The sequence below is a fragment of the Grampus griseus genome (genome assembly GCF_964374135.1).
Source record: "Grampus griseus genome assembly, chromosome: 16".
Lineage (NCBI taxonomy): Eukaryota > Metazoa > Chordata > Mammalia > Artiodactyla > Delphinidae > Grampus > Grampus griseus.
In genome coordinates this window covers 14,552,341-14,624,429 of record NC_139010.1, presented here as the reverse complement: position 1 = coordinate 14,624,429, position 72,089 = coordinate 14,552,341, and the positions used below count along the sequence as shown (strand labels likewise).

Genomic DNA, 72,089 nt, shown 5'->3' with positions numbered 1-72,089 from the left:
AGCATATTTCTCTGTTGAAAGAGCACTGCCCTTCGCTATGGGGAGAGCCAACCTGCTTATGCCACCCCCTCCCCAAAAGCAGCCTGTCCTTGGTTTCTTGTCTCGGCTCTCCCTCCCTGTTCTACTGCCAAGTAGCTGTGCTCTCAGGCCCACCTTCCCTCTCTCTATTCCCAGTCCAGGTGTTGGCTCTCCACCTCAGGTGAGTAGCCAGGCAGAGGGGTGAAAGCCAGCTACAGAGGAGAGGGTAATAAAAGACCATCCCAAGCCTAGTGAATCGTAATTTCTGAGAGTGAGGCCTAGGGATCTGAATTTAACAAGGCACTCCAGGGGATTCTGATGCAAATTAATGTTTCAGAACCATAGATGAGTTTGGCAAGATGGTTATAATACTGCATGGCCCAGGCTGGCCAAGGACTATAGTATGAAGAGTGTATTAGGTGAGCTTCACACAGGTTAGACTGGCTTCTTGGGCTGAGTTTTTTGCAGCCCCTTTCAGTGTTGCACGCCAGGGGAGTCCCTCACTTGCTTCACCGTAGTCCTGACCCTGTTTGGAATCTGTGTACTTCCACAGAAGGCAGGATCAAACACTGGTTAAGAGCAGGGAACCATTGGCACTGCCACTTAGCTGTATAATCTTAGGCAAGTTATTTATACACTTGTACCCCAGTTTTTCCCTTAGGAAAACAGGAGTAATAATCGCACCAACTTTACAGAATGTGCTGTGAGGAATAAATGGAGTAACCCACCTGAGGAGCTTGGTACGGTGCCCATCAGAGAACAGGGCACAGGTACCACTGGCTGTCGCACTGCTTGTCCTGTGGACCACTTCTGTTTTCCTCTATGGGAAAGCTTGGCCTGACTTTCACAGGACAAATTCACAAGTTTCCAGAACACAACCGGTTCATAACTTGGGGATGTCCAACCTAAAAGGGTTTGGCTTTGCCATTGTTTGGAGGAGTTAATCAGAGGCCACAGTTATTCTAATGCTAATTAAAAGAATAAAGCCCCAGGCGGCAAACCAGCCCCAGCTGCTTCTGGATGCTCTTACATCAGCCAGCATCTTTCTTTAGAGGTGCCCTAAAAAACTCGATTGATACTGTCCACTTAACAACCTTCACAAAGTCTCTCTGAGGAAGATGTATGATTAAAATGGGAGTGTTTAAAACAAAGCCTCTTTTCAAATAGGGTAAAATGTAAAAACTTCAAAAAATACACTAAAGAAGGAAAGCCAAATCAAAGAAAATTGGAGAGTATAGGCTCAGTGAGAGAAAAACAGAACCTAGTTTCTCTGTTACTTTATTGTCACAGGTAGAAAGATCAGTGGGAAATTGCAGATAATTTTAGAGGCACATGGTGGGGGGGAATTGTGGGTTTCCTATTTCTTTTTTCTTTTTTTTTTTTTTGCGGTACGCGGGCCCCCCACTGCCGTGGCCTCTCCCGTTGCGGGGCACAGGCTCCGGACGCGCAGGCCCAGCTGCTCCGTGGCATGCGGGATCCTCCCGGACCGGGGCACGAACCCGTGTCCCCTGCATCGATCGGCAGGCGGACCCTCAACCACTGCGCCACCAGGGAAGCCCCCTATTTCTTTTTGTTGGCATCTAAAGTGGTCCTTTATTTTATATTCCCACAGGCCATCCCTGTGTGGCAGATACCTGGATCTGCCTCACTTAACCAGGGAGCATTTACCCAAACTCTCCCTGTCTCACAGCTCGCTAGAGAGCGTCCTGAATATACTCAGTATAAATCCCACTCCAGGATCTTACCTTAGGGGCATCCTCTCTGAATTCTGCCTTTCATGCCTTTGCTGCCTCCTGTCCCAGCCTATCTCCTGTAACACCTTTTATCTGGAGTGAATGCTAATATACATTGTTATTTTTCTCTCTATTGAAGCCCCTTCAGAGCAGGGCCTCAGGCTTCTTTGTATTCCCAGCAGGCTGGGTCCTGGATGCTCAATAAACATTTGTTGATGGTGATGATAATGATGTTGACTAAAACTTGGATTGATTCTCAAGGCTCTTCTTGTGATTAAATTCTGAATTAATTTCAGGTCTATTACAGCAATGAATAAAACCCAAATTGCTCCCTACTTGGGAGAGCAGGGCTGTGATGAGGACGAGTAACTCCTAAAGAAGTTCTAGGTTAGTTACTCCCTTCTCCCTGATGCTAGTGTGCACCAGGATTTTGAGAAAAAGTATGGGCAGGACCTGGAACCTGCCACAAGAAGGTTTTTACTGTTTACTACCGTGTGCTTCCAAAAGATGATTAAACACTAGATGTTTTTTGTTTTTTTTTGCGATACGCGGGCCTCTCACTTTTGTGGCCTCTCCTGTTGCGGAGCACAGGCTCCGGACGCACAGGCTCAGCGGCCATGGCTCACAGAGACCAGCCGCCCCGCGGCATGTGGGATCTTCCCGGACCGGGGCACGAACCCGTGTCCCCTGCAGACTCTCAACCACTGCGCCACCAGGGAAGCCCACTAGATGTATTTTTAAAGTTCTCCCAAGGATTCCAGATTCCTTTCTTTCCCTCAGCTGCAGCAGGACACCAGGTTTAATTTGCAGCTTTCCCCCATTGCTCCCTGATTCACGAGGATAAATTTAAGAAGGGAGCTGGCAGGGAGTGATTTGTACAAGTCATCAAAGGCATGTTATTAAAAGTTAATGTATTTCCCTAGCCAGGTTGGGGACTAATGCAGGAATAAATTGAATGACGATGGCACAGACAGTTTCCATAATGAGAAACAGCTAATATGGAACTAGAGAACCTTTTGTTTTACTAGGGGGGAAGGCCAGGAGCTGAGCAGTGTTCAACGTTTGCTTACAAAGCATCCACGTTAGCACGAGAATCCAAGAGAAAGGCACATTGCCTTTGTAGTCAGGCTATCCCAAATTCAGTCTCTCCTGCTGGGTTCGGGGCCAGTGTGGTCGTGTTATAGCCGACATTCCCAGGCACCTATGGAAGTTTGTGATGCAGGGAGAGAAAGTCCCTGGTTCCTGTTGCGTCAGGGTGAAGAGTGCAGGCTTCCCAGCCAGGGTTTGAATCTCGGTCCTTTCACTGACTCTGGTAATCGTTCAACCACTAGGTCTCACTTTCCTCCTTTTGGGGCAGTGAAGAGTACCCCATTAGAGCAGTCAGGATGAAATAAACTCAGAGCGTAACAAGCAAGGGCTCCTGTGCCCGTGGCGCAGAAAGCCCAGTTCTGACAGCAGGTGTTTGCAGCAAAGTAAGGATTTATTTGCAGCCACCAAGCAAGGGTGCGAGAGACAAGTCTCAGGTCCAGTCCAGCTTGGTCTTTGAGTTTGGGTTTTTTTTTTTTTCTTTTTTCGGTACGCGGGCCTCTCACTGTTGTGGCCTCTCCCGTTGTGGAGCACAGGCTCCGGACGCGCAGGCTCAGCGGCCATGGCTCACGGGCCCAGCCGCTCCGCAGCATGTGGGATCTTCCCGGACCGGAGCACGAACCCGTGTCCCCTGCATCGGCAGGCGGACTCCCAACCACTGTGTCACCAGGGAAGCCCTGAGTTTGGGGTTTTTAGAAGAGGAAGAACAAAGAAGCTGGGGTTAATCATCATTGTGTGACATATCTGTGACATTTCTTAATTATAGTTTTGGGAGTCGGGAGGTCTCTGGTTTAGGATTCTCTGGCCAGGTGGTCCACGGCTCGGGGGTCTGTTGTACTCATCTTGCCATGAACGAACTCATCTGAGTTTGTTCGTTAATGATGATATCTGTAATAGCAGTTTTAGTACATTAACGATGTTATCAACAACAGCAATTTCGGTCATCTGACTCTGATTAGTGTTCATTTAGCACAGGTTTGGGGACAAGAAGGAATAAAGTTTTGGATAGAGAGGTTAATCATAAACTCAGTAAGGGAACTCGGTTTTAAAGGGCTTGGTTTCAATAGCTGAAGAATGCATAAGAGTGCCAAATTCATAGTATATTCACAGTAAATGGTAGCTCTTTTTGCTGTTACTATTGAGGAATTTTAATCAGCTCCACTCCTTTTGAATTGGCGAAAACTGATTCAAGATTCTTTCTGTATTTTCTCCTTCCTTCTTCCCATCTTTCTGTTTCTCCCTCTTCCACTTCATTTCCTCTTTCAGCCTTTATCATTCTACTAGGCTTCCTAGAGAAATAGGACATGTTTCTGTTTTGTTGTTATTGTTATTGTTGAGTGTAATAATAAGTGATGATAATGTTGCAGGGTATAACAGATGTTAAGATGTTAAAAAAAAAAGACGTAGGGCAGCTGTTACATGACAAAAAAGGAAATGGACTTCCCCTTTCTGGGCCTTGCAATACCCCCTGTGAAATGAAAGACTGAGCTAGGTACCATGCATGAACAGAGAAGAGCGTCACCCAGAAATACAGCGTTAAGTCACACCCCACTGCAGTTGCCCACCACCAGTGCAGCCTGAGAGGAACTCAGAATGAAAAGCAGGATGAGACGCTTTGTGCTTTGGATATAGGGACCCCTAGATAGTTAGATGCCTATTTCAGGAAGAATTTCCATGAACTCAGATTCTTGCATCTTCCCATATGTAAGAGCACTAAAATCATTAACTTGAGATATCTTTGTGATGAGCAGTAATCTTTCACCAAGATGTAGTCTTGACTGCATGTATTTCCTAGCCCCCCAAATCATATATATATTGGCCCCTTCCCTACCTCTTCAGAGCAGTTCCTCAGCAGTAACTGAGCGGCTGTTTCTTGGTCTATAGTGCTCAGGAAGACCCTGAACAAAACTTAAACGCACAACTCTTAATGCTGTGTGTTTTTCTTTAAGTTAACACATGTAACAAGGCTTCAAATGTGTCAGTATTTTCCCCTCATTAGGAGTGGGTCAGATGTAGTGATAAATGGACTGTCTGTTTCAATAAGAAACTAGGAGCGTCCTGGGGTCTGAAAAGGTGTTGGGAAAGGGCACGCCCCTTCCCAGGGAGTGTTCCGGGGAGGCAGGGTCTTGACCTGTGGAGGAGCAGGTGTGATCGGTTGAGAGCTGGGTGTGGTGAAGCTCTCGGGGGAGCAGGATGCCAGTCGGCTACTCAGAGGCTGCCGGTCAGCGGTCGGCAGAGCCTGGGGCCTCACAGGGGTCGGAAAACGGCTGTGCGCAGGCAGGTGAGGAGCTGAGAGCAAGGGGTTCTTTGGAGTTGACTGGAGGAAGGTCACGGAATGCTGCGGGTTAACATGCGCTTAGAGGAAGCCACGGAGGAAGGCGGCTGCGGGGCAGGAGTTGAAGGAGCCCTGAGATCGATCGTCTGAGACAGCGACACGGTGGGAGGAGTAGAGATGGCCTTCTAGGCGCAGGGAAGGTCTGCATCCTGGCTTGACCTCTTTTTTTTTTTAACATCTTTATTGGAGTATAATTGTTGTACAGTGGAGTGTTAGTTTCTGCTTTATAACAAAGTGAATCAGTTATACATATGTTCCCATATCTCCTCCGTCTTGCGTCTCCCTCCCTCCCTCCCTATCCCACCCCTCTAGGTGGTCACAAAGCACCGAGCTGATCTCCCTGTGCTGTGCGGCTGCTTCCTACTAGCTATCTATTTTATATTTGGTAGTGTATATATGTCCATGCCACTCTCTCACTTCATCCCAGCTTACCCTTCCCCCTCCCCATATCCTCAAGTCCATTCTCTAGTAGGTCTGTGTCTTTATTCCCGTCTTACCCCTAGGTTCTTCATGACCTTTTTTTTTTTCCCCTTAGATTCCATATATATGTGTTAGCATACGGTATTTGTTTTTCTCTTTCTGACTAACTTCACTCTGTATGACAGACTCTGGGTCCATCCGCCTCACTATAAATAACTCAATTTTGTTTCTTTTTATGGTTGAGTAATATTCCATTGTATATATGTGCCACATCTTCTTTATCCATTCATCTGATGATGGACACTTAGGTTGCTTCCATCTCCTGGCTATTGTAAATAGAGCTGCAATGAACACTGTGGTACATGACTCTTTTTGAATTATGGTTTTCTCAGGATATATGCCCAGTAGTGGGATTGCTGGATCATATGGTAGTTCTATTTGTAGTTTTTTAAGGAACCTCCATACTGTTTTCCGTAGTGGCTAAAACAATTTACATTCCCACCAGCAGTGCAAGAGGGTTCCCTTTTCTCCACACCCTCTCCAGCATCTATTGTTTGTAGATTGTTTGATGCTGGCCATTCTGACCGTGTGAGATGATACATCACTGTAGTTTTGATCTGCATGACTTCTTAGTAACTGAGCCAATGGGGACGCTGTTTTACTGCTTTGGCCTTGGTTTCTTGATTTGTAAATTGGGGATCTGAAAACCAGCCTTTCAGAGCTGTCATGAGGGTGAGCGGCAGCCCGTGCACAGCGATGTGCTCATGAAGCACAGGTGATTATTTGTAAGTCCCTCGTTTTTTCAGGTAAGAAAATCAGTGCTGAGGACGGGACATGATTGAGCTATCAGTGTGAGCTACATCAGTGTTCTCCAACTGGAAAGTGCACAGAAATCGCCCGGGGAGCTTGCTAAGTAGGCACAACCTGGCTTAGTAGGTCTGGGTGGGGCTGAAGGTTGCACCTCTAACCAGCTCCCAGGGGAGGCCCATGCTGCCTCAGGCCACATTTTGGGTAGTAACAACCTACACACCACCACCTGCAACGGCTGTGCTGAGATTTAAGCGCTTAGCTGATAGCCTTTTTAGGTAGGCCTCCACGAATTTGTTTGGGGAGCTGTGTGCCTTTAAGTCTGAGCAGGGCAGGGAGGAAGGTGCTGCAAAGTATCAACAGAAGGAAATTGGTGGAGACCCTCCCAGGCAGGGTCCCCAGGCTCTTTCTAGCTGTTAGTTATCTGGGGGAAGGGTTACTTAATAGGTCTGTCTTTAGCAGCTCCAGCTGCTAGGGGACAAGCCCGGTGTGGGCAGCCGGTGCTGATGCAGAGTGTTTCCTGAAGGTGGCCTCCAAGAGGCCAAGGATGAGGAAGGCCACGCAACCGAACGACCGGCCCTTCTTACTGGCCCTCCACCTAGGCAAGTTTATGGCCCAGAAAAGTGCAGACTGTTCTCTGTGGGCCCAGCAAGCACAAATTTTCAAGTTTTATGAGGACATTCCAGCAGTTACAGTGATATCAAAAATTTAATGCCTGTGCTTTGCTCAGCGAATAGTGTTCCTTTAGAAATGGAACTAGGTACCAGGCCAAGCTGCTCAGACATCTGCTTGTTTGGGGCCCTGTTGAAGCCCTTCTTGCACGGAGCTGTCACAGACCTCTTAGAGCAGACACTCATTTGATATGGCCTTGACTCTGCAGGTGTGTCAGAGCACTAGGCAGTTCCTTTCAAGGGCCAGCTTATGGAATAATCTCCTGTCATCAGTCTTCTATCTCAGTGTCTTAATGGAATTCTTACTGTGCTGTTCCGGCTTTCTGTTAGAGTCACAGCAGGATTAAGGAAAGTTCTGTATATACTTCGCATTGATAAGATCAGGTCCCAAGGACATCTCTGACATAAATAGGAGAGACCATTGCTTTTCAAGACAATTGACAAGCTTTTAGACAAAGGCACTGATTATACAAAAATAGATTAATCGCTGACCCAAAGGCAAGACAACATTATAAAGTCAGTAAAACTCAAGTTCTGTGTTTTGTACTCCTATTTTCAATAAAACCAACCTTAAGAATTAAATTCTTTTACATTTATTAGAATACCCTAGATCCATGTTTCTCAAAGAGTGGTCTGAGGAGCCCCTAAGTCAGAATCATCTGGGTAGTTTATAAACAACGTATATCACCTGGGCCTACCCCAAGCCATCTGAAGTTGTGGAATTAGGGCCCTCCAGACCTGTTTTTTAATTTTTTTTGTGTGGTACACGTGCCTCTCACTGTTGTGGCCTCTCCCGCTGCAGAGCACAGGCTCCGGACGTGCAGGCTCAGCGGCCACGGCTCACAGGCCCAGCTGCTCTGCGGCATGTGGGATCTTCCTGGACCGGGGCACGAACCCGTGTCCCCCGCATCGGCAGGCAAACTCTCAACCACTGTACCACCAGAGAAGCTCCCAGACCTGTATTTTTAACCCCCATGGTTTGAGAACCACTGAGTTATTTATTTTTTTTAGTTTTTATTGGAGTATAGTTGATTTACAAGAATCACTGACTTCTTTAAGGGCAGTAGCGGGGCTGGCTAAGAGGAGACGGTGTGAGTGGGCTTCTAGCTGTAATTTACCTCTTTATCTACATAAAATTTTATAAGCAGGAAATGTTTCCATGACCGAAAGAATTAGAAAATCTCTGGTGTAGTGTATAGAGAATGGGTTTTCTGGGGTTCAGATCCTGACTGCCAGTGTTTTGCCACGTAATCTTAGGCCAGGGGTTGGTAAATGACTGCTGATTGCCAAGGGCCAGCCAGCCTGTTTTGGTAAATAAAGTTTTATTGAAACACAGCCCTGCCCATTTATTTACCATCATCTATGGCTATTTTCAGCTATAATGGCTGAGTTGAGTAGTTGTGACAGAGACTGTAAGGCGTGCCAAGCCTAAAATGTTTACTAGCTGGCCCTTTAAGAAAAAGTTAGCAACCCTTGACTTAGGTGAATTAAAGTCTCTCTCTTAGCCTCAGATTTTTTCATCGATAATATGGGATTAATAGCACCTATCTTGTGTGGTGTTGAAATAATTAAATGATATAATCAATGCAAAATTTCTAGTCTGGCTTCTAATAATAATATTGGCTAAAATTGATTGATTGCTTGTTGTGTGCTAGGCACCGATTTAAACACTTTACATGGATTTTCTCATTTGTTCTTTATTGTAATTCTGTGAAGTCTCATTATTATTTCCATTTTTCAGATGAGAAAATGGAGGCCAAGGGAGTGAGTTGTCTGTCCAAGGTGACACAAACTACAGTTGGCTGAGTCAGGATTTGATCCCAGAGCCTGTGTTCTTTATCGCTGTGCTGAATTTCTTCCAATAAGGTTAGTTTCCTACCTTTCCTCCCTCTCCTGAGGTTGGTCCTGCTTGTACCTTTCCTCACAAATCTTAATCCTGAGAGTATTCTGAAGTGGGAAAGCGACTGCAGAGTTTACCCAATAAAACTCATCATTTTAAAGTTGTGGAACGTAAGACCTTGCATCCAAAGCCCCATAGTCAGATATGTGCAAAGCCGGGACTGGTACCCAGGGGAGCCCTCACTCACCAGTCAGCTGACAGCACTGAACGATGGACTAGTTCCCCTCTGTGTAGGAAAGCAAGAATTGTTCTTTGGGGAGCTGAATAAGAACTAAACACTTAGGTACTTGCTACCCTCAAGGTCCCTAACACTTTGAAATACATACATAAGAATTGGACAGGCTTGGCTTTAAATGCCTGTTAAACCCAGACCACCTGCATATTGTGTATCTCATGTCTCTGCCCTTCCCCACCCACAGGGATTCAGAGTTTTCAGCAGTATCTATCAGTACAGCCATACTGGTTACTAAAATATTGAAATATTTCTGCATCCATTGGAAATCATGGCTTTCCTGAGCCTGCCTAGCACCCTTCAACTGACCTGACTGTCTTTATTACCCTCTCTCTTCTCAACTTCCCACAAACCAGCAATTTAAGAGTTAAGTCCTAGCAGGCCAACGGGCTTAGAGGACCCTGCTTCTCTTCAGTTGTGCAGTGCAAGTTCGGAGCTAATTACTAAATTCAGTCCTTTGAATGTCACCCCAGCCTGGCGGTGGCTTCTTTGGTTCAGTAGGATGAGCTGAGCCAATCATACTCTCTCTCATTCAAGAATTTGTGCCTAGAAGACAGGGCAGTGGGACCTTTAAGTGGGAGTTGGAACAGCAAGAGGATTGTGAAGGGGACTCCTCTGGCGGTCCAGTGGTTATCCAGTAGTTAAGACTCCGAGCTTCCACCTCAGGGGGCGTGGGTTTGATCCCTGGTCGGGGAACTCAGATCCCACATGCCGCACAGCTAAAAAAAAAAAAGAGGATTGTTACCAGGGTGGGCTCCGGGCAAGACTGGGGTCTGAGGAAGCCGACCTCAGTGAGCTGGAGAGTGTGGAGGCAAAGCCCGTAGAGAGAGAGACGGTGATAGCGTGAAAGAGAGCAGGTGGCCCAGGAGAGGGACGCCAAGCGGTCGGTCCCAGAATCCACTTTGATTGTTGAATACTTTCTAGGTCCATTAAGACTCTCTACAGGTGCCCAAACCAAACCCCTTTTTCCTGAATGAATCTGTTCTTGAAATAAAAGAGCCAGACAAATCAGTAGGGTTTCAAGCCAATCATCATTCATTCCATGAAAATTAAACCACAACAGGAGACCCATTTAAATTATAAGATCTGGGGATTTCCCAGGTGGCGCAGTGGTTAAGAATCTGCCCGCCAATGCAGGGGACACAGGTTCAAGGCCTGGTCCGGGAAGATCCCACATGCTGCGGAGCAGCTAAGCCCGTGCACCACAACTACTGAGCCTGTGCTCTAGAGGCCGCGAGCCACAACTACTGAGCCCACGTGCCTCAACTACTGAGCCCACGCGCCTAGAGCTCGTGCTCCACAACAAGAGAAGCCACCGCAATGAGAAGCCTGCGCACTGCAATGAAGAGCAGCCCCCGCTGGCCGCAAGTAGAGAAAGCCCGCGTGCAGCAACGAAGACCCAATGCAGCCAAAAATAAATAAATAAAGTTAAAATAAGTAAATAAATAAAGTATAAGATCTATTGCAAGCAGCACCACAGATATCTTTGATAGCATCTGCGTGACTGGCCTGGGCTCTGAGCAGATAGACCCTCACTGTGACGAGGTTAGGGGAGGTTAGCAGCTGGAGCCTAGCAGCCTGAAGAATGCTCTCCTCTCTCAAATTGGCTTTGATTCAGCACTGCTGCCCATGAGCATGAATGATCACGTTTAATAACCAAATGGACATTGAAATGGTAATGAGAATATTATGGTTTTCCAAATGAAAAGCCTCAATCTAATACATTTTCCTTTTAGAACACTAATTTGAAAATAAAATCATAGTTAATTTAAGCTGAGTTAATTACAGGGAAGCATGGAGAATAACCAACCAATGCCACTTATACCACTGCTTTCATACAGGTGCCCATGTACCTATAGAGTCTATCTATAATTTCTTACTTCCTGGGAAACTGTGAGAGTTCTGTCTTAACTAAATTTTTTCAGATGATTATAAAATGTGCTGGAACTACTGAAGAAACGGATGAGAAGATTTTAAGTAGGAATGTGGATCATAGGCAAGACCAGAAATGGAGTTGCAAGGTGATGCAACACTCAGGAGAGGAAAAGAATCCCTTAACCTGATACTCAAAGCCCAAAATTCTTCCTCACCCTCTCTGCCCTCTTCCTTCACACCCTCTGGGCCCCCACCTCACGGAGCGTCCTGGGGTTTGTCTGTCTCTATCTCTGCTTGTCCTTTTCCTTCTGTTCAGAAAGCTGAAATCGCTGATGGAAATTCTTTGAGTCCTTCAAACCCTCACACTTTCCTAATCCCTATTCTGACTCTAAATTTTTATTGCATTCTGCACAGCCTCCTGCCCCGTGACATTTAGAACGTATTATCTCCCTTTCCAGTGTTTAAGGCACATGCTGTGCGTTTATTATAAGCCCCCTCGAGCTTTGGTACATTGTTTGTGCCCTGTATGCCTGAAATACCTATGTCCTCGTGCCGCACCTCCACCATTTCTAATTAGCTCGTTCACCTGCAGGGGACTGTTCAAAAGACACTTCTCTGGGGAGCCTTCCTGGATTTCTCAGACTAAGTCAGGTACCCACATGGCTTCTTGTTCTCTTTTGGTTGATATTTATATAATTATCTAGTAAATGTCTGTCTCCCACTCTAGACCATCTGGGGCAATGTGAAACATACAGACTCCCAGGCCCTGGAGATTCTGGTTCCGTGGGTCTGGGATAGGCCCTGTGGGTGGAGGGGGAGCGCTGGGAATTTCTACATCTAACACGTAAGATGCTGGTGATTCTTATTCTCAAGAAACTGTGGCAGATGCTGCTGTAGGTCCCCAGAGACTCATACTCAGTTGGTCTGGAGCAAGGCCTTGGCAGACTGTGAGAAGAGACGATATTTTCCATGTCTAGTTTCTGTTTTAGTTTCATGCTGTTTTGTAGGAAGTCTTGCCCTTCCCCCCCCGCCCCCCCCCCAATATATTGCTTTTATAATCCAGACTGATGAGAATATCTAGCTCCCGGGTGAGAAGGAGACTCAGAGCAGTGACCTTTTTTCATTAAGGGCCTGGATCACACCTGTTCTAGGCAGTATTCCTTTCCTGTCTCTGCACATATGCTGGTAAACATCCTCTTCATTTGTAGAGTTGGTTATGGCTGAGATCACCCCCAGTCCTTTCCATGTTGTGCACTCAGGGAGCCCTGGGGTAAGAAATCAGACAGGGCTTTTGGTCAAAAGAATTTGGGGAGAGTTTATTGGCTGTAGAGTATTTCACAAGAAATGGGCACCAAAGCAGTAGGCTGGGCTAAATCTGACGCAAAGAGATAGCTTTCAGAGTGATTTTAAAAGGTTATGCGATCACTTTCCAAATCTACCGTTTCCGTCCCCCTCTTAACACACAGGAGTCAGTGCATACATCTGAGTGACCCATAGAGAACGGAGAAGCTGAGGCAGGCTTGCAGCCCTCATCTGCCTTGGCAGTACCTGAGTTCACCTTCCCCTTTAGGGTACTTATATTTTCTGCCCTTGGGCATGTACCGTAAACACTGAACCCAGAAATGAGTTTCAAAATTTTAAGAAACCAGTTACAAAACTTCCTTTGAGATATTTTGATGAAAAAATTTGCTTTGTTTCCATTTTGAGCACCTCAGAGTCTTTATTTCTTTCATTTTATTTCTTTCATTTTGAGAGTCCTCAGAATTTTTGTTTTTCAGAAAAAATTCAGATCATAACCTAAACTTCGGATTAGTAACCTTAACTATATACACTGATAGTTGGAAACTTATGTGCGTGATGACCTTATAAGACATTTATCGGAAAGCAAATATTCTCCCATGAATCATCACTATCTTTTATATCAAAACGTATTACAGATAAAGAACTCAACATGTTTGTTTCTTCCAAGCATCTTTAAAGCAGAGCAGGTTTGTCTTGAATGGCGTTTCTTTTCTGTCAGAACCTGGGGCTCTCATCTGTGCAGGGAAGTTAAGTGCCATTTCGGTTTCATTCCACTTGGGGTCAGTATTGTGCTCCTGATCGTCGCTGTGTTCTTGTTTTTGTAACTTAAAAATGTGAAATTGGGGATTTCAGAGGAGATATCCATATAGTAACAAAATTGGAAGATGCCAGGGCACTCCAGCCCTGCCTACTGCCACCTCCTTGATGGCCAGGTGCAGGCTTACTTTGTGACAGATGTGGCCAACTCATTATGACTCCTTTGTCTCAACATCTTATTTTAATAATTCTGAACCTTTCAATCCCTATGAATGCTTTAGAGACCCCACCTGCAGTGACAGCTTATCATCACACAATAGTGACAAAGGCTTAGCAACACGGGGGCTGAGAAGGCAATATTACCTACAGCTCTTTCTCCTTGTTGCTCTTAGCAAAATCCACTGGATTTTTCCTTAAAAGAGAGAGATTACAGTTACTTGTTTGAGGTAGAAATTAGACATGAAAGCAGGGGTTCTCATTGTTGGCTGCACATTACAGTCACCTGGGGAGATTAAGTAAAATCCTGATGCCATAACCTAGAGCAGAGGTGGAAATTTCCGGGGGGAGAAAGGAACTCGGGAATTAGCATTTTTTAAAGCTCTCCAGATAACTTCAATGTGTAGCCAGATCGAGAACCACTAACCCAAAGCAAAATTTGGAGTGCTGGAGCTAACTGTAAATACAGAAGAATTCCAGAGTTACAATAGGCCAAAATGGAGCCCCAAATCAGAAAATCTGGTTTCTACTCCTCTGAAAGGTGGAGAGAAGCTGGTGGACTGTTTAGGGACCCCAAGATTCAAGGAATGACATGACAGTGATGGGTTTTCTTTTTCCCTCTTATATATCCCAGACTTCTTGCTAGAAAAGCCCACAAGCTAGGAACTTCAGTGGGTACAAAGTCCCAAGAAAAGTTTTCTCTCTCTTGTCAAAAGACTGGGAAAGGCAGCCCAGCAAGACAGAAACTTTTTGACAATGGAGGCCCTACTCCAGGGAAACACCAGGCAAGGAACTGTGTCACACCCTTACCTTGTCAAAAGCATAGCAAACGCTGGGTGCAGGACCTAGACTTCCGTCCGGGACTGGAGTAGTGGGTACTCCCCCCGCCCCCCGTGCTGAAGCGGTGCTCAAGGAAGCCAGGTAGGGAGCCTGGATTCCTACCCATCCTGCAGTGATGAGGCAACCTTCTCTATACCCCTACCACACTGTTCAGTGGAGGCCGCCCGGGGGAACCTGCATTTCCAGCCACGTCTGCTGAAATTTGGATTTTCATATCCTCCCAGTGGTAAAGGGGAAGAGAGTTAGTGCCTTCCTACCACCATCGGCCTGTTTTTAAGCGTAAGAGCTAAAGCAAAACATTTAAATAAGATCTAGGGACTTCCCTGGTGGTCCAGTGGTTAAGACTTCGTCTTCCACTGCAGGGGGCATGGGTTCGATCCCTGGTCAGGGAACTAAGATCCTGCATGCCATGCAACGTGGCCAAAAAATTGAAAAAGAAAACAACACAGATCGAGTCTTAAGACATAACACGCAGAATGTTCAGACTACAAGTTTTAAAAATCACTCATGATGCAAAGAACCAGGAAAATATCAACTTGAATGAGAGAAGAAAATCAATAGATGTCAATATGGAGATGATGTTGGGATTATTTGATAAGTTTTTTTTTTTTGCGGTACGTGGGCCTCTCACTGTTGTGGCCTCTCCCGTTGCGGAGCACAGGCTCCGGACGCGCAGGCCCAGCGGCCATGGCTCACGGGCCCAGCCGCTCCGCGGCACGTGGGATCCTCCCCGACCGGGGCATGAACCCATGTCCCCTGCATCGGCAGGCGGACTCTCAACCACTGCGCCACCAGGGAAGCCCTGATAAGTATTTTTAAGCAGACCTCTTAAAAATGCTTTAACGAGCATTTATGAACATGCCTGAAACAAAGGAAAGCAAAGTGTTCAGATGATTTTTGTGCACCCCAGTGTTTGAAGATCACCAGTTCCGAAAGTTTAGGCTTCTCTGAAGACAGGAAGCAGGCAGCTGGCCAACCAGGTCTTTGTTTCTTAAACTCTAAACATTTCTGTGGAGGGCCTAAGCCTGCTTAGTCTTAAATGTCTCTTGAATGCTTCCAACTTACTTCTCGGCAGTATCACGTAAAGCTAAGTAGGCGGAGTAGTGGCAAACGCAGTATTCAACCTCGTTGGCCTTTACGGCTAGAGATTTGAGGAGCCAAGAATTGCCATCCATTTGCAGCCCCAGAATCCAGTGATGTAGTCTCTGACTAGCTCCTACCTGACTTAAGCTCCATCTCTTATTAGGGAATGGACCATCACTTTGTTTCTCTTTCATACTGGCTACCCAGTTGAAATGCCCAGTTGGCATACCCCTTCCACCCTCTACTTACTGCTTCACCCCAGTGTCAGTTTAGCGGAGTTTGGTGGGTGATTCAGTAGCAGCTGTTCCTGTGGCATTTGGTAAAAAATGGGGGAAGAAGGAGGGGGGATTGGGCGCCCCTCTTTCCCCTTCCGCTGCTGCCATTTTTAGTGGGAGCTCTAACATAGCACTCCTCAGCAGCTTCCCTGCCTCACTTTTGTCAAAATCTTCCACCCACCCTCGGGCCCCATCCAGGAACTTTTTTCAGAGATCCCAAACGACTACGATAAAAACGCCCAAGAAAGCTTGAGGCTCGGTTTTCTTTTGAAACATAGATCAGTATTATTAACCCACTTAAGCATAGGTCCCATTCATAAAACACCTGTCATCTGGCTTCCTTCTTCTTTAGGATCCCGTAAGACAAGAGGGGAGTAAGTTCTACTTTAATTTCCCACCATTGACAGCATTGAAATTGAGGTTTAGAAAAACCTGAAAGGGCTCTGTGCTTGGGGAGAAAGGAAAAAGCCTGTCACAATGCCTCATAGCTTCCCCCTTTCCAAAGCCACTGTTCTGTTGCCTTCTCAGAAGCCCATAGTCTCTGTGACTGAAAAGGTTCCTTCCTGCCATTCTAAGGGGAAAGTGGTAGGTCACTGAGAAGCACTAATGTTTGCTGATGTACCTGGATAAATTGTTACCTAGACACCTCATATTCTCAATCTTCTAAATTGACACAGATTGACTTGTCCCCTGGGAATGGGGCGGGAGCATTGCTTCTTATCAAGTGTTCCTTTTTCAGACTCTAAGATGTTTCTCAAACAAAAGCAGAATTGTTCTTAGTCTAGTCCAGCCCCATGGTGATTCCTAAGGTAACTGCGCTATTGTCCAAAATTTTCTGGGCAATCAGCCATTCTCTAAATGCTGGGTGACCTTCCAGAGAGGAAGCTGGGGGTCAGGTCAGTCCCATCCTGATAATGTGCCTCTCCCACACTCTACTTGGTACATTAAGTATGGCTAGTTGATGGCTGACCTTGTTTATTCATATAGATGTCGTTTTTGGCAAAAGCCTATTTAATCTGCTACCGGGAGCAGGTAGGGTTTAGGAAGGAAAAGAGTAAACAGTAGAACTGAGGCTCTTGGGTCTGTTTTTTCCTGGTCTGTCTGTATTTGCTTATGCAGGATGGATGAGTAAGGTGATTCTTCTCCTCCTTTTGTAACGAAGGGCTTTGCTGAGCCAGTGGCAGCAGTAGCTTTGGATTCCCAATTCCATGTCTTTCCCTTACGCCATCAGGTGGATCTTCAAAATAATCAATAGACTGGAGGAGCTGTGTGGTGGGATTTAAAAATACCAGCTGTAGCTTCAAAGATGAGATAGTAATGAATGAGGGACTGTCATGATCCAGACTTAATGGGAGATGAGATCATCACTGAGAGAAGTGAGGACGTCATTGGCTAATGTGATCCCACAGCAGATGAGGGCACGGATGATGAGCCACGTGAGTAAAACATAACTGTCACGCAGTGATAGATTGTTCCAGGAGAACATCTAAGACCTCTGTAGTAGAGAGTTTTGAGGTACGTTCTAGACAGGTGAACCTGGATGCGGAGGACATGTCTTATTTTGTACGATGTAACAGGAATCCCTAGAAAGGGTGGCTGAAATCTTCCATTCCACTCCCAATAACCAGTGAGAAAGTGCTGCCACAGCTCTACAGCTGTCCACTGCACCCCCAACCCAGGAAATTGGTTTTGGTCAGGAAATGTGATATCAACCAACAAATGGGTTAGGGTTTAGCCTGAGTGATTTTCCAAGTGAGCATTATCTAGAGGTTGAGTTGTCTGCCTTGGCAAATACAAATTCTAAATAAAAAGACAATGTCCTCAGGTTGCGTTTCTTGGCTAATGTGAAAAGATGTGTTAAGCCACACGCTTGCAATCCATGACCATAAAAGATGGAAGAGGTAAGAGCCAGAGGCTAGAAACATGAGTCCTGTTGTCCATTCTTCTGCTTCCCATCAGGATCATGTGTTTCATGCTTGTAAATTAATTGCTGTCATGGGCATCCACCCCTGCACAAAAAAACCCCCATCATTTTATTGCAGTTTTTTTTTTTGCACTTCACCTCTGTGAAAACAGGTCTCTTTTCCTTTGAGAGGCTAGAGAACAGATGACAGATGATCATTCCCCTCTGACTAGATAATGCTCCGTATACAACATGCTCAGCAAAATAATGCTGAGATTCTGCTTCAGTCTAAATAATCCCTTTCTTTTCTTTGTCATTATTTTAATTATCTCCATTGCTGTTATTTGATTTCCTTTAAGACCAAGAAAGCAGACTGAACATAGAAATGGAATAAGAAGAAAAACGTACAGAAAAAAAATAATAACCTTATGGGTTTTTTTTCCTATATTTCCACGTATTAGGAGCATCCTGACTTAATTCTTAGTACTATATGGGACTTTCCTAATTTCCACAGTCAGTCTGAGTTAGTGGTATGTTCTGAACTGAGCTTTTTTTCTAGCTTTATTGCAGGATAATTGACATATAATGAACAACATATTTAAAGTGTAGAATTTAATCAGTGTTAACAAATGTTATACCTGTGAAACTATCACAACCTCAAGATAATGAACATTATCTCCAAAAGTTTCCCTTTGTCCCTTGGTAATTCCTCTCTTCTACTCCTACCCACCTCCGCCACCCACCACTGACCTATTTTTTGTCCCTACAGATTGGTATATTTCTGAATTTATTTAGGGTGTTCTAATTTATTTCAGCAGTGTTTTGTGGTTTTCAGGATAAGATCTTGAACATCCTTTGTCAGATTTATTCCTAAGTATTGCACATTTTTTCATGTTATTGTGAATGTATATTTAAATTTTTAAATTTTAGGTTGTTACTGGTATATAGAAATACAATTGATATTTCTATATTGCCTTGAATCTTGGAATCTTACTAAATTCACTCATTAGTGCTACTACATTTTTTGTAGTTTCCACCAAATTTTTCTATGTAGACAACGTATGTCCGTGAATAAAGAGAATTACATTTCTTCATTTACAATTTGGCTGCCTTCTATTGCTTTTTCTTGCCTTATTGTGCTGGCTGGGATCTCCAGTACAGTGCTGAACAGAAGCATTGAGAATGAACACTCTTGCCTTGTTTTGAATTTTAGGGGGAAAACATTCAGTCTTTCACTGTTAAGTGTGATGTTAACTGCAGGGTTTTCAAAAATGCCCTCTTTTTCAGCCTGAGGAAATTCTTTTCTGTTCCTAGTTTGTTGAAAGTTTTAATGAAGAATAGATGTTGGGTTTTGTCAAATGCTTTTGTGCTTCAATTGAAGTGATTGTATGATTTTTCTCTTTTTAGACTTCATGTTGTGATTTTCGTTGATTTTCAGAACTTATGCTGACTAACCCCACTTAATTATGAGGTATTCTCAGTATATTGTTGGATTCAATTTGGTGAAAGATATTGGTCCATAGTTTTACTTCTTGTAATGTCTCTGTTCAGTTTTGGTATCAGAGTAATAGTGTCTTCAAAGAGTGAGTTGAGAAGTGTTCCCTCCTCTGTGATTTTCTGAAAGAGTTTGTGTAAAATTGGTATTATCTCTTCCTTTGGGGAATTTACTGGTGAAGCCCTCTGGGCCTATAGTTTTCTTATTAGAATGTTTTCTAACTGCAAATTCAATATATTTACTGGATATAGGACAATTTAGGTAACCTAATTATTTTTTCACATTTTTCCCTCCAGTTTTATTAAGATACAATTGACATCCAACACTGTATAATTCTTCTTGAGTCACCTTCGGTAACTTGTCTTTCAAGGAACTTGTCAGTTTCATCTAAGTTGTTAGATTTCCTGGCATAAAGCTATTCATATTATTTCCTTATTATTCCTTTAGTATCTGTAGAATCTGAGTGATATCACCTTTCCCATTTCTGATATTGGTGATTTGTGTCTTCTCTACTTTTTTCCTGATCACTTTGGTTAGACATTTATCAGTTTTATTGATCTTCTCAGATAACAACCTTTTGGTTTCATTAAGTTTCCCTATTGTGATTGTTTTCTATTTCATTGATTTATGTTCTCATTTTTATTATTTTATTTCTTCTATTTGAGTTTTATTTGCTCTTCTATTACTGTTTTTTAAGGTGGAAGCTGAGGTTTTTTATTTGAAAGCTTCTTTTCTAATATAGGCATTTAGTGCTATAAATTTCCTAAGTACTATTTTATCTGCTTCTCACATATTTTGATATGTTGATTTCATTTTTTAAAAAAAATATTTATTTATTTATTTATTTGTTTGTTTATGGCTGTGTTGGGTCTTCTTTTATATGCGAGGGCTATCTCTACTTGTGGCAAGCGGGGGCCACTCTTCATTGCGGTGCGCGGGCCTCTCACTATTGTGGCCTCTCTTGTTGCAGAGCACAGGCTCCAGACGCGCAGGCTCAGTAGTTGCGGCTCACGGGCCTAGTTGCTCCGCGGCATGTGGGATCTTCCCAGACCAGGGCTTGAACTTGTGTCCCCTGCATTGGCAGGCAGATTCTCAACCACTGTGCCACCAGGGAAGCCTGTTGATTTCATTTTAATTCTGTTCATAATAGCTCATAATTTTTCTTTTATTTCTTCTTTGTCCCATGGGTTATTTAGAAGCATGTTTTTTTTGGTACCCAAATACTTACAGTTTTAAGTAATTTGTTCATGACGTGCCTTGTAGTTTCCTTCATGTTTCATTTTCTTGGACTTCAATGAGCTTCTTCAGTCTGTGGGTTTATAGCTTTCATCAAATTTGGGAAAATTTCAGCCCATTATTTCTTCAAATATTTTTCTGTTCTCTCTCCTCCTTCAGGACTTCAATTATACATATTTTACGTGGCTTTAAACTCTCCCATGATTCACTGATCCTCTGTTTATTTTTTAGTCGTTTTTTGGTTATGGGCTTCATTCTAGATAGTTTATATTGCTGTCTTCAATTTTTCTGGCTTTTTCCCCTGCAATGTCTAGTTTGTCCTTAATTCTATCCACTGCATTTTTCATCTCAGACATTGTGGTTTTTATCAGTAGAAGTTCAGTTTGGATCTTTTGTTATGTCTTTCATGTCTTTATCTATTCACTGTTTCCTCTAGCTTCTTAAATCTATGGATGGAGTTCTAATCACAGTTTTAATGTCCGTGTCTGCTAATTCTATCGTCTGCATCACTTCTGGGTCCATTTTGATTGATTGATTTTTCTCCTCATTATGGATCATATTTTTCTTCTTCTTTGCATGCCTGGTAATTTTTGATTGGATGCAGATATTGTGCATTTTACATTTGCTACAATTTAGTTAGTTGAAAATAGTTTGATCCTCTTAGGTATTGCTTTTTAAGATGTTTGGCTGGAACCAGAGCAGCATTTATTCTAGGGTTAATTTTTTTCATAACCGAAGTAACCTATACTTTTTGAGTGCAAAGCTCAGTGCTCCGTGGATTATGAAGCTTTCTACTCTGGCTGCGAGGAACAGCCACTATTCCTGGCCCTATGTGAATGCAAGAGATGATTCCCTCTCGTCCGTTTGGGTAGTTTTTCCCTCTGGCTTCAGATAATTTTCCACATTCATGCACTGATCAGTACTCAATAAATACTTAAGGGCAACCCTCTTCAAGTATTCAGAATTCTCTCTTTGTGTATCTGTCTTCTGTCTTGCACTGTGACTTACAAACTGCAGCTGCTGTGGTCTTCTCAGACCACTTCAGTTTTCCCAGCTCATAAATACTGCTGGGCTCTGCCTGAGTCTCTCCTCTCTGCTCTGTGACCTGAAAACTTTCTCCAGTAGTAAACTGGGACAGTTGGGATCAGTCTTTTGTTGCCTAGTGTTGAATGTCTTGGGAACCATTGTTTCTTACCATTTGTACATTTTTTAGTTGTTTTATGTGGGAGGTTGGATGCTATCTTTCTTGCACCATAAATGCACAAAATGCTGATCCTTTTCATATGTTACAAGCATATGTGTCTTAGTCCATTTGAGCTGTTATAACGAAATACCATAGACTGGGTGGTTTATGGACAACAGAAATTTATTTCTCACAGTACTGGTGACTGGGAGGTCCAAGATCAAGGCACTGGCAGATTCAGTGTCTGTTGAGAACCCTCTTCCTGGTTCATAGATGGCACATTTTAGCTGTAGCTTCACATGGCAGAAGGGGAGAGGGATCTCTCTGGGGCTTCTTTTACAAGGACAGGAATCCCATTCATGAGGGCTCCACCCTCATGACCTAATCACTTCCCAAAGGCTCCGCCTCCAAATGCCATCACATTGGGGGTTAGGATTTCAACATAAGTATTTTGGAGGGACACAGGCATCCATAGCAATACGCAATTAAAGTAAATGTTTAATATACGTCAAAACCATCCTTTGTTGAAAGAGACTGATTCATCGTTAATACGTAAATTGTTCAGATGCATAGAGTAGGGGTCACTTTATCATGACCTAAAGCACAGCAAAACAGAATAAACAAAAGGAATCACAACCTCATGCTGCTTAATAAGGTGAAGCCAAATTCCACATTAGCCAGATCTGATCCTTCGTTCTGGCCTTCACACAGACTGGGATGAGATCACGTACTGATCTGGTGGGTTTGCTTTTTGAGTATTTGAGGCAGTCCAAGTACATATCAGTGACCTGAAGGTGGGTGGGAAGTTGAGAAATGATAAAGGGGTTCCTCTTTAGTATAGTATTTCCTAGTGTGTGTTACATGAAACCCACTGTTTCACATGATGTTAGTAAGTATTCAGGAAAAATACCAACCACAAATTATAATTTCATGTTCAAATAAGATAGGGGAATTTATAAATAATATTGTCCTCATTGAAGATTCACAATGCACTTGAACTCTGAGGCTTTTAGATAATTTCTCATTTTTGCCTGAAATAGTTCCAGATTTACTTTTCATTTGTAAACAAGATAGCTGACTAATCTAGTTAGAACCAAACCCATATCTGTACTAAAGTTATGGAAATCAAATTTGTATATCCCCACAAAATCGTTAACTGATACTGCTCTTGCTTCAAGTCCTCAATCAGAAAATTGTAACCTGAAACAAAACAAATATTGTTTACGAACTGACTTAATTCTCAAAAATACTCTATGTAAAAAATGCAAGATCTCAAATTTTCCAGGGATCATGGATACATTACCCATCAGTATGCCTAGTGCAGCCTGGGTACATACTAAGCATTCAATAAATGCATATTTATTAGTTCATTTCCTCAATATTTATTGAACACCTATCATGTGTTCAATAAATATGATACTAAGCATGTATCATATTACATGCTTAGGGCACATACAAAAAACTGGATACACAAAATCTAATTAAAAAATCAGAATCTGAATCACAAGGAGTTTTACAATCCATGGAAAATGACATTAAGTAAATAATCATTGCTTAGCAATCTGGAAAGACTTTTTAGTTCACTCACGCACAGAGATAATTTGAGAATCTAACAGTACTAAGCACTGTTCTAGGATCTGGGAGGACCAGGGACAGACACATAAGATGAAATTTCTTTTCTAAGGGGCTCATGATTTGATGGTGAAGACACTTTAGAAAGTGATTGCATATGACAGTAAACAGAAGAGGAAACCAAAACCTGGACAATAAGCAGAGCTTAGCTAGGAGAAAGAAGGCAGGCGCCATGGGTGGATGTGTGCGTGAAGCAGAAAGAATTGCACAGGCACAACCTAAAGGTGGGAAGGAACAAGGCTGTTGCTGCACCCAAGAACGGCCAGTATGGCTGGAGTAAATCAAAAGCAAATGACAAGGGGCAAAAGGGGAGAAAGAGATGGGCTAGGTCATGCTTAACTTGCAGGCCAGGTTAAGGATTTGGGTCTTTACCTTAAGAGCAGAAGGTTGGAAGGGAGTGTCAGGAGCAGATTTGCCTTTTCGTGTGTGTGTGTGTGTGTGTGTGTGTGTAATCTTTTCTTTATTTTTTAACGTCTTTATTGGACTATGATTGCTTGACAATGGTGTGTTAGTTTCTGCTGTATAACAAAGTGAACCAGCTATACATATATCCCTATATCTCATTCCTCTTTCTGTAATTGTGCTGTGATTACGTGAGAGAACATCTGTGTGTTAGGAAAAACACACTGAAGAAGGTTATATGACATTCCCAAAGCTTCTGAAGAGTGAAGTTCTCCATTTTCCTTTCAGGAACATAGTAAATGTGTCACACAATTCTATCTCAGATTCACAAGTAGGGTGGGGGTCAGGAACCAGGGAGAGATCCAGGATGCAGGCCAGTGGTGCTAGGATTTTCTCAGAGGTCATGAAGTTCAATTGTAGGTGAATGCTTTAGCTGCTGTGGCTGGCAGGCTGTTCCTGGTATGGTAAACAGCACACAAATCCAAGCTACAGTGTTTCATAAGATATTCATGTGATGCTTTCTGCAATGATCTAATGGCTTCAGAGACTAGAGAATGGCGGGAATGTTAACATCAGTCTTTTGGCTTGGAAAGGAGATTACCTTGGCAAGATGAAACTTCTGTGTGGTCCCTGAACTGCTCTCTACAAGGAGATAGCGCCAGGATTTCCCGATAGCTCATATAAGGCAACTCGAGCAGTGATTTGGCCGGGGTTTATCGTTTAGCAATTTTGTGACAAGCTGCCCAGCTCTGTGCTTTGACTTTATTCAGTATGTGTTTCCTCCTCCTCCTACTAGGACTTGTCACTGCAGTCAGCTGTCCAGTGCCATAGGGAGGACACAGCTGTTGGCAGTAAGCATAAGCAGCCTTTATCACAGAGACTAAACCTGTCATGTGCTTGTTGAGGGTACCCTCAGACTCCTTGTAGGCATCAGGATCAAAGACACCAGCTCCCTGCAGACCCAAATCATTGGTTACCGCTCCACAGTACTCTATGTCTCTGGGATTGATGCCTTCCCCCTCCCCCTCCCTTTCCCCTCCCCTCCCTTTCCCCCTCCCCTCCCCTCCCCTCCGTCCTCCCCCTCCCCTCCCCCTCCCCTCCCTCCTCCCCTCCCCTCCCTCCTCCCCTCCCCCTCCCCTCCCTCCTCCCCTCCCCCTCCCTTCCCTCCTCCCCTCCCCCTCCCCTCCCTCCTCCCCTCCCCTCCCTCCTCCCCTCCCCTCCCCTCCCTCCTCCCCTCCCCTCCCCTCCCTCCTCCCCTCCCCTCCCCTCCCTCCTCCCCTCCCCTCCCCTCCCTCCTCCCCTCCCCCTCCCCTCCCTCCTCCCCTCCCCTCCCCCTCCCCTCCCCCCTCCCCTCCCCTCCCCCTCCCCTCCCCCCTCCCCTCCCCTCCCCCTCCCCTCCCCTCCCCTCCCCCTCCCCTCCCCTCCCCTCCCTCCTCCCCCTCCCCCTCCCCCCTCCTCCCCTCCCCCCTCCCCCTCCTCCTCTCAATTTGGGTCAGAGTCCTCTTCATTGCTGTCACATCCCTGGCTATTCATGTTCCTGGACAAGTTAGGGACCATCTAAATTTCAGATCAGGAATGCAGTTTCTTCTCCCCACCCCTCCCAATTTTGCCAATTTTTCAAATGCATTAATCATTTTATCTTCTGCAGTCCTTGAGTATCTGATGACATTCTGTCACTCTGTGCTATATGATTTCCAACTGGAGCCTCAACCCCTTGGCTTCTGAGCCCACACGGGCCAGATCAGGGGGTTAGGCTGGCACTCAGCAGTGGAGGCATCAGGCTGACCCCGATATGGGCAAGTGCTGCCTGCCCACGATGCTCTGTTGAGTGGGGACACAGAGCATAGCGGCTGATGATTCCTATGCCATCCTTCTCTCCACTAGACTGAGGAACATTGGGGAGCAGGGAACATGTCCTGACCTGGCATTTGTTCTCTCATAGTTTCTTTTCTAATAATCTTCTTTACAGAGTCCTCAATAAGCATTTATTGCATGGAATAATTGATTCATATGCCCTATACGATCCTAAAATCTTTTCTGAGTCTCATCGTGTAGAATTATACAGCTGGAAGGAACTTCAGAGACTTTAAAAATTCCCCATGATTTGGAAAATGACAAAATCGAGACCCAGAGCAGTTAAACATCTTCCCCCAGATCACACAGCTAGTGGGTCGCCGAAGCTGACATTGGGAGCTTGGTCTCCAGGCTCTTGGTTTGGTGCTCTTCATGAAGACTGAGCATTGTAGTTACCTGAGACTGCGTTCTGTGGAGTGCCAGCTGCCACAGAAACAGACTGAAGTGAGGCATGCCTAGTACAGCTTTACCCAAAGAAGGCAGTTAGCCAGTATTTGCAGGCTTTTGGACAGTTATTGAACAACGTTGCAAATTCAACTAAAGTTTTTCGGGAGACTTGAAAATATTCCTGAATGCTATTTAGGACTCCTCAAAGGGATTTGCCTCGGACGTTTTGCAGTTTATCCACCATGAGCGTTATCATGATGCTGTTAAAACTCAGAGTTTGGAGGATTATTCTTACAATTCTTTGGTAGAGAAGCTTGGCACAATGAGAACTGTGAAATAGTTAACAGTATGAATCACACAGAGTCATCTGGAAAGTGTCCTTTGAAACACTCAGAAAACGTTTTAGGGACCTCTTTGCTGGAAAACCTGTGATTGCAGAGAAGAGTGAGGGTGTCTCTTTGTATGTTGTACAAGTGAGATAGAGAAGCAGGAAAACGGAAGCAGCCATGGGAGAAAGTCACCATCCTGTGAGTAATGAAGGAGAAGAAAATGAAAGTGGAGATAAAAGCCAAGAACTCCCATTGTATCAGCAGAGACTGAGTGGGAGATTCAAATCAGAAAGTTCACAGTCATTATCTCCTTTTCTCTCTAGCTAAAAATAAGATATAACAGAAGCACCTCTGCTCAGAGCTGGAGAAGTGAAAACTCTATAAAAGAAAGGACTGATTTTGTTCACTATCCTTTATCTAAATGTAAATGTAAGTCAGTCCCTGCAGATGACCCTGGATGGTGTCCCCAGTTGTGATAGGTCAGGCTGGGAGACGTGGCATTACAAAAGCTCTGTCAGTCTTGATAAGTCTCTGAAGCAACATGCTTTTGCTTTTGAAATACCAGCGTGCTCATATAGATGAGGTACTCACAGTTATTTCAACAAGCCCTGTTTCTAAAATGTTGGTCTTTGGGCTCTTGATAAAATTTTGTCAGTGGCTAAATGAGATGGTGAAATGGAGCTGGGTTTTGACGAGGATTGTGAGGAACGATGGGGAGGGTCTCGGGTGGGGAAGCAGATGGACCTGAATTCTGCTCATGAGGCTTCTTCTTATGACGGTATGTTTTAGACAATTCATGTGACCTGCCTGTCGTATCCATTTTCTGATCATGGCATGAGGTGGAATAGATGACCTCGGAGGTCTCCTCTGGTTCTCATGTTCAATGATGCTTTCTTCTGTGCCTTTTCTGAGGATTGGGGGAATATCTGATCCACAAAGAAAAACCAGGCTCCCTCTGTCTCGGACCTTTCTTTGGTTGTCTGGCAATTCAGCCGGTCTTGAAACTCCCTTTAACCTCACTAAACCACTCTGCCATCCATAAGTTGCTATTCTGTGTTCTCCTATTGTATTAACAGATAGGAAAAGGTTTAATTATATAAGCAAATCCCTGTTAATGAATTATCCAGTTAGTGTGTTACCTTCCTAAATGGGAAAAAAAATTCCTTGTCTAGCATAAGCTATATTATTGCTGGAAACTTCAGGCAGTAGTATAGGGGCATGTGTGTGTGTCTGTGTGAGTGTGTTGCTTGTAAGGGAGAAGAAAATTACACAAGTCTGGGAAGTCAAATCAAGTGTTACTTTAACATGTGAGTAAAGTCCTTTTGCTAAGCCAAGTGTGAAGGTTAACCAGCAAGTATTTATAAGATTCTTTGGTTGCAGAGACCCACTTGAATTAGGTTCTGTAAAGTAGGTTTAAGACTTTATGTTAAGGAGTGCTTCTAACCACTTCTAGTCTGGTCCTGACTGATTGGAATCAAATTTTGCTGAAATAAACTCTTAAAACTCTTAATATGCCTCAGTTTATCTTTGAGTGGTTCTGGTGTCAGGAAAAAGAATCAGAGGAGACCCCAGTTGGCCCCCAGGAGTGACAGGCAACAGGTGTGGGTACCTGCTTAGTCCCTTGAGCTTGACGCATGCTTGCTGCCCCTGGAGGTCATGGGTAAGTCCCTCTTGGATCCTGGATCCTAGCTCTACAGTTTTTGCATTATGAGCTTTCAGAGTGTTTGAGCATTTTCTTTCTGCACTGAGTCTGGAAACTAGCTGGAGTCAGACTGGCTCTGGATTGGACTGGTTGCAACTTAGAAACTGGACTGGGTGCAGGGTCAGACTGCATCTGACTTGAACTGGGACCAGTGTGAGGCCTTAGGTGAATAAACTTTTGTTTTAAAGCTGAACAAGTAGGATAACCTTACCAAAGATAATCTTGAATTACAGTGGTCACAATGGAGAACTTGTTTGCTGGGAGTTTTATTTATTACAAATTCAATTTCACTACCAGTGATCAGTCTGTTCAGATTGTCTTTTTCTTCCTGATTCGGTCTTGGCAAGTTGTATGTTTCTAGAAATTTGCCCATTTTTTCCTAGATTGTCCAATTTGTTGGCATATAACAGTTCATGGTATTCTCTTAGGATTTTTTTTTTCTTTTGCTGTACGCGGGCCTCTCACTGTTGTGGCCTCTCCCGTTGCGGAGCACAGGCTCCGGACGCACAGGCTCAGTGGCCATGGCTCACGGGCCCAGCCGCTCCGTGGCACGTGGGAACCTCCTGGACCGGGGCACGAACCCGCGTCCCCTGCAACGGCAGGCGGACTTTCAACCACTGCGCCACCAGGGAAGCCCTCTTAGGATTTTTTTGTATCTCTGTGGTATCAGTTGTTGTTTCTCCTCTTTCATTTGTTATTTCTTTTCTTAGTTCTCTTTCTTCTTGATGAGCCTGGCTAAGAGTTTATCAATTTTGTTTATCTTTTTAAAAAAAAACAGCTCTTGGTTTCATTGTTTTTTTTTTCTATTTTTTTTTTGTCTGTATTTTATTTATTTTCTCTCTAACCTTTATTATTTCCTTCCTTCTGACTTTGGCCTTTGTTCTTTTTTCCTAATTCATTCAGATAATCAGTTACGTTGTTGGAGATTTTTCTAGTTTCTTTTTCTTTTTTATATATGATCCAATTTTTAAAAAATGTAATTAATTAATTTATTTTTGGCTGTGTTGGGTCTTCATTTCTGTGCAAGGGCTTTCTCTAGTTGCAGTGAGCAGGGGCCACTCTTCATCATGGTGCGCAGGCCTCTCATTGTCGTGGCCTCTCTTGTTGCAGAGCACAAGCTCCAGATGCGCAGGCTCAGTAGTTGTGGCTCACGGGCCCAGCCGCTCTGTGGCACGTGGGATCTTCCCAGACCAGGGCTCGAATCCGTGTCCCCTGCATTGGCAGGCAGATTCTCAACCACTGCACCACCAGGGAAGCCCTCTTGTTTCTTGAGGAAGGCATATATTGCTATCAACTTCTCTCTTAGAACTGCTTTTGCTGTATCCCATAGATATTAGAAAGTTGCGTTTACATATTCATTTGTCTCAAGGTATTTTTCTAATTTCTCCTTTGATTTCTTCATTGACTATTGCTTTTTAGTAGTCTGTTGTTTAGTCTCCATGTGTTTGTGCTTTTCCCATTCTTTTTCCTGTAATTGATTTCTAGTTTCATACTGAAAAAGTGCTTGCTATAATTTTTATCCTTTTACATTTGTTGAGAATTGTTTTGTGGCCTAGCCTGTGATCTATCCTGGAGGACATTCCATAAGCACTTGAAAAGAACATGTATTCTGCTGTTTTGGGATGGAATGTTCTCTCTCTCTCTCTCTCTCTCTCTCTCTGTGTGTGTGTGTGTGTATATATATATATATATTTATATGTATATAAATCAGCTCCAGTTGGTCTAATATGTCATTTAAGACCACTGTTGCCTTTTTGTCTGGATGATCTGTCCACTGATGTAAGTGAGGTGTTAAAGTCTCCTACTGTTACTGTATTACTGTCAGTTTCTCCCTTTATATCTGTTAATATTTGCTTTATATATTTAGGTACTCCTGTATTGGGTGCATATATGTTGACAAGTGTGGTATACTCTTCTTGTATTGATCCCTTTGTCATTATATAAGGCCCTTTTTGTCTTTTTTTATAGACTTTATTTTAAAGTGTATTTTGTCTGATACGAGTATTGTTACCCCTGCCTTGTCGTTTCCATTTGCATGAAATATCTTTTTCCATCCTCTCATTTTTAGCCTGTGTATGTCTTTTTTTTTCTCTTTTTTATAAATTTATTTAATTTTATTTTCAGCTGCTTTGGGTCTTTGTTGCTGCACATGGGCTCTCTCAATTTGCGGTGAGCGGGGCCTCCTCTTCGTTGCGGGGTGTGGGCTTCTCATTGCAGTGGCTTCTCTTGTTGCGGAGCATGGGCTCTAGGCACATGGGCTTCAGTAGTTGCAGCATGTGGGCTCAGTAGTTGTGGCACATGGACTCTAGAGCACAGGCTCAGTAGTTGTGGCTCATGGGCTTAGCTGCTCCATGGCATGTGGGCTCTTTCCGGACCAGGCCTCAAACCCATGTCCCCTGCGTTGGCAGACGGATTCTTAACCACTGCCCCACCAGGGAAGTACCTAGCTTGGGTATGTCTTTAGGTATGAAATGAGTGTCTTGTAGGAAGTATATAGTTCAGTCTGGTGTTTTTCTTTTGTTTTCTTTTTAAATTTTTTTATTTTTTTGTTTTTATCCAATCACCCATGCAGTGTCTTGACTGGAGCATTTAGTTCATTGACGTGTAAAGTGATTACTGATAGGTAGGTACTTAGTGCCATTTTGTTGTTTTCTGGTTGTTTTTGTAGTTCTTCTCTGTTCTTCTTTTAGCTTCTTCCCTGTGGTTTTGTTTGTTTGTTTTTGTTTTTCTTCAGTGGTATGCTTTCTGTTTTTTGTGTATCTATTATAGTTTTTTGATTTGTGGTTACCGTGAGGTTCATATATGTTGACCTGTAAATATATCTACTTGTTTTAAACTAACATTTAAGTTCAAACACATTTTAAAAGATTTATATATCTTTTACTCTTTTTTCCCACATTTTGTGGTTTTGATCTCATTTTACATCTTCATGTTTATCTTTTAAATGTTTATTGTAGTTGTAGTTGATTTTACAGTTTTTGATGTTTAATCTTAGTGCTAGCTTAAGTGGTTGATCCACAGCCTTTACTGTATATTTCCCTTAATTAGCGGGATTTTTCCTTTCTTAGGAATTATTCTTGTAGTAGCTTTTTCCTTTCCACTTAGAGATGACCCTCTAACATTTCTTTTAGGGTCTGTTTAGTAATGGTGAACTGTTAGTTTTTGATTGACTGAGAAGCTCTTTATCTCTCCTTCAATTCTAAATGATAGTCTTGCCGGGTAGAGTATCCTAGGTTACAGGTTTTCCCCTCTTAGCATTTTTTAATTTTGGCCATGCCCTGCAGCTTGCGGGATCCTAGTTCCCCAAACAGGGATCGAATCGTGCCCCTTGCAGTGGAAGTGCAGAGTCCTAAACACTGGACTGCCAGGGAATTCCCTTAGCATTTGAATTATATAATGCCACTCCTTTTTGGCCTGCAAAGCTTCTGCAGAAAAATCAGCTAATAGCCTTATGGGGGTTCCTTTGTACTGATTCTTTGTTTTTCTCTTGATGCTTTTACAATAGAATTCTCTCTTTAAGTTTTGCTATTTTAATTATGGTTTGTCTTGGTGTGGGTCGGTTTGGGTCATCTTGCCTGGGACCCTCTGTGCTTCCTGTGCCTGGATATCTGTTTCCTTCATCAGGTTCAGGAAGTTTTCAGCCAGAATTTCATCAAATACATTTTTGACCCCTTTCTCGCTTCTCCTTTGGGGGTCCTTATAATGTGAATGTTAGTATGCTTGATGTTGTCCTAGGGGTCCCTTAAACTATTCTCATTTTAAAGAGCTTGTTTTTCCTCTTGCTGTTCTCATTGGGTGATTTCCATTATTCTATCTCCTAAATTATTTATGTGTTCTTCTGTATCACCTAGTCTGCTGTTAATGAAGTGAAAAACATACTAGGGGGAATTTATTGTATTCTTCAGTTTTGACTTGTTTTTAAAAAAATATTTTCTAGTTCCTTGTTAAAATTCTCAGGGTTCATCTATTCTTTTCCCTAGTTCAGTTATCATTCTTATTACTGATGCTTTGAACTCTTTATCTTCTAATTATTTATCTCTATTTCATTTGTTGTTTTTTCAGTGTTTTTTTCTTGTTCTTTTATTTGAAACAAATGCATCTGTCTTCTCATTTTGTTTAACTTTCTCAGTTTCTATGAAATTAGGTGAAACAGTTACCTTTCCCAGTCTTGAAGGGGTGTCCTTGTGTGGGAGCAACCCTATGCAGTCTGTGTATGCCCAGTGGCTTTGTTATGAGAGATGGATCTGAGGTGAGCATGGGTCATGTCTTCCCCCAGGGTGTGCTGGCAGCTATCACCTTGGTGAGAGGTAGGCTGGAGATGGAGGGGCTAGAGCCAGAGCCAGGTGTGATGAGGCGTCTCCTATGCTCAATGGCTGACAGCAATATATTGGGGGCTGGTGGGGGGGTGTCCCAAGGTGCTGGAGCAGAGCACTGAGTTTGGGTCCACGATGTTTCCATCCCTTCTAAGTGTGTGCTCTCCCCCTCCCAATGTTGGCATTTTTCCCTCACTGGGGAGCAGTGCTGGAGCTAGAGGGTCCAGAGTATGTGTTCGGTGTGGTCCTGCTTGTGTGCTGTGTGGGTCCTGGCACACCATTCAGAGTTCCAGACCATCTTCAACCTGCTGCCTCTACAAATGCCAGTAATGGCCACCCTCACCCTGTTCAGTTGTAGTGCCAGGTCTAAGCCAGCTGCATCCCCCCAACTATGCACTCTTCTTAACAGTGGCACCCTTTGCCCTAGTGGGGAGCTGTGCTCGAGGGGCCAGAGTGGGCCCTTGGCGTGGGCTGGTATTCATGCTGGGGTGATCATGGGAAACTGGTCTGAGTCCCAGGCAATTTGAATCTGCTTCCTCCACTTTGTTCCTGGGATTAGGCAAGCACTTGGGCACTCTTCAGGAGTGGAGTCTAGGTTTCTAACAGCCGTCCTTTTAGTCCCGTTGGTTTTCAAAAGCAGCTAAGGGGACTTGTCTTCCCGAGGGCTGGGGTGCCTAATATGTGGTTTGAACTGCTCACTGCCCAGGGAGGACCTCTAAGCTCATGTAATCCACCTTCTCTTATGCGTCCCCTGCCAGGGGCACGGGTCTTGGCCTGATTGCTTCCTTCCCCTCCTGTGTGACACCGTGTGGATCTTCCTTTACAGCCTTGGCTGTACAGGAGTCTTTCTGCCCGTCTCCAGTTTGTTTCAGTGAAAATTGCTCCACATGTAGATGTATTTTTTAATAGTATAGTGTATTTTATAAATGAACGTTACAAAAATCATCCCATGAAGTACACGCACAGTGTGTTGAAAGGAACAGGATCCTGGGAAGAGGATGACAAGAAACACTGCTGCTTGCTGACATCATTTTCTCTTTGGCCTCTGGCACTCAACCTGCTCAGTCATGCACATTGCTTAATTTGCCCACTTCTGCCTTCCAAATATGGGAGATTAATCTCAACGCTAAGGTCTCATGTGGCCATAGGGCTCTGTCTCTAAAGAGGCAGAACAGGAGCCTTTTGACAAGTCACCGGCAGCCATGGAGATTGTAGAGCCATCCTCAGATTGACTCATTTTTTCAAGACAAAATTGGAAATTCAAATATCGTATTACAGGCACTGTGTCTCCATGCCACCACACAGCCCAGCTGCTTCCTTGCTATCAGTCTCCGTGTGTATATCTATTTTAATGCATTCTTAGGGGGAGGTGAGCTCAGCACCCTCTACCCTCTACCATTTTGATCTCTTCTCCCTATTTTTCCAGATTTAAGGAAATCATTTTCTCTTAAGCTATGTATGGCTTCCAGTAATTTTGTAAAGTCCATTTTTGTAAACAGATTTGAAACATTTAGCTTTTCTCTACCTGATACGTCCAGAATGCAGAGGCTTATTGAATATTCTTATTTTCACGGCAATATAGTTATTTGCATAAGTTCAATAAGAATCTGTTCTCCTTATAAAAGGAGACGATTGGAAACATTGGTTATATTTCTAAGGCTTTGACTGGAATGTCACGTTTGAGAATACAATAGCCCAGAGATGGAAACAACCTAAATGCCCATCATCGGATGAATGGATAAAGAAGATGTGGCACATATATACAATGGAATATTACTCAGCCATAAAAAGAAAGGAAATTGAGCTATTTGTAATGAGGTGGATAGACCTAGAGTCTGTCATACAGAGTGAAGTATGTCAGAAAGAAAAAGACAAATACCGTATGCTAACACATATATATGGAATTTAAGAAGAAAAAAATGTAATGAAGAACCCATGGGTAAGACAGGAATAAAGACACAGACCTACTGGAGAACGGATTTGAGGATATGGGGAGGGGGAAGGGTGAGCTGTGACAGGGCGAGAGAGAGTCATGGACATATACACACTAACAAACGTAAGGTAGATAGCTAGTGGGAAGCAGCCGCATGGCACAGGGATATCGGCTCGGTGCTTTGTGACCGCCTGGAGGGGTGGGATAGGGAGGGTGGGAGGGAGGGAGACGCAAGAGGGAAGAGATATGGGAACATATGTATATGTATAACTGATTCACTTTGTTATAAAGCAGAAACTAACACACCATTGTAAAGCAATTATACCCCAATAAAGATGTTAAAAAAAAAATCAGATATGACCAGATAGTTTTGAGGAACTAAGGTTGACTTTATGGAGCCAATAAAAGCCCCTTGGAAAAAACGGCCTGGTACCTTGTTTAGAGGGTGCCTGGCAGCCTTACCAGGTGAGTAAGGAAGGTCACTTCCTGGTAAGCTCAGGAACTTCAGAATATCTTGGGGACTATAAGACAAGAGGAATTCACCCAACCTGTAGGTGTTCCAGATGGAGTCTGATGGTGAGTGCTTGGCTTGGCGTCTTAGCCTGGGGAAGCCTTTTGAAAAGTCCAATCTATGATTCCTTATGAAAAGTTCCAGCAAAGCAGATTTTTAAAAGTTTATGTGGTCAATCACTATTCTTGCTACATTTAAGTGAATAATCAGGCCAAGTTTAATGAGACTAGACTTAGTTTGCAAACAAATTAGTCTTACTGTGATTATCCTTGATAGATATGAGGGTGATTGTAGAGGAAAAAATATGTTTCAGTAAAATATTATAGTACAATCTTGTGTATATCAGATTCTAGCCTTGTTCATTGTCTTTGAGGTTTTATTGTATATCCGTAAACTGAACTAGATCCTGAATTCTAGTTTCCTCAGATATCTGGCTACAGCTCTCCCAACTTACATTTCTAATATTCTTCCGTCCTTCTGATTTGGAATCACTGACAACAAAGAGTGCCCCAGAATCTTTTTGGAAGTGACCATACCAGATCCTCCTCACTATCCAGCTGGCAGCCAAACAGCAGAGATTTGAACCTTGGGTCCACATCCCTCAATTAAAAAGGTGTCCTCCAGGGCTTCCCTGGTGGCGCAGTGGTTGAGAGTCTGCCTGCTAATGCAGGGGACACGGGTTCGAGCCCTGGTCTGGGAGGATCCCACGTGCCGCAGAGCAACTAGGCCCGTGAGCCACAACTACTGAGCCTGCGCGTCTGGAGCCTGTGCTCCGCAACGAGAGGCCGCGATAGTGAGAGGCCCGTGCACCGCGATGAAGAGTGGTCTCTGCTTGCCACAACTAGAGAAAGCCCTCGCACAGAAATGAAGACCCAACACAGCCATAAATAAATAAATAAATAGATAGATAGCCAAGCATTTGAAGCCCTTAAAAAGAAAAAAAAGGTGTCCTCCAGACTCTTGGAAGTGCACGCCAGCTGGAGATCTAAAATTTAAATGACTAGGAAGATTCCTCCCCAGAAGCAGATTGCATCTTGTGGTAGACAGCTCTCCCAAGATCATAGATCAAAATCTTCATCTCCAATTTACAACCCTTATTCTTTCTGCCTTTTTGCTACTTGCTTTTTCTCTCTTTTAACGCATGGGAAGATAATGTTCCTTAACTCTGGCAGCCGTTGCTGAGTTTACTGCTAAGGCCATAGCTGCACAACAAAAGTCCCTGTATTTTCTTTCTAAGATGATTTTAGACAATAGAATTGTCTTATTATTTACTGACTGAGCAAGGAGGAGTCTGTGCGTAGCAAATACAACCTGCTGGATCAGCACCTCTGGTATTGTAGCAAATACAAGAAATTAATGAAAAAACCACTTGACTAAAAGAGGTTGATGCCTCTTTGGGGACGTTCTTTGATTTATTTGACACCAACTGATTTGGTTCACGGGGGCCCTGGCTAAGGGGTGTACTTCAGTTTTTAGTGTTATCCTCCTAATAGTTTTCATTGTAGTCTCCCTGGTGACCTGTGTTCTCTTAAAGGTCTTAAATGCGTGTTCATAGCCATCAGCAGTAAATCAGATGGTCTCACTGTGCTTGGAGAAACCAAAACCAGATGACCAGTGAGATAAACAGCAAAAACAATTTTTCCATGGATATGATATCATAACCTATGTGTTTCGCAATTAGACAAGGGCAACTTAACTCTGATAGTGACTGAAAGTGGTGCTAATAGCACATTTTGGGCCAATCTCTCACATATGAGTGGATGATCCAAAGGGGGGAATTGTTAAATTAGTTAAACAAGGAAGCCATTAGATTGAGGTGACTCTAATGCCTTGGCGGCCTTTGAAAGCAAACCAAAGTCTCAGCCTGTAACTGCCTCAAGGTTACAAATTGAAAACACCGAGGACAACCAGTCACAAATAGGCAGCCAGGCTTTAAGCTGTAGTCAATTGATAATTGCCTTGCTTTGCTTCTGCCTTTTCTCTATGGAAGTTTCTCTCCAAGCTCCTGTTGGTGGAGCCTTCCTAACAATTTCTGGTTTGGGGCTGCTCGATTTGAATCAGTTTTTCCTCCAATAAACTCTTAAGATTAAAAAAATAATTCTTGATGTTGAATGATGGGGGGTTATTAACCAATTAATTGACTAATTTTATAACAGTGGACCAAAGTGGCAGTGGAGGAGATACAGAGAACTATTTAGGAAGCGAGATAAAAAAGATTGGTGAATCTTGTTTCCAGCAAGCTTTGGGGAGACCTGGTGATGACAGCTCCTGGGTCTCTACTCCAGTGTTTTGCTCTCAGTGAAACTCAGTTACCCTCCTCGGGTCTCTTTTCTGTCCTGCCAGCAACTGACCCCTCCTTCCCCGTACTTTCTGCTTCTTGACCCACTCCGTCCATTTGGACCTTTTCACTACACTTCCCACTGCTCACACACTATTTTTTTTTTTTTAGCATGTGTCCTGGTTCAAATTTCTGATTGATCTAGTTTATTGTTGTGAGGAAGGCCACACAGGTGTTTGGCCAGGCATTGGAGCAGTGGTCCTTTGCATCAGCTGAATGGGCATGTGAAAGACAGTAGGGTTACATGAAAAAACATGGCTACCTGTTTCATAGAGGCTGTGGGTGGGGAAGTGTCCCATAGGAGGACAGAGAGGCAGGGCAAGCACAGTGGCTGTTACACCCAGGGTGAGTTTCACAATAAATCAAAATTTCCAATGACACCCTCATTTCATCCACATAATAACATTGCGAGGTATGCTTAGCTGGGATTATCTCCAGTTTGTGAATCAGAAGACAGAATTTCAGAGAGAATGTGGTGTGTAGAAGTAAGTATAGCATCTTATCTGTACTTTTGATATCCTTTCTCAGTCTTGAAATATTAGAGATGGAGAATTAGATTCTAGTCCAGCCACCTGTCTCCTCACTTGCACCAAGCACTACTTTTACATGTATGCAGAGACACAGAGATCACCATGTCCACTGTGGGATCTATTATATTTATTTGAAACAAAATGAGAAACTTCAGATTTCATTTAGTGCAAACCTTGGGAGAGAAGCAGGAATTCACTGTTTTAACAATGCTGGCTGAATTATAATGCTATTCTATTTTTCTTTACCCCATTTTATCTCCCCTTTACAAAGGAATCACTTGAGATTGCAGGATGGAAATTTGAGACTATGCAATAGGATTCTCCTGATTTTTTTTTAAATCAGTATCTTGTGTGGATCCTATATGAATTTCTCTGGTGGCCTCTCTCTTTCAGGCTCTTCTTAACACAGACTGTGGGGGATACATACAGGAGCACATTGCTGGCAATGAACACGGAGCTGCTGGACTGTCAGATAAAACAGGTAGGTACTCACAGAACTTCCATAAAGTGTTTTCTTAATGGAAAATGTGAAGTTGCTTCTAGATGTGAATGAAATTAAGAACTTAGGTGAAGTGTACCAAAATAAGATTCACTTGGTTTTACAAAACAAGTCAGACCACCTGCAATAATCAGACAGTTCAGCAGTTGGGAATGACTTGCTTGGTTAAGAGCGTTCCTAAGTTTTGCATGTAAAAAAGAAGTGAAGGAGAGGAAAGTGGTGTGTAGACTACAGTACGAGCTATAGTCAGGGAGCTCAGATTCTAACCATGGTTCTGCTGGTATCTAGTTCCCTCACCTAAATTAGGGAGCTAAGTTAATTTCTCAAGGGAAGTGTTTTTGGTGATTAAATCAAGGGTTTGACTAGGTGATTACTAAACTCTTCTTCAATTCAGTGATGTTGTGAAATTTGTCATAGGAAAACCAATTCTTTACATTTTCTCCCTTTGGCCTAATTGCAATTTCTGAGACCATAAGTAAAACCTAATTAGCTGGTGTTGAGAAGGTTATTCGCAGTATAGTCTAATCATCCTGGACATCTTGGATATCTCGTCGTGTTCTTTCAATCCCCTCGCCTATTCTCTCCCCTGGGGAATTTGAGACATACCTGACACACTTCATAAACTGAGAAGTGATACATTTTTAAAAACTGGAATCACTTGCAAAAATGTATTTAATTCTAGGAGGTGAAAGACTAATCTGATTTATACTTTCCTTTGTATAATAATTTAAATGCAGCCAAGATTGCTTATTGGAACTCAAAAGAAAAGGTAGACAAGAGCTATATTTATGTGCTTATCTTGCTTTTAAATCACCTCCCTTCCCCCCATTTTTTGCCTGAGCCCTTTGGTTACCATAGAAACTGGCATGGCCTCCAACTGAGATTCCCGGGAGACTTAATTGCATTCCCAATTTCATAAACTCTCTATTAACCTTTGCTTGACAGATAGATATGTATATGATGTAAATAAGTTAGATTAATAGTTTAAAGTGATGCATATACTTTTAGGTTGTGCCCAATGCTCTCTTTCAGTCAATTAAACATACTTATAATAACTGTGATAGTGTTACTGTCTCTTTTTAGAAAATGCTGGATTTAATATATACATACCTAAGAGATAAGACTGTTTCTCAGGGAAGTTTCAGAATGGAAGCTGAATGTGTCTGTATGTGTTTGAATATATTTAGATATGCTATGTCTACATCTCTGTAACGTGTATGTTTGTGTTGGGTACTGTACTTAGTATTTAATATGTGTTATTTTATTTAGTTGTCTTAACAACTCTATGCAGCAGGTTCCAGGATGTCCACCATTTTACAGTTGAGCGACCTGAGCCTTAGGGAGTTACAGGTCCCACAGCTAGTAAGTGGCAGAGCTGGGATTAGAACCCAAACCTGTTTGACCCCAGAGCTCTGAAGCCTTCCATATGTATCCGTTTGTATGCTTCTAGAACCTGCCTGGGGATTGTGTGCAGGGTTCCAGAGAAAGTCTCCTTTTCTAAGTGAATCATTCATTCATAGAAGCAGGGCAAGTGGATAAAAGGCACAGTCCTTGTTCTCATGGAGAGGCTGGAGGAAGGGTTGGGGGCGGGTGAGAGGAGAAAACAGACATGAAAGTATAATTACAAGTTGCTGAGTCTTACAAGACAGATGTCACTAGCTTAAAGCTCCATCCTCACTGTGCAGTCATGTTTAAAGACATGATAGCTTGAATGTAGAATGACTGAAAAACTGTTATTTATTTATTATATAGGGGCTATTTTTTTTTTTTTTTTTTTGCGGTACGCGGGCCTCTCACTGCCGCGGCCTCTCCCGCCGCGGAGCACAGCCTCCGGAAGCGCAGGCCCAGCGGCCATGGCTCACGGGCCCAGCCGCTCCGCGGCACGTGGGATCTTCCTGGATCGGGGCGCGAACCCGCGTGCCCTGCATCGGCGGGCGGACTCCCAACCACTGCGCCACCAGGGAAGCCCCGGGGCTATTTTATTTGAAACATAAATTCTACTTATTATCTCTATTGTAATTCTTGGTATTTTTTACAAATTAATTTTTTTATTGGAGTATAGTTGCTTTACAGTGTTGTGTTTCTGCTGTACAGCAAAGTGAATCAGTCATACATATACATATATCCACTCTCTTCCTCCCCGTTTAGGTCACCGTAGAGCACTGAGTAGAGTTCCCTGTGCTCTACAGTAGGTTCTCATTAGTTATCTATTTTATATACAGTAGTGTGTGTATGTCAATCCCAATCTCCCAGTTCATCCCACCCCCACCCCTTCCCTGAATGTAGAATGACTGACAAACAATTTAAACGCTATGGAAATTTCTCTAAGAATGCCAAAGGCAGTGCCTTTTGTACAGCCTAGCAACACATCTGCTTCCTCCCCTCCCCCACATATCTCATACCAACAATAGCAGCCATGGCACCAAGGTACCGTTTTGGCATGATTCAAGCACCGTTTGTTGAAAGCTCTCCCCTCGTTCACTGCAAGCTTCCCCAGACTGTCCCACAAACTTGGCCCATGCTGTCTGTCTAGTTGCTCTCCAGTCCCCTTTCAGACTCATCTCTTTATTATACTGATTGCCTTAACCTCTCTGCTTTCATTTTTCTTGTTCTTCCATCACTTAAGTTTTGTATGATAAAGACTTGCTTGGGAAATGGCTAGAAGCTGGGTTTTGTCCTTAAAGGAGAGATGGGTTAGGAAGAAGACAGCAGACACAACTCACTACCTTTAAAAACAAAACCAAAACCAAAAGCCTGTGCCATGGAGGAATAAACTTTGTACAGTGGGAGTCAGAGAAGGGCAGGCAGAGTCATTCTTACCTGAGGAGTGAGAGAGAGGGATTCACGGAAGCTGATCTTTCCAAGGATGATGGGGTATTTTCCAGATGGCGAGTAGGAGAGAGGCATTTTAGCTTGCAGGGGCAACATAGGCCAAAGTTCATTGGCGTGCACAGGCATGGTTTATTTGAGGAATATATAAATGACTCTTTTTGAGATAAATCCCAAATATTTAGAAACAAGAGGAAAATATAAATTGGTTATTTTGAAAAAGACATTTGAGCTAAGAGGACCACAGAGAATTTAGTTCAGCCTTTTTAATTTTACTGTCTAGGAGATAGAGGGCCAACACATGCATTATTTTTAAAAAATTAATTTATTTTTCAAATTCTTTTTTATTGAGGTATAGTTAATGTACAATATATGTTTCAGTTATACAGTAGTGACTCACAATTTTTAAAGCTTATATTCCATTTATAGTTATTATAAAATATTGGCTATATTCCCTGTGTTGTACTATATATCCTTGCAACTTATTCTATGCAGAGTATTTTGTACCTCTTAATCCCCTACCCCTATCTTGTCCCCCCTTCCTTCTCCCCACCAGTTACCACTAGTTTGTTCTCTTTATTAGAGTCTGTTTCTTTTTTGTTACATTCACTAGTTTGTTATATTTTTTAATTTCACATATAAGTGCTATCATACAGCACGTATTATCTTTCTCTTTCTGACTTATTTCACTTAGCTTAATACCCTCCAAGTCCATCCATGTTTTTGCAAATGGCAACATTTCATTCTTTTTTATGGCTGAGTAGTATTCCACCATATGTATGTACCACATCTTTATCCATTCATCTATTGATGGACGTATCTTGGCAATTGTAAATAATGCTGTTATGAATACTGGGGTGCATGTATCTTTTCAAATTATTGTTTTTGGATATTTTGGATAAATACCCAGGAGTGGAATTGCTGGGTCGTATGGTAGTTCTATTTTTAGTTTCTTAAGGAACCTCCATGTTCTCCATAGTGGCTGCACCAACTTACATTCCCATCAACAGTGCAAGAGGGTTCCCTTTTCTCCACACCCTCTCCAGCATTTATTGTTTGCAGATTTTTTGGATGGCCATTCTGACTGCTGTGAGGTGATACCTCATTGTAGTTCTGATTTGCATTTCTCTAATGATTAGTGATGTTGAGCATCCTTTCATGTGTTTGTTGGCCATCTGTATATCTTCTTTGGAGAAATGTCTGTTTAGGTCTTCTGCCCATTTTTGGATTGGGTTGTTTGTTTTTCTGATACTGAGCTGCATGAGCTGCTTGTAAATTTTGGAGATTAATCCTTTGTCAGTTGCTTCATTTGCAAATATTTTCTCCCATTCTGAGGGTTGTCTTTTCATCTTGTTTATGGTCTCCTTTGCTGTGCAAAAGCTTTTAAGTTTCATTAGGTCCCATTTGTTTATTTTTGTTTTTATTTCCATTGCTCTAGGAGGTGGGTAAAAAAGGATCTTGCTGTGATTTATGTCTTAGAGTGTTCTGCCTATGTTTTCCTCTAAAAGTTTGATAGTTTCTGGCCTTAACATTTAGGTCTTTAATCCATTTTGAGCTTATTTTTGTGTATGGTGTTAGGGAGTGTTCTAATCTCATACTTTTACATGTACCTGTCCAGTTTTCCCAGCACCACATACTGAAGAGGCTGTTCTTTCTCCACTGTACATTCCTTCCTCCTTTATCAAAGATAAGGTGACCATATGTGTGTGGGTTTATCTCTGGGCTTTCTTTCCTGTTCCATTGATCTATATTTCTGTTTTTGTGCCAGTACCATACTTTCTTGATTACTGTTGCTTTGTAGTATAGTCTGAAGTCAGGGAGCCTGATTCCTCCAGCTCCATTTTTCGTTCCCAAGATTGCTTTGGCTATTTGGGGTCTTTCGTGTTTCCATACAAATTGTGAAATTTTTTGTTTTAGTTCTGTTAAAAATGCCATTGGTAGTTTGATAGGGATTGCACTGAATCTGTAGAGTGCTTTGGGTAGTATAGTCATTTTCACAATGTTGATTCTTCTAATCCAAGAGCATGGTATATCTCTCCATTTGTTTGTATCATTGTTAATTTCTTTCATCAGTGTCTTATAGTTTTCTGCATACAGGTCTTTTGTCTCCTTAGGTAGGTTTATTCCTAGGTATTTTATTCTTTTTGATGCAGTGGTAAATGGGAGTGTTTCCTTAATTTCTCTTTCAGATTTTTCATCATTAGTGTATAGGAATGAATTAATTTTGTATCCTGCAACTTCACCAAATTCATTGATTAACACTTGTAGTTTTCTAGTGGCATCTTTAGGATTCTCTATGTATAGTATCATGTCATCTGCAAACAGTGACAGTTTTACGTCTTCTTTTCTGATTTGTATTCCTTTTATTTCTTTTTCTTCTCTGATTGCTGTGGCTAAAACTTCCAAAACTGTGTTGAATAATAGTGGTGAGAGTGGCCAACCTTGACTTGTTCCTGATCTTAGAGGAAATGGTTTCACTTTTTAACCATTGAGAATGATGTTGGCTGTGGGTTTGTCATATATGGCCTTTATTATGTTGAGGTAAGTTCCCTGTATGCTTACTTTCTGGAGTGTTTTTATTATAAATGGGTGTTGAATTTTGTCGAAAACATTTTCTGCATCTATTGAAATGATCATATAGTTTTTATCTTTCAGTTTGTTAATATGGTGTATCACATTGATTGATTTGCGTATACTGAAGAATCGTTGCATCCCTGGGATAAATCCCACTTGATCATGGTGTATGATCCGTTTAATGTGTTGTTGGATTCTGTTTGCTAGTATTCTATTGAGGATTTTGCATCTGTGTTCATCAGTGATATTGGCCTGTAGTTTTATTTTTGTGTGACATCTTTGTCTGGTTTTGTTATCAGGGTGACGCTGGCCTCGTAGAGTTAGTTTGGGAGTGTTCCTCCCTCTGCTATATTTTGGAAGAGTTTGAGAAGGATAGGTGTTAGCTCTTCTCTAAATGCTTGACAGAAATCGCCTGTGAAACCATCTGGTCCTGGGCTTTTGTTTGTTGGAATATTTTTAATCAGAATCTCAATTTCAGTGCTTGTGATTGGTGTGTTTATTTTTTCTATTTTTTCCTGGTTCAGTCTCAGAGAGTTGTGCTTTTCTAAGAATGTGTCCATTTCTTCCAGGTTGTTCATTTTATTGGCATTTAGTTGCTTGTAGTAATCTCATGATCCTGTGTATCTCTGCAGTGTCAGTTGTTACTTCTGCTTTTTCATTTCTAATCCTGTTGATTTGAGTCTTCTCCCTTTTTTTCTTGATGAGTCTGGCTAATGGTTTATCAATTTTGTTTATCTTCTCAAAGAACCAGCTTTCAGTTTTATTGATCTTTGCTATTGTTTCCTTCATTTCTTTTTCATTTATTTCTGATCTGATCTTTATGATGTCTTTCCTTCTGCTAACTTTGGGTGTTTTTTGTTCTTCTTTCTCTAATTTCTTTACATGTAAGGTTAGGTTGTTTATTTCAAGTATTTCTTGAGGTAGGCTTGTATAGCTATAGATTTCCCTCTTAGAACTCCTTTTGCTGCATCCCATAGGTTTTGGGTTGTCATGTTTTCATTGTCATTTGTTTTTAGGTACTTTTTTCGAATTCTTCTTTTATTTCTTAAGGGATCTCTTGGTTATTTAGTAGTGTGTTGTTTAGCCTCCGTGTGTTTCTATTTTTTACAGATGTATTCCAGTAATTGATATCTAGTTTCATAGCATTGTGGTTGGAAAAGATACTTGATACAATTTCAATTTTCTTAAATTTACCAAGGCTTGATTTGTGACCCAAGATATGATCTGTCCTGAAGAATGTTCCATGAACACTTGAGAAGAAAGTGTATTCTGTTGTTTTTGGATGGAATGTTGTATAAATATCAATTAAGTCCGTCTTGTTTAATGTATCATTTAAAGCTTGTGTTTCCTTATTTATTTTCATTTTGGATGATGTATCCATGATGAAAGTGGGATGTTAAAGTCCCCTACAATGATTTTGTTACTGTCAATTTCCCCTTTTATGGCTCTTAGCATTTGCCTTATGCATTGAGGTGCTCCTGTGTTGGGTGCATAAATATTTACACTTGTTATATCTTCTTTCTAGATTGATCCCTTGATCATTATGTAGTGTCCTTCTTTGTCTCTTGTAATAGTCTTTATTTTAAAGTCTATTTTGTCTGATATGAGAATTGCTACTCCAACTTTGTTTTGATTTCCATTTGCATGTAATATCTTTTTCCATCCCCTCATTTTCAGTCTGTATGTGTCCCTAGGTCTGAAGTGGGTTTCTTGTAGACAGCATATATACGGGTCTTGTTTTTGTATCCATTCAGCCAGTCTATGTCTTTTGGTTGGAGCATTTAATCCATTTACATTTAAGGTAGTTATTGATATGTATGTTTCTATTACCATTTTCTTAATTGTTTTGGGTTTGTTTTTGTAGGTCTTTTCCCACTCTTGTGTCTCCTGCCTAGAGAAGTTCCTTCAGTATTTGTTGTAAAGCTGGTTTGGCGGTGCTGAATTCTCTTAGCTTTTGCTTGTCTGTAAATGTTTTAATATCTCCGTCGAATCTGCATGAGATCCTTGCTGGGTAGAGTAATCTTGGTTGTAGGTTTTTCCCTTTCATCGCTTTAAATGTGTCCTGCCACTCCCTTGTGGCTGGTGGAGTTTCTGCTGAAAGATCAGCTGTTAACCTTACGGGGATTCCCTTGTATATTATTTGTTGTTTTTCCCTTGCTGCTTTTAATAATTTTTCTTTGTATTTAATTTTTGATAGTTTGATTAATATGTGTCTTGGAGGGTTTCTCTTTGGATTTATCCTGTATGGGACTCTGATCTTCCTGGAGTTGATTAACTATTTCCTCTCCCATATTAGGGAAGTTTTCAACTATAATCTCTTCAGATATTTTCTCAGTCCCTTTCTTTTTCTCCTCTTCTTCTGGGAACCGTATTATTCGAATGTTGGTGTGCTTAATGTTGTCCGAGAGGTCTCTGAGACTGTCCTCAATTCTTTTCATTGTTTTTTCTTTATTCTGCTCTGTGGTAGTTATTTCCACTATTTTATCTTCCCTGTCACTTATCTCTTCTTCTGCCTCAGTTATTCTGCTATTGATTCCTTTTAGAGAATTTTTAATTTCATTTATTGTGTTGTTCACCATTGTTTGTTTGCTCTTTAGTTCTTCTAGGTCCTTGTTAAACATTTCTTGTATTTTCTCCATTCTATTTCCAAGATTTTGGATCATCTTTATTCTCATTACTCTGAATTCTTTTTCAGGTAGAAATAGAATTTCTGCCTATTTCCTCTTCATTTGTTTGGTCTGGTAGGTTTTTACCTTGGTCCTCCGTCTGCTGTGTGTTTTTCTGTCTTCTCATTTTGCTTAGTTTACTGTGTTTGGGGTCTCCTTTTCACAGGCTACAGGTTCGTACTTCCTGTTGTTTTTTTTTTTTTTTGCGGTATGCGGGCCTCTCACTGCCGTGGCCTCTCCCACCGCGGAGCACAGGCTCCGTACGCGCAGGCCCAGCGGCCATGGCTCACTGGCCCACAGACCAGGGCACGAACCCGTGTCCCCCGCATCGGTAGGCAGACCCCCAACCACTGCGCCACCAGGGAAGCCCCTTCCCCTTGTTTTTGGTGTCTGCCCCCAGTGGCTAAGTTTGGTTCAGTGGGTTGGGTAGGCTTCCTGGTGGAGGGTACTGGTCCCTGTGTTCTAGTGGATGAGTCTGGATCTTGTCTATCTGGTGGGCAGGACTGCATCCGGTGGTGTGTTTTGGGGTGTCTGTGACCTTATTATGATTTTAGGCAGCCTCTCTGCTAATGGGTGGTGTTGTGTTCCCGTCTTGCTAGTTGTTTGGCATAGGGTGTCCATCACTGTAGCTTGCTGGTCATTGAGTGGAACTGGGTCTTAGCATTGAGATGGAGATCTCTGGGAGAGCTTTTTTCACTGTTTGATATTACATGGAGCTGGGAGGCCTCTGGTGGACCAATGTCCTGAACTTGGCTCTCCTACTTCAGAGACACAGGTCTGACACCCAGCCGGAGCACCAAGACCCTGAGGGTGACGTGAGGGTCCTTAGCTTGAAACTCTGTCTGGGTCTCCCAGGTCTCCCAGCAAGGGCGGAGCAGGCCTCTGCGGTTCCTCTTTTCTGGAGTTACATTATTCTCAGTTCGTATAGGAGGTATTTGGAGAAATCGTGGCACTGAGTGAGAAGCAGGTTTGAGGGTGTGCCAGGGACCTGTGCTCATTTGTTGCTGGGTGCTGCTTAATTACCGGAGAGTTTCTCTTGAGGATTTTTAGACTTCTTTGAGTCCAGACCTGTCTGAAGCAAGGTCCTGGAATAACACTGCACCGTGTGTGGCAGATGGCAGGCAGGACATCGTGGCAGTCTTCACTCTGTTTGTGTTCTTTTTGACGATAGACATTCTGACAGGTTTGAGTTGATATCTCATTGTGGTTTTGATTTTTATTTCTCTGATGGTTAACGACGTTGAGTGTCTTTTCATATGCTTCTTGGCCATCTGTATGTCTTCGTTGGAAAAATGTGTATTCGGGTCTTCTGCCCCTTTTGAAATCAGATTATTTGGTCTTTTGATGTTGACTTGTATGAGGTGTTTATATATTTTACATATTAACCCCTTATCAGTCATATCATTTGCAAATATTTCCTCCCATTCAGTAGGTTATCTTTTTGTTTTGTTGATGTTTTCCTTTGCTGTGCAAAAGCTTTTGGGTTTAATTAGGTCCCATGTGTTTATTTTTGCTTTTATTTCCTTTGCTTTAGCAGACAGATTCAAAAAACGTGACTACGTTTTATATCAAAGAGTGTTCTGCCCAACAAGTGCATTTTAAATGCATCTTCTCATTTGGTGAGACCACTCGCTTCAAGAGCTTGCAGGTGCTTCAGCCCAGTTCAACAGGTCCCAGGTCATGGGATCTGCTAGAACACTCGTGATGTTCTGGCATCACACAGGAAGGTCTTCCCAACAGGTTTTATCCAGATAAATTCATTATTTATATTGTCAACTAATTTATTAGATATCTTTAAACAATATATTTCTGATTTATTGACCTATCTCAGTTAGTGTGGTACAACATTGAATTGTTATTTTTCTGCTATCACACCCCTCAAGACCTATGTTAAATCTCCCTTCCCTCCTGTACAGCAGATCCCTTAATAGCAACTTAGGAAAAAATAATAATTTCCTGGTCGTTGGTTATTAGAAGACTGATTTGTTTGAAACTTCAATTTCATATCTGATTTCAAAATTTTCCTTTTATAGGGACTGTAGTGTGTGTGTGTGTGTGTGGGTGAGGGAGAGGGTTATAACGTGCTCTTTTAATTCTGTATCCCCCTTCATCATACTGGGGGACTGAATGAGCTCATTTAGCCTTTTCCTCTCCCTTTGGGCTCTAACCCTTCATTGTGTTGGAACAGGGAGGAAGGAGAAAGAGGGCAAGAGTCTCTTATCTAAGTGACTGGTTGTGTTGTTCTCTCTGTTGGTTGGTGATGCTTTTCTGGCCAACACTGCCTGTGGGGCCACTGAAGCCCACTGTGTGGCAAGTGTCTAAATGCTGGGTCTTGTGGGGTAACATGCCTAAAGGGGAAATCCACCCCAGTGTTGGTTCCTTGTTGTGGGAGATCTCACTATGATTGGACTTCTCCCAGTCTCCCTGCTCCCAGCTCCTGCTCCAGGTCATTCACTGTCACCTCCCATCCTGTTGTCAGTGTGATTCCCTTCTGTAGCTGAGACTCCTGGGTGGCTCCTTGCAAGACGATTGAATCCTACCTACATTGAGTGAAGTCTGCTTGACCCACAAAACCTCACACATTTTAATCAATTCAAACATTGAGAGCAAAGCTGCTTGGAAAGTAATTAAAAGCAAATAAATTGGAAAGGAAGAAGTAAAGCTGTTATATATTTACAGATGACATTTTTGTGTACGTAGAAAATTCTTTGAATTGACAAAAAAGCTGCTATGATAAATGAGTTTATCAAGGTTGCAGGATATAAGGTCAATATACAAAAGCTAACCGTATTTCTATAATCACCAATTGAAAATTGAAATATCATTTATAATAATATCAAAAAATAAGAAATACTTAGGAAGAAATTTGACAAAAGATGTGCATGACCTGCACACTAAGAACTCCAAAACATTGCTGAGAGAAATTAAAGAGGACCTAATTAAATGGGGAAAATATATCATGTTCATGTATTGAAAGACTCAATGTTAAGTTGTCATTTCTCTCTAAAATGACCTGTAGATCCAACATACTCAGTTGAAATCCCAGAAGGATTTTTTGTAGAAACTGTTAAATTGATTTTAAAATGTATATGAAGAAGCAAAAGACATCAAATAGAACAATTTTGAAAAATAAGAGCAAAGTTGAATGACTAACACTGCCTGATTTCAAGACTTACTATATAGCTACCATGATTAAGACAGTGTGGTATTTGGTATTATGATAAATAGATCAATGGAACAAAATAGAGTACAGAAATAATCAATACAGAGAAACTGATTTTTGGTAATGGTGCCATGACAATCAAATTGGGAAAGAATGATTTAAGAAATGGTGCTCAAATAATTGATACTTACATGCAAAAAACCCACCTTCAACCCATATATAAAAAAGAAACCAGAATGGATTATAGACCCCAAATGTCAAACCTAAAACTGCAAAACTTCTAGAAGAAAACATAGGAGAAACTCTTAGCTTGAATTTACTAATATTTTGGAATATTTACTCCCAATTCTTTATGAATGCATGCATGTGTGTGGTGTAATTTTTTAAGAAAATGGGATCATGGTATCCATAATATTTTTCCTTCTTTTAAAAACCTTTCCCCAGTTTTACTGAGATATAATTAACATATGATAAACTGTACATATTTATAGTATGCAATCTGATGAATTTTGACATATTTATATACCAGTGAAACCGTAGCCACAATCAATGCAATGAATATATCCATCACCCCAAAGCATTTCCCAAAGGTGGTCCTTCTCTAGTGGCCCTTAATATCTCTCCTTTTGCAACCTCTCTGCCCTGTTCTGAGGCAATCACTGATCTCTTTCCTGTTATTATTGATTCATTTTCATTTTCCAAATTTTACATATATGGAAACACAAACTCCTTCCAGAGAGGGAAATACGCTGAAAAACAAGGACTAGCCTAGTGGTCTTCACCTCTGTGTGTTCACAGCACAGTTTTGGGGTTCTTTTGTTTGTTTTCTTTTTAGTGAAGTATAGTTGATTTACAATGCCATGTTGGTTTCAGGTGTACAGCAAAGTGATTCAGTTATACATACATACATATATTCTTTTTCAGAATCTTTTCCATTATAGGTTATTACAAGATGTTGAATATAGTTCCCTGTGGTATACAGTAGGTCCTTGTTTATTTTATATATATAGTAGTATATAAGTGTTAATCCCAAACTCCTAATTTATCCCCCACCCCTTTCCTTTCCCCTTTGGTAACCATAAGTTTGTTTTCTATGTCTGTGAGTCTGTTTCTGTTTTGTAAATAAGTTCATTTGTATCATTTTTTAAGATTCCACATGTAAGTGATATCATATGATATTTATCTTTCTCTTACTTCACTTAGTATGATAATCTCTAGGTCCATCCATGTTGCTGCAAATGGCATTATTTTGTTCTTTTTAATGGCTGAGTAATATTCCATTGTATATTTTTTATCACATCTTTATCCATTCATCTGTTGATGGATACTTAGGTTGCTTTCATGTCTTGTCTATTGTAAATAGTGCTGCTATGAACCACAGCACAGTTTTAATACTGTGATCCATGACATAAGATTTATTGAGATTAAATGTTGAAGAAATCAGCGTTAACAACAATTTTATTTATATCATTATAATATATAATTAAACATATAAGATTATTATATCTAATGTATAATTAAATATCTAAAAAATATATACTGTTTTACAAAAGAGCTCTACTAGGTGAATTCTGACCCTTGAAAAATACACTTAAAAATACTTAGGAACTAGAAAAGATTCTTGATGATATTTGACAATCAAGAGCACATATTTATTAACTGACTGTCCTTGCATAATGCTACCAGAATATGCATAGGACATCATATAGGTTTTCATAGAGGCTTTGCACCTCTGGAGAACAGGCTGAGAAGAAAAAAAAGACTTCTCTGCTCAACGTCATTAGTCATTGGGGAAATGTAAATAAAAACCACATTAAGATATCATTTCACACCCATGAGGTTGGCTACAATTTAAAAAGAAGAAAAAATCAGAAAACAAGCTTTGGGGAAGATGTGGAGAAATTGAAACCCTTATACATTGTGGAGGGAGTATAAAATTGTTCAGCTGCTATGAAAAACAGTTTGGTGACTCCTCTAAGTTAAACATAGAATTACCATGTGATTTAGCAATTCCACTTCTGGAGAAATGAAAGCATCCACTACCAATTCTACACAAAAAAATTGAAAACAAGTTCTCAGACGAATACTTGTACATGTATATTTTTAGCCCCACCAGTCACATTAGCCAGAAGGTGGAAATAGCCCAAATGTTCATCAACAGATGGATGGATGAACAAAATGTGGTATATCCATATAATGGAGTATTATTCAGTCATGAAAAGGAATGAAGTACTGCTACATGTTACAACATGGATGCACCTCAAAAACATTATACTAAGTAAGAAATGCCAGATGCAAAAGGGCCACATATGCACGATTCCATTTATATGGAATATCCAGAATTGGTAAATCTACAGAAATAGAATGCAAATTGGTGTTTGCCAGGCCTGGAGAGAAGGAGGAATGGGGAGCATATGCTTAATGGGTATAGGGTTTTGTTTTGGGGAGATGATGTTTTGGAACTAGATAGGGGTGGTAGTTGCACAACACTGTGAATGTACTAAATGCCACTGAACTGTATACTTTAAAATGGTTGATTTTATCTTACATGAATTTAACCTCAATTAAAAAAATCTTTTGTTGGGTTATTGTAAACATATAGAAAAGAAGAAAGATGTGATCTGTGACCCATAAGGAGTGCTGCAAATATTGTTCTTATACTTGTAAAAACATACCTGTCTAGGGCCCCATTCCCTCATGTCCCTACCTAGGCATAATCTAATATTATACATTTAACTGGGCAGGTGTTGTGTTTTTGTTTTAAGTTATCTCTTTCAGCAAGTGTTTGCATTTAACTCAAGAATTTGCAAACTTAAATCCAGTAGGATTATAATGGAGGAAATTCAGGAAAGGTGGAGGAACATACCTTGGTCATATTTGGGCTCCAGTGAGCCCCTCTCTGAGCTGTATACCTCACTATGTAGGGAGTTGGCTTTGTTCTTTATCTTATGTGTGGTTGGTCCTGTCGTCTTTTACAGAGTATGAGAATTTGTTTGGTTGCTTGGGCAAAATTTCAAGCAATCATATATTTTTTAAATTTAATATTTATTTATTTATTTATTATTATTATTTTTTGCGGTATGCGGGCCTCTCACTGTTGCAGCCTCTCCCGTTGCGGAGCTCAGGCTCTGGACACTCAGGCTCTGCAGCCATGGCTCACGGGCCTAGCCGCTCCACGGCATGTGGGATCTTCCCAGACTGGGGCATGAACCTGTGTCCCTGTGTCCCCTGCATCAGCAGGCAGACTCTCAACTACTGCGCCACCAGGGAAGCCCTAATATTTATTTTATACTGGGTTATAGTTGTGTTAGTTGTGTTAGTTTCAGCTAAGTGAATCAGTTATACATATACATATATCCATTATTTTCAGATTCTTCTCCCATATAGGTTATTACAGAATATTGAGTAGAGTTCCTGTGCTATACAGTAGGTCCTTGTTGATTATCTATTTTATATATAGCAGTGTGTATGTGTTCATCCCAAACTCCTATTTTATCCCTCCTCTCCGCGTTTCCCCTTTGGTAACCGTAAGTTTGTTAGAAAAATCTGTTTATGTTTTGTAAATAAGTTCATTTGTACCATTTTTTTAGATTCTATATGTAAGTAATATCATGTGATATTTGTTTCTCTGTCTGACTTACTTCACTTAGTATGATAATCTCTGCGTCCACCCATGTTGCTGCAAATGGCACTATTTCATTCTTTTTGATGTCTGAGTAATATTCCGTTGTATATGTGTATCACATCTTCTTTATCCATTCCTCTGTCAGTGGACATTTAGGTTGCTTCCATGACTTGGCTATTGTGAATAGCGCTGCAATGAACGTTGAAGTGCACGTATCTTTTCGAATTATGTTTTTTTCCGGGTATATGCACAGGAGTAGGATTGCTGGATCACATGGTAGTTCCATTTTTAGTTTTGTGAGGAACCACCATACTGTTCTCCATAGTGGTTGCACCAATTTACATTCCCACCAACAGTGTATGAGGATTCCCTTTTCTCCACACCCTCTCCAGCACTTACTGTTTGTAGACTTTTTTTTTTTTTTTTTTTTTTTTTGCGGTACGCAGGCCTCTCACTGTTGTGGCCTCTCCCGTTGCGGAGCACAGGCTCCGGACGCGCAGGCTCAGCGGCCATAGCTCACGGGCGCAGCCGCTCCGCAGCATGTGGGATCTTCCCGGACCGGGGCACGAACCCGTGTCCCCTGCAGCGGCAGGCGGACTCTCAACCACTGCGCCACCAAGGAAGCCCTGTAGACTTTTTGATGATGGCCATTCTGACCAGTGTAAGGTGATACCTCATTGTAGTTTTGATTTGCATTTCTCTAATTAGTGATGTTGAACATCTTCTCATGTGCTTTTTGGCCATTTGTATGTCTTCTTTGGAGAAATGTCTATTTAGATCTTCTGCCCATTTTTTTATTTTTATTTTTTTTTGATATAGAGCTGCATGAGCTGTTTGAATATTTTGGAGATTAATCCCTTATCAGTCGCTTCATTTGCAAATATTTTCTCCCATTCTGTGGGTTGTCTTTTCATTTTTTTTTTTTGCGCTATGCAGGCCTCTCACTGTTGTGGCCTCTCCCGCTGCGGAGCACAGGCTCCGGACGCGCAGGCTCAGCGGCCATGGCTCACGGGCCCAGCCGCTCCGCGGCATGTGGGATCTTCCCAAACTGGGACACGAACCTGTGTCCCCTGCATTGGCAGGCGGACTCTCAACCACTGCGCCACCAGGGAAGCCCTGTCTTATCATTTTGTTTATTGGTTTCCTTTGCTGTGCAAAAGCCTTTAATTTGGTCCCATTTTTTAATTTTTGTTTTTATTTTCATTACTTTGGGAGGTGGATGCAAAAAGATACTGCTGCAATTTATGTCAGAGAATGTTCCACCTATGTTTTCCTCTAGGAGTTTTACAGTACCTGGACTTAAATTTAGGTATTTAATCCATTTTGAGTTTATTTTTCTGTATGGTGTTAGGGAATGTTCTAATTTCATTATTTTACATGTAGCTGTCCAGTTTTCCCAGCACCACTTACTGAAGAGACTGTTTTTTTTCCATCTTATGTTCTTGCTTCCTTTGTTGTAGATTAATTGACCATAGGTGCGTGGGCTTAACTTCTGGGCTTTCTATCCTGTTCCATTTATCTATATATCTGTTTTTGTGACAGTACCATACTCTTTTGATGACTGTAGCTTTATAGTGTAGTCTGAAGTCAGGCAGCCTGATTCCTCCAACTCTGTTGTTCTTTCTCAGGAGTGCTTTGGCTATTCAGGGTCTTTTGTGTTTCCGTACAAATTAAAAATTTTTTTGTTCTAGGTCTGTGAAAGCTGCCATTGGTAATTTGATAGGAATTGCATTAAATCTGTAGATTGCCTTGGGTATTATACTCATTTTGACAATATTTTTCCAATCCAAGAACATGGTATATCTTTCCATCTGTTTGTGTCATCTTAGATTTCTTTCATCAGTGTCTTACAGTTTTCAGAGTACAGGTCTTTTGCCTCCTTAGGTAGGTTTATTTCTAGGTATTTTATTCTTTTTTTTTTTGGCTGCACCACGTGGCATGTGGGATCTTAGTTCCCTGACCAGGTATTGAACCCACAGCCCCTGCAATGGAAGCATGGAGCCTTAACCACTAGACTGCCAGGGAAGTCCTGCTAGGTATTTTATTCTTTTTGATGTGATGGTAAATGGGATTGTTTCCTTAGTTTCTCTTTCTGATCTTTTGTTGTTAGTATATAGGAATGCAAGAGATTTCTATGTATTAATTTTGTATACTACAACTTTACCGGATTCACTGATGAGCTCTAGTAGTTTTCTGGTGACATCTTTAGGATTTTCTTTGTATAGTATCATATCATCTGCAAACAGTGACAATTTTACCTCTTTTTTTCCAATTTGTATTCCTTTTATTTCTTTTTTCTTCTCTGATTGCCATGGCTAGGACTTCCAAAACTATGTTGAGTAAAAGTGGCAAGAGTGGACATCCTTGTCTCATTCCTGATCTTAAAGGAAATGCTTTCAGTTTTTCCCCATTGAGAATGAGGTTAGTAGTGCATTTGTCATATATGGCCTTTATTATGTTGAGGTAGGTTCCCTCTATGCCCATTTTCTGGAGAGTTTTTAATCATAAATGGGTGTTGAATTTTGTGAAAAGCTTTTTATGCATCTTTTGAGATCATATGTTTTTTATTCTTCAGTTTGTTACTGTAGAGTATCACACTGATTGATTTGCATATATTGAAGAATCCTTGTATTCCTGGGATAAATCCCACTTGATCATGGTGTTTGATACTTTAAATGTATTGTTGGATTTGGTTTGCTAGTATTTTGTTGAGGATTTTTGCATCTATGTCCATCAGTGATATTGGCCTGTAACTTCCCTTTTTTTTGTGGTATCTTTGTCTGGTTTTTGGTATCAGGGTGATGGTGGCCTCATAGAATGTCTGAGTGTATTTCTTCCTCCACAGTTTTTTGGAAGAGTTTTAGAAGGATAGGTGTTAACTCTTCTCTAAATGTTTGGTAGAATTTGTGAAGCCATCTGGTTCTGGACCTTTGTTGGAAGATTTTTAATCACAGTTTCAATTTCAGTACTTTTGATTGGTCTGTTCATATTTTCTATTTCTTCCTGGTTCAGTTTTGGAATGTTGTACCTTTCTCAGAATTTGCCCATTTCTTCTAGGTTGTCCATTTTATTGGCATATAGTTGCTTGTAGTAGTCTCTTGTGATTCTTTGTATTTCTGTGGTATCCATTGTTACTTCTTTTTCATTTCTAATTTTACTGATTTGAGCCCTCTCCCTTTTTTTCTTGAGGAGTCTGGCTAAAGGTTTCTCAATTTTGTTTATCTTTTCAAAGAACCAGCTTTTAGTTTCATTGACCTTTGTTCTTTTATTGTTTTCTTCATCTCTATTCATTTATTTCTGCTCTGATCTTTGTGATTTCTTCCCTTCTACTCACTTTGGGTTTTGTTTGTTCTTCTTTCTCTATTTGCTTTAGGTGTCAAGCAGTAATTTTAGTGGGGTGAAGAAAAACTGATTTAGAACTGTAGTGAGTTCAGAAAAAATAAAAATGACTGTTAGTTTTATCTGGCTTACATTAAAAATGAAAGCACCTTTTTTGAATCCTTTGGGTAAAATGTATATTCCTACAGCCAGGTTGCTTGTGGAACTAAATAGAAGACTGCCATGAGAAAAGAGTCATTATTTTTTGAGCCACTAAAATCTTAGCATTTCAGCATCTTTGAGATACACCAACATTGGAGAGTTTTGGTAATTTTTTGTTTAAAAAGTGATTGATGACTGTAAGAGGAAACCAGGCAGGCTTCATATATCCTACCCTTTGGATGTCATAGATAATAAAGGTAAACCTTATTAGCTAACTTATATCTAATTGTGATTCTGATGCTTGACGAGCTCTACCCATATGGAATTTGAGGCCGTGAGAACAAAGTTACATAAACGACAGAGAGTGTACAAAGGAAATTAGAATAAGCGTGGTCCCTGTTAATATCTACACTTGTGTAAATGAGAAATTTGAACTTGGTTTTTTTTTCCTTCCTAGCTAAAGAACTGATAAATGGTTGGTTCTGTGGGGAAGTGATTGTGTATTTCGGCAATCTGCCTCCCAGGAGGAATTTGCCAGGTCTAGCAGAATGTCATAGCACTGCTGTAGCTGAAAACAAATATTAAAGAAATGCGTTACTGTAGGTGGAATAAAATCTGAAAATCACCTTCAGTCTCTTTCTAACTTTATTTTTAATCAAGTCTCCTGGATGAAACAACATGTCTATGATTAGTTATATGAAATTGCTAATTTCTTGTGGAAGCAGCACATTAGTCTCTTGACTTTAAAGCTTCCAAAATGATACAGCAAAACCTGCAGAATTTGAGGCTAAATATCTATGTTTTATCCTGTGATGAAATCTTTTCTTCTTACCTCTCCTCAGAGTACAGATTAAATTCATCATCATTTTCAGTTTCTGCTTTATCAAATGTTTATTGACCATTGAGTCTGTGCAAGGGATGCAGAGCAATATTTTATAAGACACAATCTTTTTTTTTTTTTTTTTGCGGTATGCGGGCCTCTCACTGTTGTGGCCTCTCCGGTTGCAGAGCACAGGCTCCGGACGCGCAGGCTCAGTGGCCATGGCTCACGGGCCCAGCTGCTCCACGGCATGTGGGATCCTCCCGGACCGGGGCACGAACCCACGTCCCCTCCATCGGCAGGTGGACTCTCAACCACTGAGCCACCAGGGAAGCCCCAAGACACAATCTTTTAAATAAATGATTTTATAATTTGTCTGGGGAGATGGTTGTACTTTGTTGGATAATGTTCCTCCCATCCGCACTCCCAAATTCAGGTCTTTCCTGAAACCTCTGAATGTGACTTTATTTGGAAATAGGTTGTTGCAGGTGTAATTTGTTCAGAAGAGGTCAGATTGGAATAGGGTGGGCCCTTAATCCAATATGACTGGTGTCCTTATAAGAAAAGGAAAAGAGACAAAGATGCTATGTGAAGATGGAGGTAGAAATTGGAGTGATGAGTCTATAAGCAAAGAACTCCATGGTTCGCTGGCCACAGCTGAAGCTCTGAGAAAGTCATGGCATAGATCCTGCTCTAGAGCCTTCAGAGAGAGTGTGGCCCTCCATTCACCTTGATCTCAGACTTCTAGCCTCCAGACCTGTGAGACAATATATATCCTCTGTTTTGAGCCACCAAGTTTGTGGCACATTGTGATAGCAGCCTTAAGAAACGAATACAGTAGACATAAAAAAGAAAGCTCCTATTATTAAGCACCAGTTACATTCCAGGTCCCCTGTCTTCGAGCTGTTTCCTGCCCTAAGGTATCTTCACCATCACCCCCGGAGGAGCAACAAGAGAGCAAGAGAGGCCTAGCAACTTGCTCAATATCATTCAGCAAGTGGCTCTAACCCTTGTCAGTTTTACTCAAGTGACCATTCGCCTAACCATGGGAGGAAGCCCATATGGCAGGCAGGAGGCAAAATGACAGGCAAGAGGGGACAGACCCCGAAGCTCGCACTAGCCCAGGTGTCCAGGTGTCCATGAAGAGAAATTGCCTGAGGTCTGTCCATAGGATGGGCTGCTACAGGAGCACAGAAGAGCAGAATGCGACAGCAGGCAGTTGTATGGACAAATCTCTAATGCGTTCTGCTGAGTGAAAGAGGCAACATGCAAGAGAGGACATACTATATATTGATAGTTCCCTCTCTCCAAAGTTCTAGAATAGGAAAAACTAGTGTGTAGTGGAAAAAAATAAAAACAGTGGTTTCCACCTCTGTTGTAGATTCTCTATGGAGAACTTGACGCCGGGGTCCCTGACCTTTGGTGGTTCAGGGGGGCAGAGACAGATCCAAGCCCGGCTTCTCACACACTGGGTAGCCGTCTCTGTGTACGCAGCTGGGAGTGGAAGAGTATAAATATCACTAGGCCAGGGACCATGCCAGTTTTAGGACCATCATTTTCCAGGGACTGCCACCGTTCCTGGCTCATAAATGTGTGTCCCTCAATAATTATTTGTGGCATAAGAGAATCCACTTGTGAACAGGGTATTGTCTACGATGTTGATATTCATTATCCTTGAATTCCCAAATTTGTGCCACATAAGTGAGCACTTGATTATATACTATAGGGCAGTGTTCTCTAACGTCTGTCATTTTATCACCCCAGTCATCTATACTAACACAGAGAGCGAGTGGGAGAGAGTAAGAGACGGAAAGGCTATGAGATTAAGAGGTTCCACTGTAATTCCGGAGATTGTGTAGCAAAGTTACATGACGGCCCTGCAGACTCTGTAGTGTTTCTAGAATTGCTGGAAGTTTGTGATAGTTTAAGTGAAGTAAATAAATGTACCTAGCTCTGGGCTGGGCACTGGGAGAGAATTGAGGAGAAGCAGAATCCACGCCGTTAGGCTGAAGGACTTCACTCTCCACTGGGAAGGGAAGGTCCACCTGACTGTAGGCAGCTTACTGCCTGCGGGGAAGCGTGGTAAGCACTCCCTGCTCTCACCTCCCGGCTGCGGGGCAGGCGTCAGCACGCAGCCAGGGCACTCTTTCCTGCTAAGCCCTGGACTGGCTCAGGATGTCTTCCCACTTGCACCCTCAGAGAGCCACACTAAACCGCCGGGAACAGTAGGCGAAGGCCGTCAGTCACGAGGAGATGGATGTGGGTTTCAGAGGTCATGGACGGCTTCGTGGAGGAGGCGCATTGATCTCAACATAAAGCACGGCTCACGTGGTGGGGTCTGCACCTGCAATCGACCTGCCCTGCCTCATGCCGGCAGCTTGGAGCTTCCACAGGGACTTCAGCCTTGGCTCGTGTCAGGAGGGGCTGTGCTGTCGGTTGGCTCCATTCCTGCCCATCCTCTCCGGTGCCGAAGTCTCCAAACCAAGGCTGCCCCTTGGTGAGGCGTCACAGATCCTGCAGGGGAATAGGAGGTGGGTGGCCAGGAACCCTGTAGGATGGGTCTGGGTTACCACACAGCTAAGGTGTGTTTTTTGTCTTTTTGTTTGTTTGTTTTTTGTGAACAGCCTGCTTGCTGTTCTTGAGTGATGACTTTCTCAAGTGAAGCATCTCGGAAAGGATAACCCTGTAGGAGGCTGCTGCCCTCCCGCCACAGAATCCCAGGGCAACTGTGCCGTGAATCGGCACCTTAAGATGTGTGGCTCACGTCACATCTACACTTGAAGGCCTGAGCCTCCTAGTACACCGCTTGCAGGTTTCCAGACGTCGAGCCTGGACAGACGGTGCCTCTGCTTAAACACAGCTGTTGTGTTGGCTTGTTTAGAGGCGCATCTGCTAGGAAAGGTGGAGAAGAAATTCTCTCCCAAGGTTGGGCCTTAACAGGCGCTCGTAGCTACAGAGCCTTGTCTAATAAAGAAGGATGGGGCTTCCCTGGTGGCGCAGTGGTCGAGAGTCCGCCTGCCGATGCAGGGGACGCGGGTTCGTGCCCCGGTCCGCGAAGATCCCACATGCCGCGGAGCGGCTGGGCCCGTGAGCCATGGCCGCTGAGCCTGCGCGTCCGGAGCCTGTGCTCCGCAACGGGAGAGGCCACAGCAGTGAGAGGCCCGCGTACCGCAAAAAAAAAAAAAACAAGGATGAAGGCTTTTCCTTTCAACTTTTTAAAAAGAGCAGCAATCTTTCTGCTTCAGCCGGCACCAAACCCTAGTCAGTTGTTCTTTTTTGTGCTTTGCCTGCTTCCCAGAAGTATAGACTATGGCTTGAAATAAAAAAACCCAAATGTCAAGATTGTTGAGTATTGTGGGGAGGTTTGTCTCAGGAGTTATTTTCTTTCCTGCTCTTTGGTGTCCTTGAGGGGATTTCCAGACACCCAGCTCCACAGCATCAGCCCTCCTGGCAATGACCTGAGCTCCCCACCTCCTCTCATTCTGCTCTCTGACATCCGAACAGGAAATTTGCGTTTTAAAATCGGTTGCTTGCTGATCTAAAGGAGATGTTTCTCATCTGAGGTCTGAGGTTAGGTGAGGATCAGAGAGAGGGAGATTTTATTGGGAGAGTCTCCATTAGACCAGTACTCACATCCCAGGGCCACAACTTATTCTGCTAATGGTTAAGACGACCTTGACTTTGATTTCTGAAACTGCTACATTCACACTTTTCCAGTAGGGTCAGTATTTGTATTGAAAAAGACTCATTCTCTGCAGTAAAACTTCCCCCAACTTTTTTTTTTTTTTTTTACTGACTTGATGGCTTTTTCTAGAACGCATGATGGATGAAGCCAGGACGCAGTCTAGCCATAAAAGACATATGGATTCAATCAGATTTGCCAGAACACAGCTGCAGGGTAAAATCTAAAAAGTGACTCGAGAAATCAAGATGCTGCCGAGGCAGTTTCTTGGCCAGGAATCTTTTGGCTGTTTCTTGTTTTAAATTCTTTCATTTTGCATTTTGGGAAATGACTCTCAAATGAAAGCCAAAATCCTAAGTGCAGAAAGATAAATCACATGTCTTTTGCTATGAATTCTGATTATTTCCCTTGAAGGAATAGCCAAGAGCTTGTTTCTCACATAAAAATACTTTTGCCTGTTAATGAGAAACAGAATTAATTGGGTTCTACAGAGGCCAATTTTAGCTGAGTTAAAAGACAAATACTTTAGAGTCAAAAAGGCCTTAGAGACACCTAATTTAATCCTTTCTTATGGGATCAGAGAGGTAAAGCGTGGCCCGAGAGCACACAGCAGGGTGGGTGCACAGGGAGGACTGCATTTCATCCCCTGGTCACTCAGGCGAGTCAATTCTCTGACCTTTCTGACTGTTACTAACGAGGCTCCCTGCCATTATTTACATAAGAATATCTCAAGGATGAGATTTCATTCCTTGGAACTAAGAGATGAAAATAGAGAAATCATGTCACACGTGTAGCATCAGCACCCAGAAGACCTCTTTGTTTAAATAAAATGCTAAAGCCAGTGTGCTATGTGAATGAGTTCACCTGGTGGCCCAGGCAGCCTTGTTTTTGAAGAGCGTTTTCTGTGATCTTTGCTTGCATGGTGTGGAATTCTAACCCAACAGACACAGAACACAGAACCCAGAGAAAGGCCCTTTCAGAATGAAACATGGAAACGATGTTGAGATCATATCAAGGAAACTGAAAAGTAACTATTAGCAGGGCTTGCTGCAACAGGATAGCGGGTGGGGATGGAACAGAGCGTTCCTCAGCTTGGCATGGCCCAGGGTACGGGAGGGACCAACCCCCAGAGCCTGCTGGGAATCTCAGCCATGCCAGGCACTGAACTGAGCCACGGAGCCTTCCTGCCCCTGTCATTTGGGAATTGTATGTGGTCAGGATACAGATGATGGCCAGCCTTCTGGCCAGGGATGATTAGCATAATAATTCAGCCAGTGCATTAATTTCAGATTGCTGCAAGCGATCAGACTCATGTTTTCATTTGCAGTTTTGTAAAAGAGACCAGCTTGCTCCAAACACTTTTCTGTAATAATTCATATTGCAATATTGAATAAGGATGTTTTGATTATTTTATTTTGAGGCTTATACTGAAAGAAGTCTAACATTGCTCTTCTCATCATTATTCAATGAGTGTTTTCCAGCTGGATGGAAAGACAGATCTATCTGTTCAGACAGATCTGTTTTCTGTCTGAGTCATTGTTGCTAACAGTTGTTAGGGAAGCAGAAACCTTCTCAGTCAATTGATGTGTTCCAGCTGTGCAACTTTGGAAATCATATTTCTACTGCAAAAAGGATTGGTGCCTTTTCTAATGTTCCTTCCATTAAAAAAGATAGTTTGTCATGGGATGCCACTTTTCAGATTTTCAGAAAGATTTAAAATTGACGATGAATTACTTTCTTGCAACCAGGACAGAGTTGTATTGAAAGGAGCTTCAGATCCTCAGGTATTTGCCTGGCTTCATGCAGAAGCTTTCATGGCTCCAAATACCCAACCTTCAAACCCAACACTGATATTTTATGCACCGAAAGCAGAAGCTGCTGCTTCCTATTCCTCCTCCTCTTCTTCCTCTTCCTCCTTCTCCTTTTCCTCCTCCTTCTCTTCTTCCTCTTCCTCCTCCTCCTCCTCTTCTTCCTCCTCCTCTTCTTCTTCCTCCTCCTCCTCTTCCTCCTACTCCTCTTCCTCTTCTTCCTCCTCTTCCTCCTCCTCGTCCTCCTCCTCCTCCTCTTCCTCCTCTTCCTCCTCCTCCACCTCCTCCACCTCCTCCTCCTCTTCCTCCTCCTCCTCTTCCTTTTCTTCCTTCTCATCCTCTTCCTCTTCTTCCTCCTCTTCCTCCTCTTCCTCTTCCTCCTCCTCCTCCTCTTCTTCCTTTTTCTCCTTTTTAAAACAGCTTTATTGAGATATAATTCACATAGCATACAGTTTGCTCATTTGAAGTGTACAATTCAATGATTTTTCTAGTATATTTACTAGAGTAGTGCAACCATAACCACCATTAATTTTAGAACATTTTCATTACTCTGAAAGGAAGCCGTGCTCCCCTTAGCTACCCACCCCATGTAGTAGCCATCTCTCCCCAGCCTTAGGTAACAAGGAGTCTACCCTCTGTCTCTGTAGACTTGCCTATTCTGGCATTTCCTATAAATGGAATCATACAATATGTGGTCCCTTAACATAATGTTTTCAACATTCACTCATGTCTTAGCTCTTCTCAGCACTCCCATTTGTTTTAATGGCTAATCATATTAATAATAATAATAATATTTAATGGAAAAATATTCCAGTGTATGGTTATACCACAATTTGTTTATCCATTCATCTGTGGATGGACATTTGAGTTATTTCCATTTTTGGCTCTTAGGTTATGTTTTCATTTTTCTTGGGTATCTACCTAGGACTGGAATTGCTCCATCATATGTTAGCTGTGTTTAACCTTTTGAGAAACTGCAAGACTGTTTTCCAAAGTGACTGCACCATTTTATGCTCCCACCAGCAGTGTGTGTGTTCCGATTTTTCCACATTCTCTCTAAAACTTGTTATGTCTTTTTTTTTTTTCCTATAGCCATCCTACTGGGTGTGTGGTGGTGCAACCTCCTTAAAACTATTTTGAAAGTATTTTAGTGATGCCGTTCAGTCCAGATGGATTCTGTGTGAGTGAGAGAGGAAAACAGCACCAGCCCCACACGTTTCCAAACATGAGCTGTAGGAGGACAGTGACTTTTTTCACCACTGTGCCCCCAGAGTCTAAAAAAAGGCGTAGCACATAGTAGGCGTGGAAACGTTTGTAGAATGAATGCCTAAATGGGTTCATGAAGAGTCTCCTATGTGCTAGCATTGGTGTGGATGCAGAGGTACACAAGACATCGCCCTGCTCCCAAAGAGCTTAACTTTTTGAAGGAAATAGAATGGAATTATTCCTGAAAGGAAGTTACTGATGGAGAAGGGTACATGTTAAAGGGAAGTGTACTCATTTCTAAGCCACTGAAACGTAGATGATGAGAACCTGAGCTCTCTGGTCTTAGCCTGATTTGTAAAGTCTGGCTTCCGGGAAATGGTAGGGGAAAAAAAAGTATCAGTCACTCAAACTGCAATGAGGGAGGTGGCCTTCCACATAATACCTGAAACCTCTCCAGGCAGTACAACATTGTCCACGCCACCCTCTGTCTCTCAGTGTGACTGTGGGATCAGAATATAATATGATTCTTCTCCTTTTTTAAATTTTATTTTATTTATTTTTTTATACAGCATGTTCTTATTAGTCATCCATTTTATACACATCAGTGTATACATGTCAATCCCAATTGCCCAATTCATCACACCACCATCCCCAACCCCGCTGCTTTCCCCCCTTGGTGTCCATACGTTTGTTGTCTGCATCTGTGGCTCATTTTCTGCCCTGCAAACTGGTTCATCTGTACCATTTTCTAGGTTCCACATATATGAGTTAATATACAATATTTATTTTTCTCTTTCTGACTTACTTCACTCTGTATGACAGTCTCTAGATCCATCCACTTCTCAACAAATGACCCAATTTCGTTCCTTTTTATGACTGAGTAATATTCCATTGTACATATGTACCATATCATCTTTATCCGTTCGTCTGTCGATGGGCATTTAGGTTGCTTCCATGACCTGGCTATTGTAAATAGTGCTGCAGTAAACATTAGGGTGCATATGCCTTTTGAATTATGGTTTTCTCTGGGTATATGCCCGGTAGTGGGATTGCTGGATCATATGGTAATTCTATTTTTAGTTTTTTTACGGAACCTCCATAGTGGCTATATCAATTTACATTCCCACCAACAGTGCAAGAGGGTTCCCTTTTCTCCACAACCTCTCCAGCATTTGTTGTTTGTAGATTTTCTGATGATGCCCATTCTAACTGATGTGAGGTGATACCTCATTGTAGTTCTGATTTGCATTTCTCTAATAATTAGTGATGTTGAGCAGCTTTTCATGTGCTTCTTGGCCATCTGTATGTCTTCTTTGGAGAAATGTCTATTTAGATTTTCTGTCCATTTGTGGATTGGGTTGTTTATTTCTTTAATATTGAGCTGCATGAGCTGTTTATATATTTTGGAGATTAATCCTTTGTCCGTTGATTCATGTTCAAATATTTTCTCCCATTCTGAGGGTTGTCTTTTCATCTTGTTTATGGTTTCCTTTGCTGTGCAAAAGCTTTGAAGTTTCATTAGGTCCCATTTCTTTATTTTTATTTCCATTACTCTAGGAGATGGATCAAAAATGATCTTGCTGTGATTTATGTCAAAGAGTGTTCTCCTGTGTTTTTCTCTAAGAGTCTTATAGTGTCTGGTCTTACATTTAGGTCTCTAATCCATTTTGAGTTTATTTTTGTGTATGGTGTTAGGGAGTGTTCTAATTTCATTCTTTTCCATGTTACTGTCCAGTATTCCCAGCACCACTTATTGAAGAGACTGTCTTTTCTCCATTGTATATCCTTGCCTCCTTTGTCATAGATTAGTTGACCATAGGTGCAGGGGTTTATCACTGGGCTTTCTATCTTGTTCCATTGATCTATATTTCTCTTTTTGTGCCAGTACCATATTGTCTTGATTACTGTAGCTTTGTAGTATAGTCTGAAGTCAGGGAGTCTTATTCCTCCCGCTCCATTTTTTTCCCTCAAGACTGCTTTGGCTATTCGGGGTCATTTGTGTCTCCATACAAATCTTATGATTTTCTGTTCTAGTTCCATAAAAAATGCCATTGGTAATTTGATAGGGATTGCATTGAATCTGTAGATTGCTTTGGGTAGTATAGTCATTTTCACAATATTGATTCTTCCAATCCAAGAACATGGTATATCTCTCCATCTGTTGGTATCATCTTTAATTTCTTTCATCAGTGTCTTATACTTTTCTGCATACAGGTCTTTGGTCTCCCTAGGTAGGTTTATTCCTAGGTATTTTATTCTTTTTGTTACAGTGGTAAATGGGAGTGTTTCCTTAATTTCTCTTTCAGATTTTTCATCATTAGTGTATAGGAATGCAAGAGATTTCTGTGCATTAATTTTGTATCCTGCAACTTACCAAATTCATTGTTTAGCTCTTGTAGTTTTCTGGTGGCATCTTTAGGATTCTCTATGTATAGTATCATGTCATCTGCAAACAGTGACAGTTTTACTTCTTCTTTTTTCAATTTGTATTCCTTTTATTTCTTTTTCTTCTGTGATTGCTGTGGCTAAAACTTCCATAACTATGTTGAATAATAGTGGTGAGAGTGGACATCCTTGCCTTGTTCCTGATCTTAGAGGAAATGCTTTCAGTTTTTCACCATTGAGAATGATGTTGGCTGTGGGTTTGTCATATATGGCCTTTATGATGTTGAGGTAGGTTTCCTCTGTGCCCACTTTCTGCAGAGTTTTTATCATAAATGGGCGTTGAATTTTGTCAGAAGCTTTTTCTGTATCTATTGAGATGATCATATGGTTTTTCTTCTTCAGTTTGTTAATATTGTGTATCACATTGATTGATTTGCGTATACTGAAGAATCGTTGCATCCCTGGGATAAATCCCACTTGATCATGGTGTATGATCCTTTTAATGTGTTGTTGGATTCTGTTTGCTAGTATTTTGTTGAGGATTTTTGCATCTGTATTAATCAGTGATATTGGTCTGTAATTTTCTTTTTTTGTAGTATCTTTGTCTGGTTTTGGTATCATGGTGATGGTGGCCTCATATAATGAGTGTTGGGAGTGTTCCTTCCTCTGCAATTTTTGGAAGAGGTTGAGAAGTATGGGTGTTAGCTCTTCTCTAAATGTTTGATAGAATTCACCTGTGAAGCCATCTGGTCCTGGACTTTTCTTTGTTGGAAGATTTTTAATCACAATTTCAATTTCATTCCTTGTGATTGGTCTGTTCATATTTTCTGTTTCTTCCTGGTTCACTCTGGGAAGGTTATACCTTTCTAAGAATTTGTCCATTTCTTCCAGGTTGTCCATTTTATTGCCAAGAGTTGCTTGTAGTAGTCTGTTAGGATGCTTTGTATTTCTGCAGTGTCTGTTGTAACTTTTCCTTTTTCATTTCTAATTTTACTGATTTGAGTCCTCTCCCTCTTTCTCTTGATAAGTCTGGCTAATGGTTTATCAATTTTGTTTATCTTCTCAAACAACCAGCGTTTAGTTTTATTGATCTTTGCTATTGTTTTCTTTGTTTCTATTTCATTTATTTCTGCTTTGATCTTTATGATTTCTTTCCTTCTGCTAACTTTGGGTTTTGTTTGTTCTTCTTTCTCTAGTTCCTTTAGGTGTAAGGTTAGATTGTTTATTTGAGATTTTTCTTGTTTCTTCAGGTAGGCTTGTATAGCTATAAACTTCCCTGCTATAGCTATAAACTTAGAACTGCTTTTGCTGCATCCCATAGGTTTTGGATCGTCGTGTTTTCATTGTCATTTGTCTCTAGGTATTTTTTGATTTCCTCTTTGATTTCTTCAGTGATCTCTTGGTTATTTAGTAATGTATTGTTTAGCCTCCATGTGTTTGTGTTTTTTACATTTTTTTCCCTGTAATTGATTTCTAATCTCGTAGCATTGTGGTCAGAAAAGATGCTTGATATTATTTCAATTTTCTTAAATTCACTGAGGCTTGATTTGTGACCCAGTATGTGATTTATTCTGGAGAATGTTCTGTGTGCTCTTGAGAAGAAAGTGTAATCTGCTGTTTTTGGATGGAATGTCCTATAAATATCAATTAAATCTATCTGGTCTGTTGTGTGTTTTAAAGCTTCTGTTTCCTTATTTTCTTTTTGGATGATCTGTCCATTGGTGTAAGTGAGGTGTTAAAGTCCCCCACGATTACTGTGTTACTGTCGATTTCCTCTTTTATAGCTGTTAGCAGTTGCCTTAATGTATTGAGGTGCTCCTATGTTGGGTGCATATATATTTATAATTGTTATGTCTTCTTCTTAGATTGATCCCTTGATCATTATGTAGTGTCCTTCCTTGTCTCTTGTAACATTCTTTATTTTAAAGTCTGTTTTATCTGATATGGGTATTGCTACTCCAGCTTTCTTTTGATTTCCGTTTGCATGGAATATCTTTTTCCATCCCCTCACTTTCAGTCTGTATGTGTCCCTAGGTCTGAAGTGGGTCTCTTGTAGACAGCATATATATGGGTCTTGTTTTTGTATCTATTCAGCAAGCCTGTGTCTTTTGGTTGGAGCATTTAATCCATTTACATTCAAGGTAATTATTGATATGTATGTTACTATGACCATTTTCTTAATTGTTTTGGGTTTGTTATTGTAGGTCTTCTCCTTCTCTTGTGTTTCCTGCCTAGAGAAGTTCCTTTAGTATTTGCTGTGGAGCTGGTTTGGTGGTGCTGAATTCTGTTAGCTTTTGCTTGTCTGTAAAGCTTTTGATTTCTCCATCGAATCTGAATGAGATTCTTGCTGGGTAGAGTAATCTTGGTTGTAGTTTCTTCCCTTTCATCACTTTAAGTATATCATGCCACTGCCTTCTGGCTTGTAGAGTTTCTGCTGAGAAATCAGCTGTTAACCTTATGGGCGTTCCCTTGTATGTTATTTGTCGTTTTTCCCTTGTGGCTTTCAATAATTTTTCTTTGTCTTTAATTTTTGCCAGTTTGATTACTATGTGTCTCAGCGTGTTTCTCCTTGGATTTATCCTGTATGGGACTCGCTGCGCTTCCTGGACTTGGGTGGCTATTTCCTTTCCCATGTTAGGGAAGTTTTCGACTATAATCTCTTCAGATATTTTCTCTGGTCCTGTCTCTCTCTCCTCTCCTTCTAGGACCCCTATAATGCGAATGTTGTTGCATTTAATGTTGTCCCAGAGGTCTCTTAGGCTGTCTTCATTTCTTTTCATTCTTTTTTCTTTATTCTGTTTCACAGCAGTGAATTCCACCATTCTGTCTTCCAGGTCACTTATCCGCTCTTCTGCCTCAGTTATTCTGCTATTGAATCCTTCTAGTGTAGTTTTTATTTCAGTTACCGTATTATTCTTCTCTGTTTGTTTGTTCTTTAATTCTTCTAGGTCTTTGTTAAACATTTCTTGCGTCTTCTGGATCTTTGCCTCCATTCTTTTTCTGCGGTCCTGGATCATCTTCACTATCATTATTCTGATTTCTTTTTCTGGAAGGTTGCCTATCTCCACTTCATTTAGTTGTTTTTCCGGGGTTTTATCTTGTTCCTTCATCTGGTATATAGGCTTTTGCCTTTTCATTTTGTCTATCTTTCTGTGAATGTGGTTTTTGTTCCACAGACTGCAGGATTGTAGTTCTTTTTGCTTCTGCTGTCTGCCCTCTGGTGGATGAGGCTATCTAAGAGCCTCTGTAAGTTTCCGCGATTCTTCTCCTGAAGTTCAGATTTTTAGTGATGTGTCCATTTTGGCCATTTGCCTTCTACCTTTCTCCCACATCCCTCTTCTGTCTATCTGTATCTATCTATCTACCTATCTATTTTCACCACCTCTCCAACAACAATCTCATCTCACCAGCTCTGAGATATATTTTATATAAGTTTCTGCAGATTTAATGCATAATAACTAATCTAAGTGAATGTACCATCATTTCCTTAATTCTCTTGCTATTCAGGTTTATTTCCATTTTTGATATAAATAATGCTTCATAGGAACCTATTCATGACTTTTCTTTTCCAAATTTGGATTTTTCAGAAAAGATAACAGTCCAAATGAGTTCCTGGTCTTTAGGCTTTCCCCTCATGGTGATTCAGGAACCCAGGCCCCTTCCATCTGTGCTTGCCCATCCCCTATGGCCTCTGGGTCTGCTTCCAGTGGACAGAAGGGGCAAGAGCATGGAAGACACCTGCTTCCTAACCACATGGCTGAGAGGTGGCCCCCAGCCTTTCTGTCTCCATTCCACTGACGACACCTTGCCACATGGTGCCACCTGGTTGCAGGAGATTCTGGCAATGTAGTCCCTGGCTGGGCAGACACTTTCCAGAAACAACTGTATACTCTCAAAGGAGGACCATGAATTTTGGGTGGACAGTTAGTCTTCTCTGCCATTTTGGCCTTTATTGTTCTGATCACTGTTCATTTTGATGACTTGGTACATTTTGCCCAGTAGTCCCCACCCCCATTCCCGTCGAAATATTTTCATTTATTTATTTCTGATTATGAAAGAAGACATGCATTTGGTCTTAGTCAATTTCAGTAATCTGTTCATGAAACTTGTTTATTATATGTAGAACCAATGTGTCTACTACTACAATTTTTTCTATTTGTTACTTTTTGTTTTAATGCTTATACAAGCATTTTCCTTTTTCCTGAGCTACTTATTTTGTATATATCTGCTGTTGCTTTCAAAAATGATTATAATTAACATGTCACTCTTTTTAGATGACTTTTTTGGGGGCTTCTTTTTCAAAGTCTCTGAGACTTAAGCTTTGGTTTAAAATACTTGCCCCCACCTCTTCCACCCATCCCCACCCCCAAAACATCTGAAATAACAATAAAGGAAAACACGTGTTTTAAATGTTAATATTACTGTTACAATGCAGGTAAAGGAATAGCAAGATTTTTGCTCAGCTAAAATGACTCTCAATTTTAGTTGATCCAATCCTTATTTTTTTCTTTGGGAAATTAATGAGGTATAATAAAGCCTAATGAAGAAGAAATTTTGATGTCAGCTATAGATACTTAATTGGAATATCTCCTAAACTTCACAACATTAGGAAGGGAAATTGAGGAGGCAGAGTAAGGAAATTATGCAAGATTCATTCATTCATTCATTGAATATTGAATTCCCTTCATGTGCCCAACACTGTTCTAGTTGGAGTCTAGCTAGATGTGTCTAGGGGTCTAGATGCCTCTAGATGCATCTGAGAATGAAACAAAGTTTCCTGCCTTTGAGAGGCTTACACATTTTAGCAGGGTGTGGTAATAGAATAAGTAACAAGTAAACTACATAGTAAATTGAAAAGAGATGTGTCCTACTCTGCTTCATGAAGAGGATGTTATTAATAATTTGCAGTTATATTTTAAATGTATCATCTCAGAATAAAAATTAGCGTGGGGCTGAAAGTTTAAATGAGGTAGCCAGGTTAGGCCTCATTAAGAGGGACCTGAAGGAGGGAGCCAGCCAGGCATCCATCTAAGGGAGGAGGTTTCCAAGAAAAAGGAAGCAGTGCAAAGGCCCTGAGGCTGAGGTGTACCTATAATTTGAAGAACAGCAAGAAGTTCAGTGTGCTTGGATTGGATTTGGGGTCGGTGGGGAGATCAAGGGATGAAGTCAGAAAAGAAATGAGGGATGTTAGACAAACAGTGTAAAAAGTCTTGTGTGTAAGAAGTCTTGTGGACCATTGCCCATTTTAAGGACTTTGGCTTTGTTCTGAGAGAAATGGAGACCCATCAATTGTTTCAAACAGAGGTGCGACATGACCTGAATTATATTTTTGCAGACTTATCCAGGGTGTTGTGTGGAGAATGGACAGTAAGGAGACAAGGGCAGCAGCACAGAGGTCAGCTGGGGGCTACTGCAGTATTCCATGCACGAGATGGTGGTGTGTTGGACCAGGGAGATGGCAGTGAAGGTGGTGAGAAATGGTTGCATTCTGGATATATTTTGAAGATAGAACTAGGTTTTAAATGGAAGGTGAGGAGTTTAGTTTTGAACGCATCAAGTTTGAGGTGTCTGTCATAACACTCAGGTATGGCTATTGACTAAGCACTTGAGTATAAGAACCTAAAGTTCAGGGCAGAGGACCAGGATAGAGAGAAAAATTGCGGGGTCATGGGTCATCAGCATAGAGTTAGTAGGGTTTAAAAAAAATTATATTGTAGTTTATTTACAATGTTGTATTAATTTCTGCTGCACAGCAAAGTGACTCAGTTATATATACATAAATATACATACGTATATATATTATTTTTCATATTCTTTTCCATTATGGTATATCACAGGATACTGAATATAGTTCCCTGTGGTATACAGTAGGACCTTGTTGTTTTTCCATCCTATATGTAATAGTTTGCATCTTCTAATCACACACTCCCAATCCTTCCCTCTCCCACACCCCCTCCCACTTGGCAACTGCAAGTCTGTTCTCTTTGTCTGAGTCAATTTCTCTTTCATAGATTAGTTCATTTGTGTCATAGTTTAGATTCTACATATAAGTGAT

At 41.6% G+C, this 72,089-nt stretch overlaps 1 long non-coding RNA gene across 1 annotated transcript; it reads left to right on the top strand.

Annotated features, from left to right (window-relative positions):
• The first annotated feature begins 26,045 nt into the window (after nucleotides 1-26,045).
• On the top strand, nucleotides 26,046-57,276 carry LOC309834727. The gene is made up of 3 exons (XR_014297882.1): nucleotides 26,046-26,168; nucleotides 37,691-37,778; nucleotides 57,142-57,276. It is a non-coding gene; the product is annotated as an uncharacterized lncRNA (long non-coding RNA).
• Nucleotides 57,277-72,089: the final 14,813 nt, after the last annotated feature.